This window comes from Corvus moneduloides, chromosome 6, assembly GCF_009650955.1.
Source record: "Corvus moneduloides isolate bCorMon1 chromosome 6, bCorMon1.pri, whole genome shotgun sequence".
Lineage (NCBI taxonomy): Eukaryota > Metazoa > Chordata > Aves > Passeriformes > Corvidae > Corvus > Corvus moneduloides.
The window spans coordinates 51238366-51309655 of NC_045481.1; the positions used below are offsets into that span (position 1 = coordinate 51238366).

The 71290-nt window shown below is 40.6% G+C and overlaps 2 protein-coding genes across 3 annotated transcripts; both read left to right on the forward strand.

The window, feature by feature from the left end:
- The first annotated feature begins 10511 nt into the window (after positions 1-10511).
- PSMA1 (proteasome 20S subunit alpha 1) lies at positions 10512-19206 on the forward strand. The gene is made up of 10 exons (XM_032112776.1): positions 10512-10634; positions 11612-11656; positions 13985-14086; positions 14544-14647; positions 15415-15503; positions 15747-15817; positions 16662-16791; positions 17455-17534; positions 18267-18371; positions 18862-19206. The coding sequence occupies exons 1-10, from the start codon at positions 10527-10529 to the stop codon at positions 18916-18918; spliced, it is 891 nt and encodes a 296-aa protein (XP_031968667.1). The 5' UTR covers positions 10512-10526; the 3' UTR covers positions 18919-19206.
- A 1623-nt stretch (positions 19207-20829) lies between these two features.
- On the forward strand, positions 20830-40199 carry COPB1 (COPI coat complex subunit beta 1). Of its 2 annotated transcripts, none has more exons than XM_032112435.1 (22): positions 20830-20951; positions 23473-23624; positions 24298-24527; positions 25243-25412; positions 25612-25726; positions 26284-26376; positions 27566-27703; positions 28685-28804; positions 29191-29298; positions 29389-29535; positions 29955-30100; positions 31105-31201; positions 31822-31982; positions 32530-32650; positions 33007-33234; positions 33410-33589; positions 34394-34538; positions 35957-36076; positions 36399-36544; positions 37771-37860; positions 38591-38746; positions 39865-40199. In XM_032112435.1, the coding sequence occupies exons 2-22, from the start codon at positions 23534-23536 to the stop codon at positions 39922-39924; spliced, it is 2862 nt and encodes a 953-aa protein (XP_031968326.1). In that variant the 5' UTR covers positions 20830-20951; positions 23473-23533; the 3' UTR covers positions 39925-40199. The 2 variants fall into 2 exon arrangements, with proteins under 2 accessions (XP_031968326.1, XP_031968327.1); XM_032112436.1 differs by lacking the exon at positions 20830-20951 and adding an exon at positions 23103-23199 and having other exon boundaries at positions 39865-40195.
- Positions 40200-71290: the final 31091 nt, after the last annotated feature.

Here is a 71290-nt window from a genome sequence, read left to right on the forward strand (position 1 = left end):
ATTACCCTTTATTATTATTTACTTACTGATTTGTAAAAGCTCTTGGTTTGTAATCTGTTTCTCTGTCACTGCTGTTAAATACAAAGATGCCAAAATTTGTAGTAATAACTGCTTAGTACCAATATGTGCTTGGTAACAGTTTGAAAATTTGTGATTCCTGGCCACTTTGGTATTTAGTACTTAATCATTGTAGGGCTTATTGAAATGTAGCACCTTTCTAAATGGAGGTGTTCTAGATGTATACAATCTTTGGGATTTTAAATACTACACAATACTTTCATTATTTGATGTCTGAAAATTACCAAAAAGCTATGTACCGGGAGATTACCCAGATACCAAAGAAGCTGAGTGACACACTTTAGTTGAAGTTGCTTACATCATATATATTCAAATTGCAGCTGTTAATTCTGAGGCACTTTTATGTTAAAAAGTGAACATCACATGTCAGGTGGTACTGTTAAAGTTTGGGTCTAAACAAGATTTTATGATCTTCAGTTTTGGTCTTGGATTCTTACTGTGAAGTTGTTTAAGTAGTTCTGGTCATTAAAATATTACATACTTGGCATATTTGCTTTCTTTAATTCTGAAAGTGAGGAATACATCAGCTACACATAAATTTAGTTTTGCTTTTATTTATTACCATGTCCCCTTTACATGATTGATGCATTTTTTATGTGAGTTCTGAAAGGAGTGGAGGGAAGAAGGAAAACAGCATTCTGGTTTCAAGTAAAAGTTTCGTTAAATTTCCAATGCTTTCTGATATATTAAATGAAAAAAGGTAACAATTTTCCAGACTCAATGGTTTACGAGTTGTTAAAAGGTACACGAGACAGTTATGGTGTTAATTGAAATCCTGAGATGTATCCTATTTAGTTACCTCCCCAGTCAGGTCTCCTACACAAATAGGTCTGTACCAAATCTAAAGGTGAAATTATCGTATTTCTGAACAGAAAAACGTTGAATTGCTGTAAAACATATTAGTCTGGCATCTAAATTAAAATAACTAGGTAATTTTTGGCTTTTGAGTAAAGAGGCCTGATTCCTTACTGCCTAGCAAAGTAAAAAGGCCTTAGAGAGGATAGGCAGGATTACTGCTTAATTATGTATTTTTTATACTCAGGCTTCAGACAATAATTATCTATAAACATGCTTCTGAGACGTCTAGCTAAAAGCCTTTGTTTTTATAGTAGATACAGGAACATATTGACTTGGGACATAAGTGAAATGAGTATATAATAGATTGCTATGTGTAAGGTAACAAGGTTCCAGTTGCCACAGCAGTATCCACAAGCGCATTTGGTTTTGGTTTATATTAACCTGAAACATGGATAAACTATTTTTATAAATGGACCTGATGGTTTAGAAGATGTTTGTGAAGTCAGGCCAAGCTTTTCAAGTTACTTGAAAAGTTTGTATTAAGTGACAAAATGACCTGCAGAAGTTTAACTCATGTGAACCTTAACCAGTAGAATGGGGTATTTCCCATGTATTGTTGATTGCTTAATCACCAGGAATACACAAATGCACATGTAAAATTTTTAGATATGGAATGCAAACAATATGTTCCAAGAGTCAAAAGCTCTTGCTTCCGATAAGATATCTGCCATCTGTTTTTCCTCCTTCCCCACCTTTTTCCCCCTGCTTTTCACCTCATTTTTCCACACAGACAGGCTATAGGACTCTAAGAGCTCACTTCTTAAAAAGCTTTCTTGATGATTAAGAGTAAGCTAAAGATACTTTGTTTGAATAAGGCAAAGATTCCATATACTTTTTATCAGCTGATCTGTTTCTGTTCACCCTGAGGGCCTTATCTGTACTAGTGCTCCAGGCCAGATAATCGTAGTGATGGCAGCAGGAGAGGACACAAGTAGCAGCCCCCTGCATAATGACAATGGGACAATAAGCACAAACCTATTCCCACAAATTGCTCTTAAATGTCCACTGAATCAAAATGATTCCTCATTTCATACATTGTGGAATGTTGGCTCCCCACCTGGAAACTTCTTCAGTTTTCTTACAGAAAAAAGGGTTTTGGCTCCTACTGGCATTTTTAAGTCTACTTTGTTTGGGTTCTGCTCTGGAGTCTTGAGAGGTGTATTGATCTTGGCAATTGTTTCCTAATCTCAGATAATCATTCCCTGATAGCCAATATTCCTTGGCAATTTTCTCTTTATACCCACTGAGATCATTAGCACTAGCGTCAGGAGCATTTGTTAATTAGGTTTTTGGGTTCTTCAGGACCAAATAACAAAATACCTTATTATCCCACTAAAACAACTAGAGAATTGCTTCTGAGCATTCTGTTTCAATCAGAACAGGAAAGAGCAGTATTCCAAAGACAAAACCCCATAGCTGGGACCCTCTGATTCCTGAACGAGACCTTAGTAGTATGTCAGCTTCATGACCGTTGTGGTAATTGGAGAAGCTTGTCAGACCTGCAACATCACACAACCTGTTTTCCAGACAGCCCTAACACAGGTTATTGCCATGTTATCATGGACTTTTAAGGAAAAGACCTCCCTGTGATCAACATCTTCAGCTCCCCTCAGTGCATCATAAGTACTTTCCAAGGCTACTTCTCCAAAAACTCAGGAGTTATTTGTGCTTCATAAAAGACTGGACTCTTCAGCTTCATTTTAGTTCCACATTTGGAACTACCTTGTGTGCTTCTCAAACTATATCCACGTGATCTTTGACCATCTGGTGACCTTTATCAGATTACTGCCCAAAGATTTTTGCCAGAAGTTTGACACTCCAATTACTGAGGGTCATATATCATCTAGAACAATCCTGCAAGCCTCACTTGACACAGCAGGGACAGCAGTCTGTGCTTTCACCTCCCCCTTATTTCTTAGGCAATTTTCTTGTCTTCTGTGTTTCAAGGGAGAATAAAACCATTATAAAGAAAGATTCTTGAGTATCCTTTCCAAAGGATGCTCATGTTCTGGAACATCATACCAGAAATAAGCAGAAGTGGTAGGAAATTAACTCTTCTACTGGTTGTTTAGTTAAGTTTTGTCTTTTTTTTTTTGAAGTATAGACTTTTCCATGGATGAGTCTGAGGACCTTTATTATTAGAATGCTCTTCTAACTACCCATTCTCCCTGGTCTTTGTAGAAGACCCTTGCTTCCTTGGCTAGAAGTTGTGCCTGAGACACTTGCAATGGGAAGGAGGTATGCTGTTCTCTCCAGAAGTAAATATATCAGGTATCAGACACATTTGCTAGCAATCTGCCTGGGTTCTTGAATGAGCTGGAAAACAGATTAGATCAGTCAAGCATCCATATCACATGCAGGAAGTCCACGCCAATGTTCTTGAGACTTTTCTACAGGAATGTGATTAACCAAGACCTATTCTTCCCATGGATGTGAATAGGAAATGCCAGTCTTTTTACTCCAGAGTGGCTTCCAGACTCTTTTGTAATCAATTGTTAAAGGAGACAAATGCATTTGTGTCTTTTTTTTTTTTTTTACTGCCCAGAGGGTTTTTTTCTCCTTTCAGAGAAATACTGTAATTAATAGAAGAACAAGTAAAATCCAAATGTATTTGGCCAAGTAGACTTAATTTTCCATGTGACACACAGGAGAGACTATTTTCTTTTCCTTGTCCTCGTTGTCAGGAATTGTGCTTTATTTCCTGGATGTGCTGGATTCTTCTATCAGCTCACTCTATTTGGCTGCTCCTACAGCTTTGCACTTCCAGGCTAGTTCCTTCCTTGGTTTTGTTGCTACAATAGTAATTGTATCTTGAAGGGTTTGTTAATATGTTTTTCTCCTTTATCTGCTAGCTTTCAAGTAGGTTCTGAATATCATAGTTGTTTCCTCTGTCTCTCAACTTTGGAGTGGTCAGAAATGTCACTTGAGCTTTGAAGTACTTGTGAATGCTCATCACAGATCCTTCATAACCCAACCTAATCTTGGAAGAGTATGCATTAAAACAGAAAAATTATGGAAGAACACATGCAAAGACAGATATACATTAAAAAATTTATCAACTGTTTCAAGGAAAGACCTTAAAACAGTGATAATGCTTATGCAGCAGTGCAGATTAAGAAATGGCATTTCCTGAGCTGAGAAACATTCTCTGAAATTCACATTCGCTTCACTTTGCAGAAGTGAGTGTATAATGAGTCCATCCCTGCCTAGAAACCAGAGAAAGTTGGTCAATTTTTAACCAATGCTCAGAAGTCTCCTAAAGGAGACGTAAACCCCTCCTAAGAATGAAGTACTGCGGTCATTTTACTGGTATACTACATTTGCACAATGCTGTATTAGTAAAAACTTTAAAAATACAAATGTGCATCATGAAGTTGTTATAGTGTCAATTCCTGACATATTTTTAAATTTCTTTCCTTCTTTGTGGCTAATCAGATTTAGGCCAAAACCCAGAAGACCATTGACAAATATGTTGCTGGAGGGTGATACTCAGTATCTAGATTAATCCTTTAAACTCACTAGGCAGAGGATATGACACTGAATTTGGAGATTTAATCTTCAAACTGTCACCTATCAATAAAAGCAGAAATAAAATATTTTTTATATACTTTTAAATCAACCTAATTTGATTTAAATTTGGCAGTACCAACTACATGTTCGAGACCCAAGTTAAACTGTGGCTATATTGAAGTTGGTCAAAAAAATCATTGGCAATGCTGTAAAGAGCATAAACTCAGAAACTGCATTTTCAGACTCAGGTTGAATATGTTCTGAAGAAATGTTTAATGAGTCTGATTTGCATTAGAAATACATATTGATGTCACTTCAGGAGAAAGCTATAATATGAAAGGGCAAGCTGCATACCCAGGTGAAGCTTGGTAATTACTGATAGGGAAGCAGCACCAGGGAATACTTCAAATTCCATTGTATAAGTGATTTTCTGGATAAGATCCTAAACAAATTAACTTAATGTTTTGCTTTAGTGGTAAGAAGAGTATTTTTGTCTGAAACTAATCTAAATAACATGTACTGAGTATTGTGTAAAGGTAATATTGAGAATACAGAATTTGATAAAAGGAGCATTCTGTTTGAGAGGAGATTATTTTGTAAGTTTCACCCATGTGATTCTGTGCAATACAAAAGGAAATACAAATCCATTCATATTTGCTACTCACTGTGAGGCAAGAAGGTGTCCAGGGCTTTCTGGTAATTGTATTGCCATAATGCATTTCAAACTGCTTAATAAAAAATTGAGAGCCCCTGTCACTGGTCCCTTCAAAATCCTAAGGCACATATTCAATCTCCAACCTGGAAAACATCTTCTTGTGCTTATTAATTATTATAACACAGTTGAAAGGGTCTATATAAATGCAGGAATAATCTTCTGATTTCACAGTCTATTATTTTTTCTTATTTTTTCTTTTTAGTTTCCCTATTCTAAGTATGAAACCTTCCATTTGGCAACAACTTTTGTCTGAATAATTATTATTCCTGTTCACTTAATGATGTGATAAACACAGCTTAAAAATATTTTCGTGCCATGGAATCTGTTGTGAATGAGACATCTGTAGTCACAAATTTATTTGATATATACTTCTTAAAACCAAAACCAGACGTGCAGATGTGTGACTCCACAGTGTGACTCTATAGTGATATGTTAATAACTAATGCAGAGGTTTTTAGATACTCACTCACTACATTCAAGACAGGGTTATATCAAGGTGGTCTGGAATTTATTTAGAGCCCTTTTGGCCCATCACTGAATCCTTCCATGGACCAGGCATAGGAGCCAAAGACTGTGCCAAATACTCTGGATTTAGAATTATCCTTACATCAATGGAATTTTTTCATAATTTAAGCTTGTATGATGCAGTGTCTGAGCTCCGTGATCCATCAGAATTATCGCAGGCAACGGACACAGCAGTGCCAGAAGTTCTCTCACATCTGTCAGGACAGCCTTAGATTTCTGCTTGCATTGTTGTTAGTTTAGGAATACATGCAATATGGATGACAGTGCCAAACAAAATTTGTTCTATGAAAACTGGAATATGCATGACAGCAAAGCTGTTAAAATCCATGTAGCAAAATTAGGAGCTTGGCAAACAGTTAAAAAAAATGACAGCAGGATTTTTAAGACTAAAGCCTACTCAAACGTCTATTTTTCCTGCGTACTAATTCTCTCTATTGTAGTCTTTCCTAAAAAAAAACTGAATCCAGAGTAAGAATAGGCTGAGTCACTTTTTTAAAAATGTGGTCTACAAATACCAGAACCACTGCCTAAACAGTAACTGACTATTACAATGTTTAACTCTCCCACAGAACTTGAAAATGCCTGCAAAGAGAAGTGTCACATAAATCCTTAATGTTTTGCCATGGGTAGTACGTCATTCCTAGGGCCTTTTCTCCCCCCTCCTTTTTTTTTTTTTTTTTTTAGTTTAATATCCTCTGGAAAATTTGTTTCTGTATGTGAATGCCTTTCCATTTTTCAAGCAGAAATTTTTGGCAAAAGAAGATGTGGCAAAAATATTGTGAACATTTTATTGTGTGATCTACATATAAGTACTCATTGTAAAATATTTATGGCATATAAATGCCTAAGTAAGAAGGTAATACTTTGTCTAGTCATTAATTTAATATGACAACAATATCAGTGGTAAGGAAATGGGATCCATTAGAGGTCTCATGGCTTTATTTCTGTGCCACTCTGTTATTTCCTATCTGTGATGACAATTACACTTACTTCTTTCATAGGGAGAAATTTTGAACATAACTGAGATAGTGTTTATTGGTGAATCTGTTCCCCATTCATAGATATCTATCTCAAAATGTTATATATCCACTACTGAAGGTTTGATGATGCTTTGGTTTTGATTCAGGTATACTCAAAAATAGTTCCAACAATATGAATCAACAGAGGAGTTAATATATTTGAAAGATCTTATGCAGCTATATGCCCACTGAAATGGATCTTTTATCCACAGAAACTTAATAACTGCCATTCTTTTCCATTGAAATGAAAAGCTTAGCAAATTTCCTGATAACTGCAATAATGTCTTTCATAATTCTCCAAAAATTATGGTAATAATTCTTCAGTTGTATTTTGATGACTCAGACAATTCTATGTATGCTGCTTAAATCATAACTTCTAGGCTAGCAAGCAATTTACGGCTCAAAATAAATTTTTCTTGTACAATAAAAGCATATAATACAGAAACCCCTCCTCACTCAGAGTAAAGAAATAAATTTCAGTTCCAAGAAATAACTAGCAATAATATCCATGTAAATTTATCTCTAAATATAATTTTGTTCTATTCAGACAAGAACCTACAAATAAAAACTATTTCCATGACCAGGATATGCTACAACAGTTTTGCTGTGTTGAACCTTGTGCCCTTGTTTGTTCCAGAACTGGACAGAGAGAGCCAGACTCTTTCCTGCAGTTCTCTTTCCACAGGGATTATTTAAGCCTGCTTTCAGCATTGCCTGGTCTTTCCTAGCCAGCTTTGATGATCAAGCAAGGTTAGTTGCCCTGTAGGCCTGTCCTGAAAAGGTCGACTGACGTCAGTCCACAAAAGCTATGGATTAAAAAAAGTTAGGAGTAGACTTTAAAATGCGCGTAGTCAACATCTTTCATGGCAAAATATTCCAGTGATTTAAATTGGTCAGTAGTTCAAAAATGGTAAAAAAGTCTTTTTGGCAACATGAATGCAAATTTGTCATAGAGACTGAAATGTCTGCACCTCTACTAAGGTGCCAGCAAATGAATACGAAAGAAATCTGGCATCATTTATATAGAGAGGTTATTTTTTCCTATTTACAGTATTAATACAAAATTATAGACTTTTTTCTTTGTAAGGACTTCTGAGTTTTTCTTTAAATGATTCTAAAGACAAGTATGTACATTTATAGCAGCTGTCAAATTTTTATTTTTAGCCTTAACATACTTGATGAAAATGTCATCAAATCTTACCTATGTCATACACCAAGGCTTATAATTAAGTAGTCTTGATCTATTAATGAAGTCAATCTCTTACCTGTATTAAATCCAGATATGGACTGTTCACATTGTCAAGGCAGTAAGACAGTTCTCAAAATAACTTAGTCAAAATGCTCAGTCCTGAATGCATTATGACAGCACTGCTATTTGTGGGCAACCACTTGTCCATCTGACAGGAGTGGCTCTGTGATCTCTCTGGGATCTATCCTTCCCCTTCTCCAAGGGGATGGAGGTGCTGCCTTCATTCAGTCTATCTCTTATTCTGGCACAACAAGTTTTCTTTCTCCTTCTTTGGCAGTCTGCTGTGCCTATGTAGCACAACGTGCAGCCCCTGGGACTGCTACCAGAGTGTTACCATTGACCTCAGAGGAGCCAATCTTTTGCCAAAAAACTCCATATAACTACAGGAGCATGGCATGCAGGGGTTAATGTAGGCTGATGGTGAGTGGTATCCCAAAAGGGGACTTGCAGGAATGTTGTTTCCTCTCGTGAATCAGCAGAAGCGGAGGCATAATGGCCTTGCCTTTCAGTTGCTGTACATTAATCTCTGCAGAGCAATGCCTGTCATCGCTCAGATGTCAGATGCTGTTTATAACTCTGCTGGAAACAGAGCATAGAATAAAACAGCCTCATTAGTTTCTCTTGAGACTGTATATGCATGTTTTAGGTTAGCTATGCTTTCACTGCTGCACTTAGTTCAAACATCGTATCAGCAGCATTGGTGGCTCAGAAAGTTGTTTAGTCTGTGAATTTGTCCAGTTGCTCTCTCAATATATGACCAAAAGACCATGATGTGTTCAGGAGCAGAGGTTTCCACAGCACTGGTATGACATGACTCAGAAGTACCTCCTTGTCTTGCCTTGGCTCGAACCTGCTGGTTTTAATGACCCCCTGTGCCAGAGCTGCAGGATAGAGAGAAGCATTGGATCTATTCAGCATCTCTGTGCCAGCTGTGATTTGGCAAGCATTCAAAGCCTTTCCTCGTTTATCTGTTATTCAGACTGAAGACTTCTACTCCTTACTGGCATCCTCTGTATGAAGCTATTCCGTAACTTGAATCCTTCTTTCTACTTTGCCAGTGCCACATCATTTCAAGGTGGGAAACGAGTCATGGCCAGTGTTCGATGGTTTCAGATGCAATATGGATTTATACAGTGGCATAGCAATGATTTATCGTTTGTTCTCCTTCCTAATCATTCCTTACACTTAATTTGGCCATTACTGAGCACTGAACTTATTTTCATAGAGCTATCGAGGGTGTATGAAGTGGTCCCGGTTATCAGGTTGCCAACTGTGAAACTAAAAGTGAGCAAATACTACTTTCTCCTAACTTAGATTTTTTAATAAGTACTTCATTTAAATGTGAGGATAGTTTAACTTTCCAGTCCTATACTCTTTTATATTGTAGTTTCTTGATGTAATACGTTGATTGCTGCTCGTCATTAACTTTTTTTCTCTACAATTAAATTTGTAATATATGCAAAATTCTTCCTTTCTATTTTGGCACCTTTGTTATCTGAAAAAGAGCTATTTGATTTTGCCTTGTTGATTTTGCTTTTGTCACCTTCTGAATTGACCCATTACACCCTCAGTTCAAATACTTTGATGAGGAATAGGCTGAGTGCTCTTTAACACCAGCACACTGAGATGAAATCACAAATGTATTTCCAACCTTCTGGCTTTAGCCCTGCCTGTAGAGGTCTCGTACTGAGCCTAAAGGGCAAGAAGGAGCATCCAGAAGGAAGTGAATGACTTCCTTCCACGGTTAGCATTTCCCCGTTCTCGAGATTATTCCTGCCTCCGGCATCCTCTCGTACTGCTGCCTTGGGAATACAGGAGCAGTTGCGCTGCCTACAGCCCTGGAGCAGCTGGAACTCCGTCCCATGCCACCCTTCCCGCTGCCATGTGATCCGAATCCGTTTGCTTTAGAATAAATTTTTAATAGCTGGACATCTGGTGAGTTTGGGTTTGACTATATTTTGTTCTATCCGTCTAATAAAGGGGAAACATTTACTCGGGGACATACTTCAGTTATTATTTAATAAACCCACATAAGCCTGTTCATACAGCTTCCAAAAGTTCTTCATTTATGCAGCTATTACCAACTTTCTCCATGAAGTTTTACAGCCCTGCCTTTTTGTCTCTAAAGTCGCGGCTGCTGACGGTACTCGCTGTACAAATACAGAACAATGGGGAGCCTTGGCGTGGTTCAGCGCTCTATCAAAACTAAAGCGGCTTTGCCAAAATGAGAGGAAATGTCTGTGTGTTGTTCTGCTACCGTAGGCGGAGTAAACGGGGCTTTAGGGAGTCCCTTATTGCCGTAGGAAGTTATTGGGAATGGCATAACAGGAGAGGCTGCGGGAATATTTACTCGAAGCCCTGCGAAACTTGGAAAGCTGTTCGGCTCGCTTAATAAAATGTTTATATATCCTGTCCCCACACAAAAATGGTGAGGAAAGGAAGTTGTTTCCGACCAAATAAACTTTTTTGTTCATCAGAAAGTTTAAAAATAGCAAACCAAATTAGGTCATTTTAATCGGCGCTTAAGGAGACGGCCGCCCCCTCAGAGCCACTGCGCACGCGCGCCCCATCGATGACTCGGGGCGCGCCTGGCGCTGCCTGCCCGCCCGCTCCCATCCCGGAGCGATCGCTGCCCCGCGCCGCCCGGAGCCGCCGCCGCCGCCGGGGAAGCAGGAGGATGGTGAGGGGCCCCGGCGTGGGCCGGGACACGGGCCGGGACGGGCAGCCCCCGCCGCCCTGTCCCGCCCACGCAACCGGCGCGGGGGAGCCGGGAAGGCGGGCGGGAGGCAGCGGGCCCGTGAGTAAGCAGTTCCCGGGCCACGCGGGGCCGCGGGCGGGACTGGGCCTCGCTGCCGGCGTGAAAATAAATGGGAGCGGGGAGCGGGCCCTGCTTGGGTCCTGGAGAAATACTTCCGAGGCCCTGTGAGGATCCGTGTAAATATCTCTCCAGGGGTCTGGAGCATCTCTGTTACGAGGAGGCTGCGGGAGCTGGGCCTGTTCAGTGTGGAGGGCAGAAGACTCAGAGGGGATCTCGTCAATACATACAAATATCTCAGAGGCGGGCTAAGAGGATGGTGCCAGACTCTTTTCAGTGGTGCCCAGTGGCAGGTTGAGGAACAGTGTCCATAAACTGACACAAAAGAAGTTTCACCTCCACATGAGGAAAAACTTCTTAGCAGTGAGGGTGGCAGAGCACTGGAACAGGCTGCCCAGGGAGGTCGTGGAGTTTCCTTGTCTGGCGACATTCAAACCCACCTGAATTTGTTCCCGTGTCACCTGGTCCAAGCTCCCCTTCCTTGGGGAAGGGGGGTTGGCCTGGATGATCTCCAGAGGTCCCTTTCAACTAACAGCTTGACAAAAGGATTTTAACAAAGCAAGAACTTATTCACAGAAAGGATGATTATTGGAATGGGCTGCCCAGGGCGGTGGTGGAGTAACCATTCCTGAAGGTGTTTAGGGAATGACTGGATGTGGCACTCAGTGCTATGGTCTCGTTGACAAGGTGGTGTTCCATCATAGGCTGGACTCGATGTATCAGAGATCTTTTCCAACCTTATTGATTCTGGGATTCTGTGGAAAGAACCAGGAGTTCCTTTGGGAACACTCTTTCTGTTAGCTTATTAGGGATACTAACGAGTTTTATTTTGTTCATTCCAGTTTCGCAACCAGTATGACAATGATGTCACCGTTTGGAGCCCTCAGGTAAAACCTTTATACACTTGCTCACTGGGTTTTCAACTTGCTTTCTGGGTTTTCTCCACCTCACAGCAGTGGTATTGCAGTCACAAAGGTTGTGCTCAGGTGCCTGAAGCTCCCTGCAGGCTGCCCCCCTCTCCCTTTGTAGGCTGTAGGTGTCCAGAAAGCCCTCAGCACATCCCTGTCTGCTGGTGCAGGAACATGAGTGGTGCTTACCTGGGCCTTGTCACCTCCAAGTGCTTAAGGGAGTTGCTTGCTGAATGTACCTGTGAGGTACAAAGAGATGCTGTCATCTTTGGGAGGTTGGACTAGACAGTCGGTAAAGGTCCCTTCCAGCCCAAACCATTCCATGATTCTGTGGTCCATTTACAGACCTCTAGTAAGTTGGTAAGTAAGGTACAAAAGGCATGGAACAGTTTCAGTCTCCCCAATGTTAGGCCACTGCTAGGTCTTTCTCTCTTCTGCCCACTAGATAGTATTGGAAAGGAGCTATTTAGTTTATAATTGGGAGATTCAAGTGAGATTTGCATTTGAATTGGAAATTTTATTACCTCTGAATGAGTTTCACGCTGTGTATTGTTGCTAAAAACATACGTGGTATGTTGTGAAACTTGCACAGGTTGTGTTGAAAATAAATATGCTGGAATTTTAAAAGCCAGTGTCAGCTGAGGTATTTAATATTGCCTCTTCTCTCACTATGGATATCTTAAGACAGAATACTTACAGAAAACCAGAGCCTTGGAAAAAGACTCATTTATATATTCAGCAAAACTAGAGATTTATTTAAAATGCAAGTAGCAAATTGTATTGGTGTAAAGCTAATGTATCATTAGTTTGTGGGTTTGTATTGCTACTGAAGTTCTTAATCATCTGGTACTATTGTATGTGAGACACATTTCCATACAGTGCAACAGAGAGTGTTCTATCCTTCCCATTCTCTGTGAAGGCAACCTTGAATATTTCTGGGTTTTTTCAGTCAATACCATGATAGATGTGGGTGCCTTTGAACTGTTTTCATCCTTCTTAATGATTGTGTTTCTCTGGCAGGTTCTGTATCAGAAACTTTCAATTTTTTTATCTTATCTGTTACTTTGAAAATTACTTTTAAAACTACAACATTCTCATGAGACTTTTACTAGATATTGCGAAATCATCAACAGGACAAGTTTCTATGTTTTTCTAAAATTGCCTTGACAATATTAATAGTGTTAGTTTTTCTAAAAAAAGACATTTAAAATTGCTACTGTGCTGCAATTGCTACTCCATCCATTCTTGTAGGTGAGGCAGTGATGTGATGCCATAATAATTCTTGGCACTGCTAATACAGGAGAAAATCATACTTTATTAGGAGATGTTTTCAAATATGATAGTAAAGAAAAGGAAATAGGAGATTTAAAAACTCAAAGTGGTTTCACATTTTTACAGTCTTGCATGTCATTCCTGACAGTTGACAAATTCAGGTCACAGCGATTCAGTGCTGCTCTTGGGCAGGAAATATCCTATGTTATTAAATTCCAGGTATAGCAATGGATGAAATAGGACATTAGGGTCCTTCTAGTAGACTTAAATAAAGAACCGTATGCCCAAAAAACCCCAGCAACTTACAGGAAGGTGATTTCCTGTAGATCATCCCCTGCACATTCACCATAACAGCTACTGCCTTCCACTCCATCCCAGCTGGTGGGATGCAGCTCCATAGTGTCCGTGCTTGCAGGATAGGAGTGCCCACGTTAGGTGTCTGACATGGGCTGGAGTGCTGAAAGTGGGAAAACCTTAAGTGGTTCTGTTGAATGGACATTAAAGCTCCTGGCCACCTCTGCAGAACTTGTAGGGACTTCATTTTCTTTGAGACCTCTAGTCCTGTTTCAGACTTGCCTGCAGTTGGCCAATAACTCGTTCAGAAGTTATTGGGGAATGGCTGGTGAGGCACAACAATTGCATAAGACTCATTTCTTCAACAAATTCGATTAAAAGTTAAGTGTCCAACTTCAGCTGGAAGTTCTGTCTTTGAATCACATTGGGTCAAACACTGATTCCTCTGAAGACAGTGACAAAAGTCTTCTGATTCTTGTAGTGTCAAGAGGATTCAGCCTTCCTTTTTGGTTTTCCTGTTCCTTTGTGTGCAGTAGTGGGTGGTTCAGAGATGGCCAGATTTTTATGGGTTAATGCTGAGGCATCACAGAAGATAACTGAGGAGATGTACTGGTTTAACCTGTTATGCAGTAGGTGTCCCTGTTGGAGTGAGAATCAAAGGTCTGAAAATGCAAACCCATTGGAAACTGATTCAGAGGATTAACTAGAGAATGATTGATGACCTTTGACTTGGTTTTACAGGGCCGAATTCATCAAATAGAATATGCCATGGAAGCTGTGAAACAAGGCTCAGCTACTGTGGGGCTGAAGTCGAAAACACACGCTGTCCTGGTGGCTCTCAAGGTGACTTCTAAACTCTGCTCTCAGTGGGGACAATAATGTTCATAGAAAAGTTTTGGTTTGGCAAATTAGTTTTGTGCGGTCTGTAGTTCTATGTGAAATGTAAATGCAATTACAGATTCCCTTTTCTTGAGTGCTGAAATATTTCCAGTACCTATGCAAAGCAGATCTTCACAAAATGGTGAAGGAAATGAGTGAAAGATTTTTTTTTTCCTTTAGAAGATGTCTTCCTCTTTTTTCTTTTCTCAAAACTTGAGTGAGTGTCTGTTGTTTCTTTTGTTCTGAAAGAACTGAAGTGGAATTAAGTTTTTCTTGTCTTCTGTTGCAAGTGTATAAATTTAATTTTTTTTTTTATTGTTTCACGAACATATTCAGTTCTTGCTATAAATGTTAGCAGATTTCTCCACAGTGCTTGGCAGACTGTTCAGTTTGCCACATAGCTTTCTCCTTTTACGCATAGAGAGCACAGTCTGAGCTGGCAGCTCATCAGAAAAAAATCCTGTACGTTGACAACCATATTGGTATCTCAATTGCTGGACTTACTGCCGATGCAAGACTCTTGTGGTGAGTATCCTGGTTGTTGACATACACAGTGCTGCAATAACGAGGGAAAGTTCATTCAGACTATTGCAAATGACATTTGCTGCTTGGCTAAGGATTAGTCTTGAGTTGCTGCTTTGTTGTATTATGCCAAAGACCTCAGCATGAAATTCAGGCAGGTTTTTAACTAGTTGGCAGGAATCTCATTGTTTGGCCCAAAATATTGCTCTTTGGTTTTGTTACAAGTAAAACAGTCCTGTCTGGTTTCCTCGGTGTGACAGGGTTTCCAAGCAGTCTGAGACACTCCATCACTTCTTTCCCTCTGGCAGCTGCTTCTGTGTACACACATTTGAGAAAGTTATTAAACACATACAGTGCTCTTTGTGTGGGCTGCAGGGGGGCTTGCTTTTAGCAAGTTTAATCAGAAGGGGTAGGAAGGATTTCTGAAATTACTTTTAATTGCTGCAGTGTTATAAAGCACTGTTACCATTTAACCATTACCATTTTTCCAGAATATCCATCTGTTGCCTGCATGAACTTCTACCTTCTTTGCATTTGTTTGGCTGAAATACCCTTATACTTTATCAAACCTATGGTCAACTTTCTCAATAACAATGATAGGTCATGTTGAAATGAAATCACAGAAAGCCTTTGACCCTTTTTCTCAATGAGCAGAGCTGAAACAAAAATGCCTACCTTAACAGACAAGCCTTGAGACAAAACCTCATTATGTCTTTGATCTATGCATTGATTTGATTTTTTTAAAAAAATTTTTGTATTTTTGCTCCTAGCAATTTCATGCGTCAAGAGTGTTTGGATTCTAGATTTGTGTTTGATAGACCTCTTCCAGTTTCTCGCCTAGTGTCACTAATTGGAAGCAGTATCCTTTTTTTATACACTTGTTATACTTCTATAGCTTTCTACTCCTTCATAAAATGAATTTCATCTATCACAGTTTAAAAGTCATATTAAGTTAAAAAAGTGTATTGCACAATTCTTTTTGTTCACACTGCTTGTGTATACTTTTGGAGAACATTGCATTTTGGTGCATCTCTGCTTGGTTTAGGAAATATCTTGGGTAATTATCATGTAATGTTGAGATTGTTTCCTTAGCTTTCTTAAGAAACGCAGATTCCAACTCAGCGCTACGGCAGAAGGCCCTATGGAGTAGGACTGCTCATCGCAGGCTATGATGTGAGTAAGCTGCTCTGGCTGCTACTGATCTGCAAGAAAATGTGCTTAGTGGAGCTTTATGCAACAAATAGATGTTGAGAGGGAAAGATAGAAGAGGCAGAGTCACCAAAATTCTCTGAATAAGGAAATAATTTTCTCTATCTTACTTAAAGTGCTAATTAATAGCTGATCCTACCTGCACTTACTAAGTATTTTAAGGTGCAAAAATGAGATTTGTTTATGTAAATATTTTGCTATTGATTTTGGATGCTTACAAACTATTGTTTTAAATACTTTCAATAAAAAAATGGATGTGGAAATCGCCACTGGCCTCTCTCTTACATGTTTAGCAACAACATTTGCTTCATGCAACACACACAGAATCTCTGCCCTCAAGATTGTTGACATGAGGAGGAAATTACGGTATTGCCTGAAATTTTGGATGGCGTGGTTTAGTCTACAGCAAGTTTTTACTTTTGTGTAGATAAGACAGAATGTGTGTAAAATAGCTGCTGCAAGCCATGACATAGGGAGCATACATAAGCACAGTGGAGTAGAACAGAGAAACATTTTTTTTTGTGCTGGCCATCCTGTCCACATAAAAACTGTATTTTAATGAAGAAAGTGTAAAGAAAGAGTTTATCCTTTTTTTTTTTATTATTATTACTGGATTTTTTTGTTTTGAAGGAATTGCATAAGAAGAGTTATGTGATCAGCAATATAAAATGTATTTCTGTGCATACATGTAGGTGGGATGTACCATAAAGCAAAATTCTTTTAGAAAATGTCATGTTCCAGCAGGAGACTTGGTATGAATTTATACATTTGTTTAACATTCTGTGGTTTTTTTTTTTCCTCTTTGTAGGATATGGGTCCTCACATCTTCCAGACTTGTCCCTCTGCAAACTATTTTGACTGCAAAGCAATGTCCATTGGTGCTCGTTCACAGTCAGCACGAACTTACTTGGAGAGGCACATGACTGAGTTCACTGACTGTGAGTAATGGAACCCTCTTTACCTACTGGTATTCATCAATTCTGCAATTTATTTCCTGCTGCCACTCCATTCTTTTGCATTTAGGGAGATGAAGGTAAATTTTGGGAGCCAGGTTCGGCATAACTGTAAATCTAACGCGAAGACAAAATTGTAGAGAATATGGTTGAGATTTTCATGTCTTAACATGTGGATGTTTATTACATCTAATGGAAAGAGAAGCTGTGCTCAGAAAAGCTGTGAAAAACCTAAAAAGCCTCTGCCCTTTTTAACCCAGGAGAAGTGTAATTGTTTCCATAGCAGAGCAGGGATAGAATGTCAGGGCGAGTATTTAGTGCTGCATTTAAAGTGGTGAATTTATTTTTGTATGGAATAATGATGAGGAACCATTGAATACCTGCTTGGGGGAAAAAAACTTGAATATCACCGAAGGCAAGGCAGGTGTCAAAACCAGATGCAGTTGACCTCAAATACAGGGGGAGGCTGGTATCTGAAGGAAAACTTTTATAACCAACTCTGCTCAGTACCAGAAAGGAGAGGAGCTCTGGGAGTCAAGCTCACCAAGCTGATTTCATAGTTGTCAACTAGGAATAGGAAGAAGGGGAAGGAGTGTCTGGAGGTAATACCATTTAGTTTTGTCAATGTCTTTCTGATCCCATTTGAAGGTAATCTAAATGAGCTAGTTAAGCATGGACTGCGAGCCCTGAGAGAGACTCTTCCTGCTGAACAGGATCTGACCACCAAGGTAAGGAAGAGGTTTCACTAAGGAACTTTACTGCCATTGTTACTTGGAGGTACTGTGATAGAATTCTTGTGAAGTGTGGCTGGCACTGAAGCTTGCAAGCTGAATACTGATGGATAATACCATCTTTATTTCATGTCACTAGTTTATCTACTGTTCCCAGATCATCTCAGATTTAAGCCTCTTCACAGAAGTGATGCTTTCACTAAATAAGACATTGTTTCCCTGGTGGCTTTACTCTATTTTAAGCTTTGATGAGTGTTTAAGATGCATTACGTGCAGCTGTAGCATCACAGCTTTGCATTGTGAGCATAGTCAGTAATTCACCTGGGCGGTAAGTGAAGGTAATGCACCAACAGTTTAGAGAGTATCCAGCATCACAAAGCTGCACAAACTTTTGACAAGCAATTGAGGAACTGTTGAAGAAGAAAATTCTAAGGATATCCATTGGTTGGTGTTCTGGCTGTGGCTGATCAACCATTTTCCATGTTTTTTTATTCTTAGCTCACCATGTTTTTTAGAAGTCTTAAAATATTGAAAATCAAAATGAGATTAAAATAGGCGATTTTGAGAAATTGTGTGTGTGTTATTAAAAAGAAAACAAAGAAATTGAAACCCTCAAATGGCTTTACTTAGAATATTTTGAAACATGATAGCTTTTTTAAGTGAAAGCTGTGAAGCCAAAGTTAATTGCAGGAAAATTCTTCTCATTGCTTTCAACACTTTGCTTGACAGAATGTTTCAATTGGAATCGTGGGCAAAGACATGGAGTTTACCATCTATGATGATGATGATGTAGCACCATTCCTAGAAGGTCTTGAGGAGAGACCACAGAGAAAGGTGAGTGGTTCAGATATGAATAAATAGGCTTAGTTGAAAGACAGTAATTAGATATGATCTATTATGTTTAAAATAAATGTAACTCTACTACTGTGGTAGAGTTTTAGAAAGGCAAGTTTTAAAATACGAAGTTACTATATGAACACTGTATAATGTTAACTGGTAACTCAGCTGCTTATTAAATCAATTTATGCTGAATTTATGCCAGGCTGTTTCAATGTCATCTTCTTTCATCATCTCTGATCTAGTACAAGTTTTCACTGTTTTGCAACAGAAGTGGCTGCATATGTTTCTCATGCCCTTTGCAAGATGCCTCCGTTGTCTCCTAATTACCGAGTCCTGCTCATGTTTAGTTTCAATAACAGTAATTTGTGAGCTGTTGGCTGACATGAGCTGCATTTACCACTCGTGGTGCTCCAATGGCAATAAAGCTGATATGTCAAATGTTGTCTTCTGCCCTCCTAAAATATTTCTTTTCCCTCTCTCTAAGGCGGTTCCGCCTGTTGAAGAAACCGTGGAAAAGGCAGAGGAGCCGATGGAGCACTAGTTGGTGGATGAGTTCCTCTGTTAATGTATAATTATCCAGGAACATTTATCCATTTGCTGGTAACTTTATCCTCACCTATTTTCGTTTTCTGACGCTACATTGTGAGGATTGCTCTCAAAGAAAGAAACCAATCCACCTATCCTTAAAAGGCAGGAGGTCATAACTGGGTGTAACTGCTTGGACAAGAAAGGTGTAATCATTTTCTAAATAGTACATGATACTGTTTTTTAAAGAAAAGATACTGTCTTTAGCTCGTCAGGACAAGTGGAAATAAATCACTTTCTTGGACTCTGCTGTGAGTTTGGTTTTTTTAGTCTGAAAAAACAACTATTCACAACTACTTGTGTCATATCAAGGTGCCATTGTTTGTTTGACTGTCAGAGTGAGTGTTTGCTTGCTGTAGAGAAATGTGGTGCTCTTGGAAACTGTTGAACTGGGAGGACCTTAAAATGCTTATGAAACCATAAAATAGTCATGGAACAAACAGGGTCTAGCATTTCCCTGTGTCAACTTGTCTCCACCTGAAAAGGCATTTGTGGTTATGAGGCTGAAGAAGCGTGAAGCTGACAACCAGCTTGTGTTTGGTTTTTTGGGGGGGATTTAGTAAACCCCAGCTCTTTTAGAGCTGTGTCAGTGTTTCTTCAGAGCCATCAGCTAGCCTTGGGGCAGTACTGGGTATTTAGCTCACTGAGGGCCGAATTAGAGTAACAAAAGAGCGCCTGAAGTCCGTCCCCCTTGCAGGTCTCCTGAGATGAACTGTGGAGTCTCTGCATTGCTGCTGAATGAACACGGTCTCCAGGGCTTTGTCCGTTCAGCTTGTTCTGCACCTGGTGCTCTTTAGATTTAAGCTGAATGCCACAAAATTTGGGACTAACAGTGACTTCCTCAGGGTCCTCTGCCACGGAAGCCCAGTGAATTGGTTTCCTGGGTGCAATGCTGTATTTTAAGGAAAATGAGTTCAGTCTTTTCCACTTTTTATGTTGGATCATTCTAATGTAATAAATCTCCCTAAGATTGTATTGAAAATGATAAGAAACAGCTTTATGGGGTGGGCCCATATAGGGACCTGATAGCCTGCTCACTATGTTTAAGAAAAAAAAAATAGGCCTGAAACTTGCACCTTGTTTAATTACTAAATATTAATAAATTAATAAAAACTAGTAAATCATGGTGCTGTTTTGAGCAGGCTTTAAATACTGTCTTGAATCCATACAAATAGTTCAGTCATGAAAATAGCAAAACAGTAATGTCAGGGCTGCTTTTATTTTTCCTAAATTTATTTTATTCTAGTTTTTCCCTTTTATTTTTCTATTTATTTCCTCTCTTTATTCATTTTCCCCCTTACTTACTTTTTCACCGTTATTTATGTTTTCCCCTAAATTATTTATTTTTCCCCTTGTTTTTTTCCCTCCTTTCCTTCCCCTTTTTCTCCTGCTCCTTGTTTTTCCATCTCCCATTGTTTTTTTCCCTCCCCTTGTTCCCCTCCCCTTATTTTCCCTCCCTTTATTTTTCTCTTCTTTATTTACGTTCCCTCTTCTTTATTCATTTCGTGTAATCTCATTTCCAGTTCCATACTAATTTTCCCCAATTACTTTTTTTTTTTCGCCCAGTTCTTTATTTTTTATTTATTTTTCTCTTTGTTATTTCCCACTCCACTTTTTTGTCCTTTTTTTTGTTGTTGTTGTTACTTATTATCTATCTGTCTATCTATCTGTCTGTGCGGGGTTTTTAAGCTTAGTTTCGACCACTTTTCCCGGTGTTTTCCTGCATCCCGAGGGTCCCCGGTCTCCCCCTCCCCGCTGCCCCCTCAGGCCCGTGACGTCACAGGGCGGCCCCTCCTCGCGCGGGGAGGCACCGCCCCTTCCCCCTTTCGCGCTGGTGGGAGGCGTGTCCCGCTGCGGCCGCCGTACGCGCGATGTGGCTGGGGCGGGCCCGGCTCCACGTCAGCCATCGCCGGAGCGGCAGCGCCGCGGGCTCAGTTCCGCACCGGGACCGGCCCGACCCGACCCCACCGCCCAGGACGGAGCCGCACGGTCGGGCCGCGGCGACCTCGCGGGGCCGGGGGGAAGGGGCGAGCGCCGCCCCTCCGCTGGGTGCCACAGGCCCGAGGCCTCAGGGCCCCGCCGGCATCTTCCCGGTGGCCCCCGGCAGGGCCCCGGGGTCGCGGGGCGGCTGTGGGAGGGTTTGTGGCGCGGAGAGGGCTGAGGGGCTGTGGGGTCTCAGGGTTTGCTCAGGGGAGTGGACGCGCTCATTGAGGCAAGTTTTGCCTCGTAGCTTTAAATGCCCGGGTTTGGGCTAGGAGTAGGAACTCGGACATTAAGGGAGAAATACCCCTCAGCTGGCTCTAAATTTGTCGGGATTTTTTAGTAAACGTCTTTAACATTCTATATTATAGTTGTGCATCAGTAAAACGGTGTATTCTTAGGGTTTTGGTTCATAAGGTGCCTCCGTTCCTAAGGCTCCCCAGGGATGTAGGTGGCGAGCAGGCGTGGCTTTTTGTCTTCCTGGCTCTACAAACTCTGTAACTTTCGATTTCCTTGGGTGCCGAGGCTCTGGCACAGGTTGCCAAGAGGAGTTGTGGATGCCTCTGGATCCCTGGAAGTGTTGGATGGGGCTCTGAGCAGCCTGGTCTGGCGGAAGGTGTCCCTGCTCATGGCACGAGGTTGGAATTAATTCATCTTTAAGGTCGCTTCCAACCCAAACCATTCTATGACTCACCGCAGGTGACAGAAATACTACTGCTGGAGAGTTTAAACAGCACCTACATCTGTGTCCGTGTGGATTCTGAAAGATCAAATTGATTTCAAGTCTTGGTGTCTTGCAAGGAGGAAAACTTGGTGATGGTTCTCCCTGCCAAGTCTCCCAGCTGTGCCTTTTGGGAGGGTTGTTTTTCATTGCTGCTTTTCAGAGCCCAAAGTGCACTCATTTATCACATTTCAGAGACATGTTTGACTGTGATTTTGGAAATTTCTGCAGCTGAGGTCTTTGTATGAGTAAAGATATGTGCCCTGCTTTTGCAAGGATACACTTTATGGTCTGTGTGAATTGTTCTTGTAGGTGAAGGTGCTGGCTGCAGGGCTTTGAGGTGGGAGTTCTGGGTAACAACATTGGAAAAATAAGCAAAAAAACTGCTGTTGAGGCAAGGAGACAGTTGGGAAAGAGCTCTGAGTTCATCAAATCCAACCTTTGACTGATCACCACCTTGTCACCTAGGGCATGGCGCTAAGTACCACATCCAGTCATTTCTTGAAGGAGTGGTTTATGTAGATATTTGTAAACAGCAAGCTTGAGTGATCTAGTCCTTAAAATACAGAATTCATAATGGAAAGAGGAGTGTTTCCTTGAAAATTTGTATTGCAGTTATTTTTCGGGGTAGTTATGGTGCTGATTGAGGTGAGGTGTGTTCTTGTGTGGAAAGAGGCAGCAGCCCAGGTTAACACAACTTCCGTGCTCCCCGTTCTGGGTGAGGTTCTCTGGGTGCCCATTTGATGGGAAAAGGGAGTCTAAGACTTGTAGACAATTAATATCAATAAAAGCTAATTTATTTTGACACAATTTCTGTAGAAAGTACAAAATTGCTCACGTAATAAACAGTAACAGTTTTCTTTGCTGTGCTGGTCAGTGTAGTGTCATAGCATTAGTCTAGCAAGCTCAAGCTTGAGCTTTTTGCATTGCTTAAAAGATAGAGTAAAAAGGTTGATTTGATCCTAGATGTCTATTATATAAAGAATAAACAAACATGAGAATGAGGATTGATGCAACAAAAAGGTTTATTTCATCCTAGATATCTATTGTATAAGGAAAAAACAAACATGAGGATGAGAATTGAACTTAATAGCAAATTTTATTACCTGGACTACCATGCACACAGCAGCTTTGATAGATCTGTAGCCTTCTTGTCCTTTTTCACCATAAAAAGACTTGGTTTCCTCATTAGTGCGTAGTGGAGACAGTAGAGTTTAGCTGATCTGATGATCCCTGGCAGGTTAAATGCTCCTCTCTCCATCACATTGTCTTTTCTCCCATCCTTGGTCTCTGCTCTGTTGGATCACATGCTCATCTTCAAAGCTTCCTTCACAGACTGATTCAACTTGTTGATCAAGTCAAGAACTTTATCTTTTCTTTTTTTCTTTTTTCTGTGAAGTTTTTCAGCTGATTTTGCAATTTGGATCAGTCCACCTGGTGAGGCACACAAGCTGGGAAGGTAATAGGATTATACAGCCAGGATCAGGGGATGATTCTGTGAGGGAGAAGCTGCTGCATCCATTCACTTTCAGTCAGGTGCCCTGTACACTTCTGTTATTCCTGACTGTGCCCAAAATGTTTGAAAGATTTTATTCTTTTTTTGATGGTCTCTGAAAGATGTCATGCTCTTCATCGTTGTGGTGCTAACGGGAATATTTTAGGGTAACAGCAAAGTGAGAAGGCTTTTGAATGTGGCTTCTCAAGAAACCCAGCAATGCCTTCAAGCCATTAAGTCAGTTATAATAATGTTTTTGTGTTTATTAATAAAATCTTTTAACTTTGGAATGGCTGTGTTTGCTTGGTTTTTAGGTTGTCTGACATTTGTGTGAACATAATTCTTCCCTTGAGAGAACTCCTGTAACCAAGAGCCATGACTGCTGCAGAGAACGTGTGTTACACGTTAATCAATGTTCCCATGGATTCAGAGCCACCTTCTGAAATCAGCTTAAAAAATGATCTAGGCAAGTATTGACAGTGACTGAAGGATACTCCTTCTTACCTGAATTATTCTCTCATTGTGCCTTTCCTAGAATTTTGTTTACGTTCTATAAACTCAAGTCTGTTTGATGTTTATTTTCTGTTGATTTCTGAAAGCTCTATGTTCCTCTCTTCGCTGTGTTTTGAGAAACTTTGTGATATTATCTTCTGTGCATTGGTGCCCTCCTCAGTCTGTGCAAAATCTGAAATCTTTTTTTTTGAGAGTTTTAAGTAATACCTGTTTGGGCTGAGGCAGATTTGAGCAGATTTTTTGGAATAAGCAACAAATTGTATTGTCATTTGTTCAATGCACTGTGGAATGTGCTGGCCAAAACAGCAGTGTTAGTATCTGGTATATGTGTGACATCAGAGCATATTGTAATATCCTGGTATAAATTTAAGCATTGAAACAGCCTTGGAATTTGAACTCTTTCAATTCCAATGTATTGATCTCGGACTAAGTTGGAATTCCGTGCTTATTTTTAAGTATCTCTTTCTTCCTCTTTATCCTTTAATAGAAAAAGGTCATGAGTTTTATTGATATGGTCTATTTCGCTCCTTCAGAGGGGTTTGTGTCTTCTGACACTGAAGATCAATATTCCTGTTAAACTAACTGTGACATGTCAGCCTTCCTCACTTCATTTCCTCCTCTTCTAGAAAAAGGAGATGTCAAGTTGAAGACGGAGGCCTTGAAGAAAGTAATCATTATGATTCTGAATGGTGAGAAACTGCCTGGGCTCCTGATGACCATCATACGTTTTGTGCTGCCTCTCCAAGACCATACTATCAAAAAGCTGCTGCTTGTCTTTTGGGAGATCGTGCCAAAGACCACTCCAGATGGCAGGCTCCTGCAGGAAATGATCCTCGTGTGCGATGCATACAGAAAGGTAGCCTCTTGTTTATTTCATTGCTTGTGTTCCTGTGCTGAATCATTATAGAAGGGGTATCATTTTGTGTTCTTGAATAAATATAAACAGGGTTTATGCTCAGCATTTCCTTCCTAACAGTTGTGTTTCAGTGCTTCAGAGCTGGATGACTGCAGATAGGCAGCAGACCTACTACCAAGGAGTTTTGTGTTCTTTTACTGTTACGACTTAACAAAAATTTAGTGCTCCTTGTTTCCATGTCAGTGAACATTAAAGGTGAGGGGTAACTTAATTATCATCTTCAGGGTGTCTTGGGACAAGCCATGGATCATAAAAGGACACGATTGTGGTATATTTGGGAAACTCTTTCATAAAGATATTAAAGACCTTCAACTTTGGGAATGGGTTGGAAACAGATGAGCTAATATATACAAGAAGTTAGTATCCAGTGTGCAGGAATGCCCACAGGCTGAGCTTTCACAGCTGTGGTAATCGGAGAAAACAAATACAATCCAGAAAAAAATCCTACAGGCTTTGTAAGTTTTACTGCTCAGAAACACATGTTTCTAAATATTCTGTAAATGTTTTCTTTAGGAAAACATTTCTTGAGAAGACAGTGAGGTGTCTTCATGGATGTTGGGAACTTGTACCATGGGAAAGCTGTGCATGGGAGAGGGTTGCAAGTGCATTCATCTGGAGAGTCTGTAATTTCAAATATGTTTCTTGTTGCTTTTAGGATCTTCAGCACCCAAATGAGTTTATCCGAGGCTCCACTCTCCGTTTTCTCTGCAAGCTGAAGGAGGCAGAGCTGCTGGAGCCGTTGATGCCGGCCATCCGCGCGTGCCTGGAGCACCGGCACAGCTACGTGCGCAGGAATGCCGTCCTGGCAATTTACACCATCTACAGGCAAGTGCAGAAACAATTCACAATCCTGCATGCACAAGACCAAGGCTACCTTTAGTTTTGGAGAACTCAAATATTTATCAATGCTTGGTGTGGTGTTTAGAATTTTTATGTTTGTTTGCCTTTTCTCCTCTATCTGTGGGCATCCTGGGGTTCTACTCCTTACCAGTAGCTCTTTTAATTAGGATTTTTTCTTGTAAAGGAACTTTGAACATCTTATACCTGATGCTCCTGAACTGATCCATGATTTCTTGGTGAATGAGAAAGATGCAAGCTGCAAAAGAAATGCATTTATGATGCTAATTCATGCAGATCAGGTAAGGATACCTGCCCTCAAAATCATTTGGTTTAATAATTGTAAATATGCTGGGTAACTAGCCAGTAGTTTGTTGGTAGTATAAACTGCTTGTATTCATAAAAAACCCATGTATGATAGTGTTAATGCTTTTGTGGGATATTTGGTACTGATAATGTAGGTTTTTAGTGCTCCCTTTATTTTAAAGGAGTACTATGTTTGGTGAAGGTGCTGAAAAATGTGAGCATAACGACATTGAGAAATGCCTCATTATCTACTGTTCTAAAGCTTTTATAGTTGCATGAGAAAGAAATGGCAGTTTCTGTCTAGTGTTTTGGATTATTTGCTTTACAGGCAATTGTCTTTTGTGCCTAATTACCCTTAGTTTGTCTCTCTTTTTGTCCTCTCTAGATGGGATGGATTATTTTGCTCTTTAGGTCTACAGTGTTTTCCTAAATTGTTGAAGTGTTGCATAAAGGCTGTTTCATGTTTTCATTTTTAGAATGTGTTTTGATTTAAAATTCAACTGAGTGAGCAGACTCTGAATAACATAAAATAATTTATCTTCTGTTTGTGTAGGATCGAGCTTTGGATTATTTGAGTACCTGTATTGACCAAGTGCAGACCTTTGGTGACATCCTGCAGTTGGTTATTGTTGAACTAATTTACAAGGTAAAAGGGAAATATTGTGGCACATTTAAAATAAATGCACATGTTGGATTATATTAGACTGTTTTTTAAAAGGGATAGACTGTTGCCAGAAAAGGCATCATAGCTGCCTTTTAGTCCATGTCAGGAATATGTCATTGCTTAATACAGCTGAGTAAGATTTGTCTCTTGAAATGATAAAGAGCTCAAGTGTACACAGTATAGAGCAATATGTCTCACATGATTTGCTGTGATGGGGACTGCGTTATTAGACTGAACTTTGTGGGCATGAGCAGGGTATCTCTTACAGAAGCTGGTAGAGGCTCTGCCTTTCCTTTTGATGGGAGATTTTAAGATGCTGCAGCATAGCGCAGAGTTGTTGAGAACAGCTTTTGAAGAGCTGTTGTAATTAGATTTTTACAGCTGTGAATGATACTTCCTGTCACCATGTGCTGGTTTGGCCAAATTTAGAAATACATCCTCTGAGAGAGGGCAGGTTACAAACCACCCCTCCCCCACCAGGTTCGGGAAAAAAGAAACTTTCTCCTCAAAGGAAAGTGAAGGAGATAACAACTATTTATTTAACAAACACGCGGGAAAAGGACAATAATGCTAAATAATAAAATCCCTCGCTGTGGAGAAAAACCTGGGAAAGCGTTGGAGTCCTCCCTTTGGTCTCCTCGGAGCTGGGGCTTGGCCCAGGGCCAGGCCCTCTGCCCGGTGGAAAGTCCTCCCGATATGTTCTGATATTGAAGCAGTCCAGCAGAAAAAGGGAAAAAATCCAAAATTCCAGGAAAAAACAAAAGTTCAACTCTCAGTCTCTCTCTGGAGAAAAAGAAGCTGAACAGCTGGCCAAAAGCTGTCTGGAAAGCAGCAAGCCGGGTGCTTCCCTCCGCTCTCGCTCTCCTGCCGCAGCTGAAAAAAAGGCTCTATCTCTGTCTGACCCTGAACAAGCTGCAGCCTGCTTTGAAGAAGTTTTGCTCAGGTTTTCCTCCCCCCTCTCAGGCTCAGTTGAAAGACATGGAAAGGCACAAAATTAGTTCCTGGGCATAGGGCAGCAATATGGGATATACATCATAAAGTCATCCCAAGACACACCAGAAAAGGTTGTCACCTTTTGCTTAATTTCTCCTCTCTGTAAGATAGTGGAGCAGGTAAGCTGTAGGATTGCTCTTTTCTTTATGTGCCAACTGTGGATCATTCTTTTATCGAGGTCTGTCATGCAAATCCATCGGAGAGAGCTCGGTTCATTCGCTGCATCTACAACCTGCTGCAGTCCTCAAGTCCTGCGGTGAAGTATGAGGCTGCAGGTACTCTGGTCACACTCTCCAGTGCACCCACAGCAATCAAGGTATGCAAGTGTGGGTTTCAGCTCTTCAGTAGCTTCTAATGCACTGAAATGAACACTGTGCTGCATGTTGGTACTTTGAAGGAGTGAAGGCTTTAGTAATATGGGCTGTGCAACACTTCTCATGTGAAACACTATCTTAAAGTATCTCTTAGAACTGGTCACAAAAAAAGACTGTGCAGGCCTGGAGCTAGTGGACATCATGTCGCTTTGGTAGGGGACAGGCTTGCATACTCTCCAGTGTCTTGGACCACCCTACAGTCTGCTTGGCCTAGTTAGCAAAGCAGATTACATCTGAAGATTTCAGAGGTTGGATTAAATTTTTTCCTTGTGAATATGACTCATTTCAGACCAGGGTAGAAGCATAAAACAGTGAAGATTCATGTTGATTACTGATTGACCTGGGGTTCTTAGTTTTATGTTTGTACAGCTGATTATTTAAGATCACTCAGAAATTTTGAACTTGTATGGAAATTTCAAAGATAGGTTATGCATAGATTTAAAGCACTGTAAATAGTAGTTTCCAAAGGTCAGGGGAAGTATGAATTCCAACCTTCTTGGTTTGGCATCCCCATTTTTGTTGAGTAGACACACTGTACATAGAAGCTGTCATTAAAACCATATCTAGCTAGGCTAACACTGCCAACTCTTTTAAGTTGGTTTTCATGCCCTGTTGCATATTTCAGCTGACCCAAAGCATGTCAGATAATCTATCTTACGTCTTTCTTTGAATTTGAAATCAAGTCTGTGCATTGTAAATTGATGTCATTGTGAACCTTCATATGTGATTTTTGTAACGTGGTGGTAGAATCAGTTTATGATGGACCAAAAAACTTTAAAGTCTGTGTATCAGGTTAGTTTCTATGCCAACTTTGAGCAGCTGCTTTAATAGTAAAATAGAAGGAGTCTTTTCCTTGGTTTTGGAAATTTTCCAGTTTCTGCTCTTCATTACTTAAAAAATGGCTTTGATCCTTTTAATTTTAGGCTGCTGCCCAATGCTACATAGATTTGATTATTAAAGAAAGTGATAATAATGTGAAACTGATTGTCTTGGACCGGTTGATTGAGTTAAAGGAGCATCCCTCCCATGAACGAGTGTTGCAGGTATGTGAGCTGTCTCTTTTCCTGCAAGCCTTAGGAAGGAAAAGCCTTCAATAACAGAGCTTTCAGGTTTTTGCAATGTATGGAGAAAAATACTTCTGAAGTTTCAATTTTCTGTTGGTATGTTTTTGGTCAAAACATATTGGATGCACTTTTATGTTTACGACTTGGTGCTTTTATTGTCTGCATAAGAATTAACGAGACTTCTGTGTAAATGTAGAATGTATTAAATGAGCACTGAGAAATTCTAATGCCTGTTGTTTGCTTGTCAGTAGATCATATATTATGTATCCAGAAAGGCTTTGAAAATCATTGAGGACTGAAAAATAGAACTGTATGAAAAGGAAGTAATTTAAAACAGCAAAGTACTTCTTTTGTTACTGTTTCAGGATCTAGTTATGGACATCCTCAGAGTGTTGAGCACCCCAGATCTAGAAGTGCGCAAAAAGACCCTTCAGCTGGCTCTGGATCTTGTGTCTTCAAGAAATGTGGAGGAGGTAAATTACATGTACTTTTGATTCATTACACTATTATTTTTCTTTTGAAAAATGTCACTTTTTAAAAATTTGGTTTGATCTTTTCTGCAGCTTGTGATTGTTCTGAAGAAGGAAGTGATTAAAACTAATAATGTGACGGAGCATGAAGATACAGACAAGTACCGGCAGCTCCTGGTTCGGACACTGCATTCCTGCAGTGTTCGCTTCCCAGACATGGCTGCAAACGTTATTCCAGTGGTATGCAAATGTTTCATTACGTTGTCATTAAGTGTGTTATACCTATACTCAACACCTGCAGAATTGCTAAAGCTGAGGTGTTCCTAATAGTGGCTTCACAGAAGCAATGCTATTTTTAATTCCTAAAGAAACATAGGACTTTTGATGCTGTAATTATTTGTCTTCTGAGACTATTTTTAAATATTTTTGAAGAACATGAGCTGAAGAGGACCTTTAAAAGTGCAATAATTTGTATCACTAGAAAAACAGTTTGGGATTATGATTATTGATGCTTGTCTGGAATGTACTTAAGGTTGTTTGACTTCAGTTTTGTTTCATGGGAGAACATAAGCAATTTTATTTTTCTAAACATAGAAGGGAAGTATTGTACAAACTTATCTGTGCTGCTGTTTGTGATGACGTTCACCCTTCTGTGGCAGCTGATGGAGTTCCTTAGTGATAACAATGAAGCAGCAGCCGCCGATGTCCTGGAGTTTGTGCGGGAAGCGATCCAGAGATTTGATAACCTCAGACCTCTTATTGTTGAGAAGATGCTCGAAGTCTTTCACGCTATTAAATCTGTCAAGTGAGTCCAAAATATGATATCAAACAGACTTTGGAGCACCTGGTGGCTCACTTGCATTGAATGTATTTTGTCATGAAATATGTACCAAAATCCATGTGACCCACACAGAGTGTGACTGAATCTGAGATATTTTGAGGTAGAGGATTTCTAGGTACAGCTTCCTTCTTGTCTGCTTGTACAAGAGATAAATTGGGTGTTTGTTGCATTGAATAAAGAAAATAAATACAATTCTAATTTCTATAATGCAGTTGATAATTGTGATTCCACTTGCTAGGAAATAGCATTGTTGATGAAGGCCAGCCATAAAGTAATATATTGGTTAAAACAGAATTCCTAAAGAATTTACGCTTGTAGGCAACTGGAAATACTGCACATTTATTAGAAAACCCAATCTAACATAGGCTGAGCTTTGCAAACAATAAAGCTGTTTTAGTACCTTTCAGGGCTCTAAACACTTGGTTTGCTGATGGATCTGTAAAAGTTAAGTCAAATGAGAATTTCTCTGTATCAGAAGAGCACTCTGTCATTCTAATACAGAGAAAACTCTGAATCTCATCTCCACTGTAATCTCATTAAATGGGAAAAAAAACCCCTCTGAAGCTTTGCTATTTTTTTCCTAATTTTCATTCTTGTTCTGGTTTTTCATTTTCTTCTGTATAATGGAAAAATTAGTTTGTCTCAGTTAAATGGAGAATTTAGAGCTGACTTTATTCACATGCAGTAGAGTATTTCATTATGATCACAATGAAATTTAATTTTGTATATGTCAGGATTAACACAGATGGAAATAAATTTGTAGCAGAGAATACATTTAATTTGATGTACTTGTTCGTGAGTTTACTGAGGCCAGAAGGATAATTGCTTTTGATTTAACCTGCTTTTGTCAGTTGTGTCCTTTTGAATTTGTCAAGACTGGCCTTTACCAACTGACCATAAATCAGTTTTCTTGGTGCTAGTTTGAGTATATCATGAAAGCATGATTTAAATTAGTGTTCTTGTTTCAGGATTTATCGAGGAGCGTTATGGATCCTGGGAGAATATTGCAGCACAAAGGAGGATATACAGAGTGTAATGACAGAGGTTCGCAGATCACTCGGAGAGGTGTGTGTACTTCGGGGTTTTTGTGTTTACTGGCTCTTTGTGGTTTGTCCTGCCATTATTTTAAAGTACCTTTTTCTTAGAAAACCACTGGGTTTTCTAAGAAAAAGGTATTTTAGAAAGATCAAGTAAGATGCAGCAGTGTTTTGAGGACTTCTGATGTGTAATGGCATGTGCACAGGAAATCTTAAGTAAAAAGCAGTCAGGGTTTTGCATTTGTTATTCATTTTTTTTCAAGTAGCATACTTGAGCTGAGAATAAATGATGTCTATTAAAAGAAGAGTTGAGAAATTCCTTATTTCAGAAAATTATTGCAAATTGGAAAATTATGATTTAATATATCCAGTAGTAAAGAAAGTATGCTAAGTCTGGGTTGTTCTGAGGAAAAGACTTCTATGACAAAACCTAATTCATTAATGAGAGTTTTATTGCATGTGTAGGAAGCATCTGTATGTATTTCAACATCTGCTTATCCCCTCAAATTCTCCCCAAAGTGTTGCACTGTAGCTGACCTTTTGCTTATAAAAACTTAAGTAATGCAGGTAATTTTTATTAAAACCTTCTGCAGAAGAAAACTGCATCTTTTATTTTAATTGTAACAATTGCTTCCTGCTCATTTCTAGATCCCAATAGTGGAATCTGAAATCAAGAAAGAAGCTGGTGAGCTCAAACCTGAAGAAGAGGTGTCTGTGGGTCCAGCCCAAAAATTAGTGACAGAAATGGGCACTTACGCAACACAAAGTGCTCTTAGCAGTTCCCGACCTGCCAAAAAGGAAGAAGACAGGTATTTGTGATTTCATGCTTGGCCAGGAATGACTTGGTTAATTTTTATCTTTTTTTATTTGAGTGGTATTATCACTCATACAGAGTTCAGTGGTTGAGGGAATTTCCTGTTTTAAGGTATTATCCCAACTAGATAGTATCCCACAGGAAGTTGCCCAATTGCTTAGGATTTAGTAATCAAAACTTACTGCATAAATAAGAACTTTATTAATTATGATATCCTAAATTCTAGTCGATTTTTCTTAATATGTAAAGCTCTCTCACAATTTTAGTTGGATACAGAGATGTTGTCTTTAGATTAAAACATTTTCTTCCCTTGATATCACCTTGCACTACTACACCTCTCTCTCCCTAGTCCATGTGGAAATGACTGTGCGACTTGTGAAAATCTTTATATCTGGAAAATTACTTTGAGAAGGAAAAAACCCAACCTTGTGAGGTGTTTCAAGCTTTTTTTGCTTGTACAGTATAAAAGTTAAGGTATCAAGAGAAGTAGGCTGAAGATTGTAGTCCAAAAGTAGTTTTCTGAGGATCATTTGTCTTTGCAGACCTCCATTACGAGGATTCCTGCTGGATGGAGATTTCTTTGTTGCAGCTTCCCTTGCTACAACTTTAACCAAGATTGCTTTACGTTATGTGTCCCTAGTTCAGGAAAAGAAGAAACAAAATGTGAGTCATCTCTTGTGTTTTCCCATTCAAGGAAGTGCTGCTTATGGGTTCTTTTCTTTTAAACAGATGCAAAACGGGTTAAGTCCAAAGTGAAGTGCCAGTTATGTGATTGGATAATAATGATAGTTTGGGTCACAAATAGGACCTGCTTTCCAGCCACTCTGTCTAGACAGTGTCTAAATCATTCTGCTTGGTTTCAGATAACAAGTACTAAAAAACTAAGTAATCTGCTCAGACATGTTATAATTTGATTAATAGGCACCTTTTTTAAAATAAGTCAGAAATTAACATTTCTTTAAAGCTGTGGAAAATGCAATAACCTTCTTCCATTCTCTTTTCTTTGTCCTCCTTCTCAGTCCTTTAATGCTGAAGCTATGCTGCTGATGGCCACTATTCTCCATTTGGGAAAGTCTTCTCTTCCCAAGAAGCCAATTACAGATGATGATGTGGATCGTATTTCGTTGTGTCTGAAAGTGTTGTCAGAGTGTTCTCCTCTTATGAATGACATTTTCAACAAAGAATGCAGGCAGTCCCTCTCTCATATGCTGTCAGCCAAGCTAGAAGAAGAAAAACTTTCCCAGAAGGTGAGCTATTAAAAGCGTGTAACCATAAACACTTGGAGTTTTCTGTGGATGTTCACATCCAAGCTGGTCCCAGAAATGTCGCCATTTGATTCTGTTAGTCAGCCATTATTTGACTGTTTTTCTGTGCTAAAGAATGGAATTCACTGTGAATTCTTGAATTATTCTCTTCCTGCAGAAAGAATCTGAGAAGAGGAATGTGACGATTCAGCCAGATGATCCCATTTCCTTCATGCAGCTTACTGCTAAAAATGAAACGAGCTCAAAAGAAGACCAGTTCCAGCTTAGCCTTCTTGCAGCAATGGGAAACACACAGAGGAAAGAGGCTGCTGATCCTCTTGCTTCCAAGCTTAATAAGGTAGTGGGAAATCGGTGTTTTAATTATATACATGGGATCACTTTGGGAATTGCAGGCTGGAACTGATGAACCAGACTATGCTGGTTGATTGGGAAGACCCAGGTGTATCCTGGTTGGGGTCAGGAGAAAAAGAAAAGCACTTGTGCTTATAGTTGTTACCGTCTCAAATGGGATGGGGACTAACAAGAAGGAGACTTGGGAGAGTGCTGAGCTGGTGGAATATGGAGAAGAAATTAGGATTTAATGGTTTGAAGATCCCAGTAAGGTTCACATGGAAGGGAGCAGGGATGTCACAAGTGATTAAGAACCCCTTTCTTTGGATGCTATCCTACTGCCAAGTGCAATGCATCCTTATTTAACTCTTTATGCCCTTTTTTTCTGCTGATTACCAGAACCTGCTGAGGAGGTTTAAAGAGAAGAAATCACTTGATTAATTCATTAGTTAAGAGTTAAACCCCCAGACTTTTAAAGACTGGATAAATTCCTTTTGATGCTTAAAATTACCTTTTCATTTTAAGTCAGCATTTCCTTGTCCTACGGATCATTTTAAGGATAAATGGCATTACAGTTCATATTTTAGGAACTTGTCAGTTCAGAATACATTTCATCTGGAGAGGTTTTATAATTGTACTGTGTGTGCAGGGGGACGTGTGAAGGAAAACTACTTATTTTGGAGGCTCATATTAAAGAAGAATGGATTTAATTGTATTTTATTACTTTTTTCTTATTTTTTGTCATTGTTGGACATGATTCTGTGTTTTAAACTGGTTTCTGAGAAGGCGAATCCCTTGGCTTGTGTCACAGGTTACTCAGCTGACAGGTTTCTCAGACCCTGTGTATGCAGAAGCTTATGTCCACGTCAATCAGTACGACATTGTGCTGGACGTGCTGGTGGTCAACCAGACCAGTGACACTCTGCAGAACTGCACCCTGGAGCTGGCCACGCTGGGTAAGGAGGGCTGAACTGCTGCAAACAAAGCAGCTCTGAGGTTTTGGGCATTGGGCTGTAAGGAATTCCTGAAACACCTCCAATGTGATGCCAGTTAGTTGCCATTTTGAAAGTATGTTTTTGAATGCCTTTAAAAATACACTTTTTTTATATTTGCTGGAAGTCTTGTATGTATTGACACTGACAGTGGTATCTGGTGATATAAACCCTAGTCAGATTTTATCACTAAAAACATAGCATTCATTTCCCCTTCTCATTTTTTTCCTGAAATATATACAGGTTTTTTTGATGTACTTATTTTCCATTGTGCTGCTACCATAGACAGGAAAATAAAAATAGGTCAAAATCCCAACTGGTATGGAGCAGAAAGCCATCTGCCCTAGGTGGTTTTTGCACTCAGCCTGAAGTACTTAAGTACTGCATTCACCCAGCTGAAACCATTCCCTGTACCAAGAGCTGTACCAGAGTCTTGCTTGAACAATACTGAGGCTTCGTTAACTTCCCTTAGAGACATCACTGGAGCAGATAATTCAAGAGCAGTAACCAGTTTCTTATTAGTTGTCCTCTGCTTTGGCAGTCAGGAGCTGAAATACATTTACAATATGCTGGGAGAACTCATGCACTTTTCACTATTGTAAATATGACTGGAGGGGGCATAACCTTTCTCCTAAAATTTTGTAAATCATTTGATGGGACTAATGATGGAAATAAATAAAATGGATGTATTATTTAATAGGTTGTATTTTTCTATTTGTCAGCTCAGTAAGGTGGAATTTTATATTTCCCAGCTAAGGTACTACAAAAGCTGACTTGAGGCATTAGTCCTGTGGATAGAGCTCATGCTGTTCATGCTGTGTTCTCAAATTGCAGTTTAATAGAACTAAGGAGTCTTACAGTTGCTTGCTGAAGGATTAGTAAAAATGCATCCCTTAGTGTTTCCTTGGAGCAATTATATTCAGGATCAAGGGGATACTTTGACCTGTTTATAAATAGCTTAGTGCCTGCAGTGCTGGACATTGTACTTCGGGTTTGAGGCACTTGACTGTAGGGTTAGGTCTTACGATGTTGTCAGTGATTAAAACACAAGGTAGAATTAACCATTTCCTTGTTAAATAATTAATGCTCAACTTGATCCAAAACCCATTTCAGTCAGTATTTGCATTTGTTTTCAGTGGGGTTTGGGCGAACACAGCAATATTTTAACTGAAATTTGTATGTAATGTAATTTATCTTGCAATTAGAAAACTATAAAGGACAACCAATTGCAAATCAACTAATATCTTTATGGTGGTGTTTAGTGCAGCTCTGTAGATACAAAAATTGAATGGCAGGAAAATAAAAAGGTGTTGTTCCAAAAGCTAAGCTCATTGTGTACTGCTAATGTTCCCTGATCCCCATCTCCAAATTTCTTTACACAGGTGACTTGAAACTTGTGGAAAAACCATCTCCTCTGACACTCGCTCCACATGATTTTGCAAACATTAAAGCTAATGTCAAAGTCGCTTCAACAGAAAATGGAATAATTTTTGGTAATGTTGGTAAGTAAACAACTCAGTGTGCAAAATTAACATGAATGTGTTGCATTTTTAACTGCTTAATGAGCTCAAAAATAAGTAAAGCACTTCATACTGGGACAAAAAATTAAAATACCACGTAAGAATATTTAATGATGGTTTAAAAAAAAAATCTGTATCACTGTTACTTAAAACCATCATAGAACGTGCTGCCTTTAGGATGATTGTCAGCATGAGATTGAGCAAGGGTTGACTGTTGTTAGCTGGCAGGTGGTAACTCAGCACCCTTATTAAGTGCAAATTCACTTTTTGGAACCTTCAGGTGGTTTTGTGTGTTCTCTTGCAGTGTATGATGTCTCTGGAGCAGCCAGCGACAGAAACTGTGTGGTTCTCAGCGATATTCACATCGACATAATGGATTACATCCAGCCTGCTTCCTGTACAGATGCTGAGTTCAGACAGATGTGGGCAGAATTTGAGTGGGAAAACAAAGTTAGTTTTGTTTTTGTATGTTACTTTGTTGATGAGGTACAATTCTTGTTCTACAGCAGCTCATTACAGCAGCATTATCTATTGCCACATAAACCTCATTCAACATCCTCACTGGATGTTTGCCTCAAGTAGCTTATTCTCTTACAGCTATCTTATCAGTTTCACAAGCTTAGCAATGCAATAACTTGGTGTTTTGGCTTGCAAAAGAGGTTGCGTGCATTGTGCTTTACCTCCTGTATGGAAGCTGTCCAAACTGACTGGTGGTTGCTGTGTATTTTGGCTCAAAGGTGAGAGGCAACAAGTGTAAGTTTATGCTGAGGCTGCAGAATTATTCGTGCTGCTCAGCCTCTCCAGTTCTGAATTACTTGTCTTTTGGGTGGCAAGGGACCTTTTAAAGGTCATGTAGTCCAGCCTTCTGCCAGGGGGACAGGAATATCTTTCTTTCACCTTGCAGTACAGCTGTAGCATAAAGTTGTGGGTGCTGTGTGAGACCAGCAAGACCGTGGCTACACTTCATCGTAATTGAGCGTGCCCAAACCTAAAGAAAGGGTTTAAGGGAGATAAATATAAGGATAGAGTAGAAACATTAAACCAGAATGGGAGATATTTTACGTGAACTGCAGCCTTGTTTAGTACATAGGTGTGCTCGCTTGAGGCTAGATTTAAATGTCTTGGGGGAAACTTGTGCATGATAAGTTATAATACATGGTATATGAAGCCTTAGCAGTTTGTAAACTCCTTGTAAGAGATGTGTTAAAAACCAATTTAGACAAGATCTATAATATTCAATATGATGAAGCCAAGGCAGCACAGAGAGCCTTGTTGCTAGAAGGGGAAGATGAAAGTAATCTTTATCACAGGTTACAAGCAAACTTTGGACTAGGTATCTCTATTTCTTGTTCTGGCAATGTGTAAACTGTATTCAGACAAGGGGTTCACTGTTTGGTGTAGAGAATCTAGATGTTCAACAGATTATCATATTCATCCAATATATTTTAGAAACATGGTAATAACATTAAATTCTCCATCTTAACAAGTGGATGGCAGGAGGGGAAGACTTCCTATGATGCAACCACATAGTGGGAAGTGCATCCAGCTTACTGAGTGTGCTGTTCCTCAAGGAGGAATGCAGAAGTGATCTCCTTTATAGAGCCCTGAAGGAGAGATTTCAGAAATACTTGAGGTGCTAATGAAAGTAATTGCCTTTTTTTTTTTCCTTCTTAAAGGTAACAGTGAATACAAATATCATTGATTTAAATGAATACTTACAGCACATACTGAAGTCAACCAATATGAAATGCCTGACTCCAGAGAAGGTGAGCTATTTCTTGGAGATTTTTGAATACCTTTTTTAGTTCCTGTGCTTTATTGTTTAATTTGGTCAGCATTTGTTATTAATGTAGCTGCTTACAATATGAAATAGTACATATACTTCAAAGTTTTTAAATGAGTGGTCTGACATGAGTACAAGCAAATAAATACTACCAAAATTCTCCGTTGTCCCAAGCTGGAAAATCAGAATGTCCGTTTTGATTCATAGTAGCTAAGCTGTGGTATAGACTTGGTGGGGCCATCTGTTTACATCAAGGATTTTTTTAGTAGCTCCAAATTTCTTCCTTCTCTGACAAAATTTACCTTTCCTTTGCCATTTTAGCCTTTTTGTTGTAAAGAAAAATAAATATATAGAACAGCTACTTGCTGTTAAGATATAGTATGTGTGGTAGCTATTAACTAATACATGTATCATAGCCAAATTAAGTATAGTAGCTATTGAGCTTCTTTGCCATTTTGCTGCTGGTTAAAACAAACCATAAAATGCCCTCCTGTCTTGTCTTGATGTATTTTATAGACTGCATAATTTCCAATATTAATTGTAGGAAAAGGCCACCACTTTCCCAGTGCATGATTCCCACACGTTACGAAACGTTGCAGATGAAGAAAGAAGTTTAAACGTGATACATTGACAACTGCCTAGCTAAAGTGGGGTGAACTAAACTGTGTTTAGAGGATTTTGGGTTTTTAAGAGTTCCCCTGTGCTTTCCATAGGCTCTCTCAGGCTATTGTGGCTTTATGGCCGCCAATCTTTACGCCCGTTCCATATTCGGAGAAGATGCCCTGGCCAATGTGAGCATTGAGAAGCCAATTCACCTGGGGCCAGAGGCGCCTGTCACAGGTCACATACGGATCCGGGCCAAGAGTCAGGTAACAGGGCTTGGCATCCTTGGCATTTTTAGGACAATGTACCAAGCACCCTTAAAAATCGATGGATTTTTTGCAGTCTTTTCTCCTGGTGTGTTACCATAAAATAGGCCTTTGCGCCAGGATTTCCCAATTTTGTCCATAGAGGTGCAAATAGGATGGGATATTTTATTTGCTTTTAAATAAAGAGCAAATATGCCCCAGGGTTGCATGATGTTCTTCCTACCAAATTACACTTTCAGTTGTCACACAACAAGGAAATTTTATGCATGTAATTGCTGTTCACTGATTCTTTTTAAAAACAAACCCCAGGTTTTTTAGTAGGAATATTTTCTGTAGGTATATGAGTCTGCTTTGGATTTTAGAATTTCTACCTCCCAATTAAAAAAAAATGAATGGCATTTTGAGTAAATAAAGTAAACCAATGTACAATAGAAGTACTTTAAACAGTGTACAATAAAGGAGTACCTAAGAGTATTCAAGCCATTTTGTTTATGTGATGTCACTGTAAAGATTTTGGACTGGTTTAAATTAAAGTTTCTGATATGTTACAGTGCCATTTTTACATAATCTGCATTCGATTACGTATGCAGCATGGTTTCATCTTGAAGTCATTGTGCTATTGAATATGTGGATTTATTCATGCAGTTTCTTTTGAGAGTTGCTCAGTTTCTATGCAATATTAATATGGCTCTGTGATTAAATTATTTTCCATAGCCTTGGTGCGCTGAGTGTGCTGATATCAGCACTGGGACTTTCAACAGTTGAGTTTCAGTAACTGGACTGGCAGTTTTAATTTCTCCCCTGGCAGTCCTCTTTCAATTGATGGGAGGTCAGAAGGTTAAAATTGGTTTTGTTCTTCTGCTTTTCAGGTTGCTAACACTTTTAAAAGTTCCCAGCTCAATTAAGTTTGATTGTTTCAATAATATATGTAGACCTAACCTTTACCGAGTGTTGAGGGAGTGACCACTATGACATGTGCACAGTGAACAGCTAGAAATTTCCATGCCACTGACTTCATAGATTTCTATACATGGAACTTCCATTTTAATGTAGATGGGATAAAGTTATTTTCAAGTGAAGTATTTGTGTCATGATTGTTGTCTTTCTTTTCCTTACAGGGAATGGCCCTGAGTCTTGGAGATAAGATCAATCTGTCTCAGAAGAAGACAAGTTTATAAATTTTACCTTATGTCTTTACAGGTCTTTTACAATTTAACCTTAGGTATGTGGCTTTTGGGATCCAGAACATCTTATATTCTTCAGTGTTCTGTAATTATAGAAGCCAAGCTTTTGAGCTGAAAGCATTCCAGCAGATAATTTATAGGTTCTCCATGATTGATATTGAGCAAACTTTTAAATCTCCAGGGTTTTTTTCCTTTGTCCTGGAAGTCATGTTTTCTTTGTCTCTAATATATACTGATGCTCACAGTACAATAAACAAATTATGCCAGTACTGTTTTGTCTCTAAATTATAATCTCTGTATTCTCTGATCGGTATTGAATATCTGTCCAGGGGTATTTTGATACTCTGAGAAAGTTGGAGTCTGTACTAGCTTGAGTGTTTTCAATAATGCCTAGGCCTGAATTTGTGAATGTGTGATCATGATTCTTAAAATACACTGGTATAGCTAGGAGAATATAAATTTGCCAGCTAAATTAAAGGCTCTATATAATAGCTTGGCACAGACAAGCTTGTAGTACCAGAAAAGAGACTGTCAAAATTCAGCTCTTGCCAGCAAGTTGTAGAACCTTAAACTTTGTTTCTGAAGTGCTTTCCTAGCGTTGTTATCCCGAGTAACATAACATTGCTGGTGGTGTTCTTATTTTTCAGTTAATGTGGAAAAGACAGCCAAGTGCAGTGTTACAGCTGTAGCAGCATAAGCAGTTTTTCAGTGAATGCAGCCATTAGCCACGTGTGTGAGCTCAGGAAGGAAAGATTCAGACTCATGAGCTTGCAGTGAATTGAGCTAAGTTGAAAATGAAGAGTTGTGACTGAAGGTCAGGTCAGGATGTTGAAGTGAGTTAACACCATTTGGCTACTCAATCTTACGCAAATTAGCAGTGGATTAAAACCTATAACCATTAGGTTGCAAATACTGTCAGCTGAATCTATTCAGCCTTAATTCTGAATTCGTTAAATTGTTGCAAGCTTTTACTTCTACAGAAGAGTGTCCAGAGCCAGCAGTACTTTTCCAGTTGGCTGAAAGTCCTGCTGCTGGATTTCCACAGCTGTGACCTGCTCCAGAAGGACAGAAGAGAATATTCCAAGTAGCTGCTTCCCAAAACATTTAATGCCTCAGTGATGAAAATACTTATTTTTCATTCTGAATAAGCACAAGGAGCACATATGTAAATTCTGAAATGAAATAGTCTGGCCGACTGTATTTTATCTGACTAAAGGATGGCCCTAGAAGTGCAATGCAAAACCTCAGCATGGTTTTGCTGAATTAGCCATTTGTTTTGCATGTTTTGAAATCCCTGTTTGATTCTGCCATTTTTTTGGTTTTTAATGAAAGCTTCAGCTCATGCGTAACATGATAGCAGCAAGAGCTGAAGCTGTGAGGATGCAGAGCTGCTTTGATAATGTACTTATGTCTCTGCGTGATCCCACAGCAGTTGTATTCCCTTTCTAGGAAGTTATGCCAGATTCACAAGGATGTAGTAGAGATAATCAAATTGTGATCTTAACTGCTTAAAACTTCCTAGTTTGAGGGCGAGAAGTGGTGATGGGAGAAAAGCATTAGGAGTGTGCTCTATGGGAGCTCCTGTGAAATTCCATGGATATCAGTGTGCTGCTTTGGGGTGAGTGTGGGGGATCTCATTCTGCAATCACTTAAAGCCAAACCAAGATAAAAGAAAATCCTAGGAGTCCAGTGGATGGTTTCATCTCTCCATGAAGATACTGTTGTAAGACACTAACAGAGACTGAGTCATAGCTCTTTGTGTACTGACTGGTTTGGATGGGATGGATTTGGTGACCACAGCCAAGGAAGGGATGTTTTTGGAGAAGGATAATGATTTCCAGTATGTGTTATCCAAGCCATGTTTCAGTCACAATCTGCTCTCCTCATTGGAGAATAGCAAAACATCCTGGCACATGCAGACATCCATATTTCAAGTGGCTCTTAGTCAGCTGGGAGGGGAACATAATTTTGTTTAGGATATTTTTTGCTATCAGGATTTTATGGAAGGACATGGAAACACCTGTGCAGCAGAAGCTGCTGTGACTTTAGGATTCATTTTCCACCTGCCATGCTTTTCAGTAGCTCTCCTGCAGATTTTGTACAGACGTTCTCATTGATGGCATGCATTTTTTTAGTAGCCTGAACACTAAAAAATGTTAGATCTGTGTTTCATGTCTATACTTCAGAGATGAAATTCCGTTCTTTTATATATCCATCCTGTTGTGTTCTGGCTAAGCTTTTGCTCATCAGCTCAGATAAAAAACTGATTCTGGTCCTGTGCATATAAGGGAATATCTTGATCATTCTTCAGGATCCACTTGCAGCCTTTTCATTGCAGTAAAAGCTGGTGTACATCTGTGGCTCTGAATTGTCCCAGACTTGGTACCAGGAGGTTGCCATAACCTGTTTCCTGCGCAGCAGTGTGTATTGCATGCACTGTGCTTTGGTTAAGAGAGTGTTATTCCACTTCTCTGATTTCAGAAACTTTGATGAGAAGAGGAATAAATTACCAGGAGGAGTAAATGGAGCAAGAAAGCTTGCTGCTTTTCCATTAAAAGTTTTAGAAAGTCATTGCAGGATGCAGTGCTGGCATAGCAGGAAGCCAGTTTCTCTTATGCCCCTGCTCCTGATGTCCCTGCTACCAGGAATCAGGGACAGGTTTCTTTATTCAGGCCCTCACAAGGATTTATATTTATGTCTTATTTAGATGATAACATGAGAAGCAGGAATTTTTTCTGAGGACAGGCAGATGTGGGAAACTCTCATCTGGGAGTGGAAGGACTCATCCTATGAAAGCATGAATAGGGAGACTGGATTTATAGGAACTTTATAGGTAATGTAAAAAAATCAGTTAAAAATCAGGCCATAGAGGAACTTAATTTGTAGGCTGACATTCAGAAAGATTTATGAGTGGTTCTGTAGAGGCAGCTTTATGCTCCTCTGAGAAATGTGAAGCCTTGTGTGAGGTATTTGCTTTGTATCATGTGCTTTTTGGCACAAAACTGCAGCTGAAAGACTCAGTCACTTAATCCTGTTAGTTAGCAGCACCCCAGCACAAATTTAAGGCATTTTATAAATTCTTCAAAGTTTTCTTGTGCTGTTACACCAGGGGGTGCTGTCTTGCAACTGATAAATTTTGGGAGGTTGTTTTTTTGTTTTCTCTTTTTTAAGTGTTAAGGAAGAAAGTAAAGGATCTGGTGCAGGGATGTGCTGCAAGTTCTGTCATATAAGCAGTAGAAAGTAATTTTGGCCCACTCTTGGGGTCACTTTCCATTGGTTTTTGTATATTTTTAGGTTGCCTAGCTAAGTGTAAGCAGTGCACAGCAATTCACAGCTCGGATTACTAGTACAGTACATCTGTTCAAACACTGCCTTTTCTCTAGAGATTTTACTTGTCTAAAGCACAGTGAGATAGATTTGGCTGTATACAGCTGGCCTAGGGAGGATCTCCCATTTGAGAGACATGAAAATGAATTCACTAAGAAAGGGATGTAGGTGTAACATAAGAAATTCTAACTGTAACTTCGACTGTACATTTGTAATACTAACCTAGGCCATTTTCTGTTTGAGCAAAGCTATAAAACATCCACTGTATTTCACTAGACATTTCTCCTGATTTTTTTGGTGTATATTCTGTAGCTTGTGATTTTAACCTTTTCTAAACTGTGTCTAATTTTTAAAATTTTGTCGGTGATCCACAATTGTTAAGAATAGAATGGAGTTGCTACCAAAATGTGATTTCTTTTGTTTTGAAAGATCAGCATAGTTCTTCCAGCCATAGACTCTAGGTATTTTATAATTTGATTATAAAGTACAAATATTTTATATATATAAAATGTAGACATTTTATACTTGAGTTATTGGATGCTGTCAAAACCAGTTACATTAGACAGGTATAAGGTCTGCAGTTTCTGTGGCTTCTAAGTGCCTGTTTCACTCTTTATTTCACTGGAATTTCATTTAGGGGAAGCAGAACATACTAAGCTTATTGTTATCCTGGCCCCAAGACAAAAGCAGTGTTAGTGGGTCTCACTGTTCCTCCATCTTATTCACAGTGGTTTTCAGGTTTGATGTTTCATGTTTTTCCTGTAATAGCTGATCAAAGTTTCTACAGATGATCACGCTACGTCTTTTCACTGAAAACGTGGTCTCTTCTTTTTCTAAGGTCTTACTTACAACCAGAAAGAGTTGTAAGAATTTTGTCATGCTTCTAATTTTAGTTACATCCAAAGTTTGGAGATGAATTTCAAAATGCAGTAACGAGTTCTTAATCTAATCTTTCAGAATAACTTCTGACATGCATGTTTAGACACAAGAATAAACAATTATTTCTGCTGTGTTGTTCTTAAGCTATATGTAAATATTTTATTACTTTGTAGAAATGTCACTTAGATGGGATTCCCCATGTCCTTTTGTTTTTTCCTTCCTTGATTTTAAATATTTTTCACTGACAATGATCTCTACATGATCTGTCCAAAACTACCATGATGTGTTGCATAGGCATCCCTACTTGTAATTGTTTTTCAAATGAAATTCTGTCGTCTTTTTTAATATCCATTGAATTCAGTAGCACTAGTGGATTAGTTTCCTCTGAGCTATGACTAAAAGAGGTGAAAGGGCTGTTCATGTGAAGAAGCATGCATCATCTGGCAGGAGATTCTTTTTTGAGGTCAGGAATGGTGGATGACAGGCCTATGTAAGCCCCTTCAAACTTTGGAGGGTAGAATTGTCACTTCAGAGGTGTCCCAACTTGTGGCAGAGCTCTGTGGGCACTGAAAACCCACTGGGTTCATCTTTTCTAATAAGGTAGCGCGTGGTTTTAGGTGTGATTTGCTTTGCATGCACAGTAGTCTTTGGGATATGCTTGAACTCAGCACAGTTTTCCTCCTGGTGGGACCTGTAGTCGTGACCCAGGGCACTACCCTGTGCCTCACTTGCAGCGTGGCAGCCAGGACCTCCAGCAGTTAGGTCTGTCTGTGGGATGTGCACCTGGGACCAGGACCTGGCAACAACTTCATTCCTGGTCAAAATCAAGCCTGGGCATTCCGTACCAGAATGGCAACAGGTCAGACCAGATCAAAGCTGATCTCCAGGCTGGTGTCCAAGCTTCACTTCAGCCATGAACTAACCTCTGTCTTTCCTACTTCATGCAGAGAAGTGGCTGCCTGCTCTAGGCATTACCCCATGTTCTGAGACCTTTCAGGCTCTTCCTGTCAATAAGAGGCTGTTCTATATCATCAGGCATCTTGTCAAGAAACCAAATGTACAGTTCTCTGTACCAGATGGGAGTTATGCTCTGGGCTTCAGTCTATTGGATCTTGAGCACCATCTCTGCTTGTTTACAGCACTCTAGTATTTGAAAACTGCAACTTGAAATGATTCACTTAATTTCTTGTGTGTTACGCACAGATTTGCTACCAACCTGGAAGGCAAGTGACCCAGTTGATTTGGTTAGTGCAGCTGAAGTTTCCACCATTTAGAAAGTGAGGGTGTTCACTGGCTCCTTACAATTACATCCATATTGACATGAATTATTGTTCTAAGGAGAAGGAGTGGGGTTTTGAAGTCTTGTCATCTTTAAGGATTCTGTATCCCTTCAGCCATGCTTGAGCTTGAGGAAGAAAAGGCAGCTTGAATCTGTAACTGATAGCACATGCAGCAAAGCACCTGTCACTGGCTGCTTCAGACTGGCTGCAAGGTCCCACACCTGTGCCCAGGGAGAGTCCTGCTGACTGCACTCGCTCCTAAAACCCCTATAAACTTTCCATAAATATACTCCTATGAATAAACCTCTATAAAGTTTCTATAAATCCAGTCTTCCCCAGTTTACCAGGCTGCATTAAGGCAGCTGTTTACCTGCTCAGATAGCACCTAGCTCCAGTAAAAACCCTGGTGCAGGAGCATTCTGCTTTTCTGGTTCATCCAGTGTAGAGCTGGTAGATTGTCTCAGAAGAGGAAATTCACCCTAGATATGGTAGCTTGTTCCCTGTGCCATCCTGTGCTATCCCATGAGACAAGCGTCTGTCTCTTGCCTAAATTTCTGACATGTAGAGACCATCAAGGTGACTGACAAAACTGAAATTTTCTTTCTTATAGTTTACTTATATAAATATTTTCATCATGGAAAACAGATTCACCTTTTACTCAGATTATCAGGAATTGCCTTGGGTTCCTAAGTGGGATTTTTGTAATGGCATATCAAACCTTCTTTGAAAGGTGCAAGAAAGAAGGTGTTTGACCTGATAGTTTAGTGCTTGTATTTTCAAGCATGTAACACTGTTAATGCATCTTTACCAAGAGATACAATTATTCCTGATCTATAAGTAAGAACAGGTGTTTTTTTCCTACGCCTGTTCTCACTTGCGCTTTCAGATGCACAGGTTCAGCAGTGCTACTATATCCAGCCTTAATAAATGGGAATGTTACCGTAGAAACGCCGTCAGTCTGGGAGAGGTATGGAACGCCACAGAAACCTGCTCTTGCAGCAGGCAGGTGCTAAAAGCACATGAAGACATTTATCAGTTAATCAGTCAAGCTTAATATTTATGGAAAATACGGATCATGTGAGACTATGGAATGCATTTCTTAATTAAGTGAAAAATCAGGAATTGCATGTGTTCCAGCCAATTCCTCATGTGTTACTGTAAAGCATGAAGATACAAGCCCTAACAAATACATACTTTTATTTCTGGAAGCAAAGTAGTCCCTAACTTCCCAAGCTATGTATATTAAAACACATAAATAACAAAGCTACAAATCTTGTTTAACCTTTGCTCTATTTTCTTACCAATGTATTTTTGCATTGCCAGTTTTCTTGGCAATTATTGGAGTTTGTAATTGTGGCAAGCATGTTTTTGAAAGCTTGTAACTGATTTTTGTAGCAGCATTTAATGGATGCTACCTGGGAGTAGGTCTTGAGAATGAAGCAGATTTCTGTGATTTGTCTCATATATCCAGGAAACCACCTTAGGATGTCAGTTTCATAGCTGTGGAGATAGGCTGCTGCCTTTGTGAAGTGTTCTGAGATCTGCTGGTGAAAAGTTCTGTATGAAAGCTCAGTTGCTGTTGTGCTTCTGAAAACGTCAACAGTCCCCACTTTCTTCCTCATCAGTAAATGGGCAGGTAGTTGAGCTTGGACAGATTTCAGAGACAGCTCTGGGTGAGTACAAGAAGACAGAGCTGGGAACTGGATGGCTGTGCACGCCTTGCAATGGATCTCTGATGAGCAGCTGGTTGGCTGAAAAACAGAGGCTCTGCCAGCTCCATGATATAATTTACATTTTGCTGTAGTTTTGTGTGAAGACAGTAAGCTCTCAGGACAGCAAGAGTAGTTGTTGACCTGCACAAAAACTAGTAAACAGTCAGGCATATGATGTGCTGTTTAGAAGTGGCAGGACACAGCTGCAACAGAGACAGCCTGGTGTGCTTCAAGTGACCTTTCCCGTGAGCCAAGGAAAGGAAATGGATAGATAATTGAAAGCTGGGCTTCTCAGACTTGTCCTGCTGCTCCCATGCCACCTGGAGTGAAAAGACTTGTGCAACACCTTGTTTGTTACAATGAAAGCATATTTTCTAGCTCTGTTTTCCAGTTTGTCTTTAACAGAGACAGGCACAGCCTCTTTTGGAGCGCACATGCAATGGTCCTGTTGACATTTGTAGGCAGTTGTTTGGAAGCTCCTCTTCTTGCTAAAATGTTCCTGTTAAAATATGTGCACATCCCTGGATACAGGGGGCCAAATCCTCTTCCAGAGGGCTGTACCAAATGTCTATTTTGATGCCTTTGAGGCACCCCTGGCCTTCCTGCAATATGCTTGTCACTGTCTTGTCTCAGGGAACCCAGGCACAAGAAGGGGCAGCAGGAGAGCAATCCTCAGGAATGGCACCCTCAGCTTTCCTCCCCCCCCCTTCTTTTAGGCCACAGGCCCCAAACAGCCGTATTTGGCCACATACATCCCATAGGAGTGGTCTCCTGATGTCACAAACCATCTTACTGCCATTTTTGAGGGCTCTAAAAATACAGGAACCCCAGCAGTGAGCTCACAGTTGGCTGAGTCTAAGCCCTCAGGTTCCAAGGATGCCTGAAACCAAGAGGCCCAAGACCGAAATGTCTGATTGCCCATCTTTGTGGGGAGGGACAGAAGACACATGGCTGTAGGAAGTGCAGAGGAAGAAGAGGCCACTTCAGATGGGGTACCATCAGCCCCATGGACCATCTGGCTGAGGAGGGTCCACCTCCAGCACCATTTCCCTGGCACCAATACACCGTGCCAGGGCTCCCTTCTGTGCCACCTTGACACTGGCATCACAGGAGCACCCATCCCAGCCTCTGCCCATGCCTCCAGCTGGGAGTGCCATTCTCTGTGCCTGGCCACCCTGCCAGCTCACCCAGCCCATCTCCCAGCAGCCGCAATCCTTGTGTTCATTGCCCAGGTGGTGTGGGCTGTGTATTGGACTAGATGACTTTTAAAGGTCCCTTCCAGCCCAAACCATTCCATGATTCAGTGCTTCAGTATATTCCACCAATCTTCTGTTGCCTCAGGTTGCAAAGAAACCAAGCTGATCAAGGGAAGCCTAGAGGCCCAGATCTTGCTATTAAAGGAGAATCTGCAAACTGACATATACTTCACCCAAGGAAAGACACAAGGGCTTTGTATTCATAGAAAAAGGGAAGAGCAGTGGAGTTGGATCTTCCTCCAAAGAGCTCTTAAATGCCCCTTGAAAGGTTTAGCTGACCCTGCTTAAGTTATGATAAACTTTTGGGGGGAGGTAATTTCTTCAGCTTTCTGTGATACTATCCTGTAGGTACCTTTGTGGAAAAGGTTAGTAACCCTGAATTATTCAGAAATCCTTTAGTGGCACTGTCTCCTGCTGTGGAAGTGCTCAAATCTTAACCAAAGCAAGGGAATATGTACATTGCTGGCCTAAAATATGTTATGTGCAATCACTGTAGTTACTTGAATTACAGGCGGGGCATTTTAACTTTATGTTTTGGAGTATATGATGTATTTTTAAAGTAACCTAAATATGCGCTTAAATAATGAGGAGCTGTAAGTGCAATGACTTCTAAAGCAATGTTGCTGTCCACTAAACTCCTGACAGTGCTCATTCACAAATGTTTCTGCCCTAAAACTGTACTACATGGAGGGTGTGAATGACAGTGGGAACAGAGGTATGTTGTGGTGTGGGTCTGTATCGCATGCTCAGAGTTTTCCTGGGTGATGTAAGTGATGCAGGTATTACAAGCACTTGTCTCTTCATGTTTTTGATGGCAGCCTTAAATGCCATAGAGCTCTAACATTATAGATTATCACAGAAAGTTCAGTCATCTCAAAAGTATGTTGAATTGGTGCCATTCAAGTAGAGGAGTTCCATGGAACCATTTCAAAATCCAGCTGGGTCATGTAAATTGCCCAGTGGAGATCCAATGCATTTTTGTTTGACTGCTTGTATCTATGTTACGTCTGAAGTTAATTTTGGTGCTTGTGACTGAGCAAAAGATACCTGTCTCTCTGAAGTACCACTAAGCCCCAGCTTTCATAACTTAAGCAGCTACTTAGAGAAATGACAGTCTAGTCTTAGCTCTTTCCATACAGAATTTATGTGATGAAAACAGGATTTAAACTTGGGAATAACTGACTGATGATCACCTCTGCCCTGTTTGGATCCAAGTAAATATCACCTCATGCACAGCCACGCTGCAATGTCAGCACTGCAGTAACTGAGTGTTAATTCAGGCTTCCTCAGTGCTAGGTTTGGGATTAGTACATGACATCATTGATAAGGCAGACAAGAAAGGTTGTCATTCCCTAGAGGTTGGTCCTGAAGTGGTGAGGAAGCTTGCTGGTGTCCCAGTTGGAGCCAGGTTAGAGCTTCTTGGAAACATGAGCAAGATGGAATCTTGAAACCTGGAGCATGAGAGGATTGGGGCTGGCTGAGGCTGGGCTGTCGCTCCCCACAAGAGAAGCACAAGGAGGACTGGACCTGAGGGCAACAGGAGGGTTGTAAATGGTTTATCCTCTAGCACATTCATTACAATATCTACAGGCAGGTGCTAACCATGCTTGGGGTAGGAGTTATTCCTGGCTGTCTTGGGGCTGGGGCCTCAGCTGATATCCTTAGAACAAAGCGCTTGTATCTCTTGCAAATTTGCTGAAGCCTGTTTCTACGTAAAAGCTTAGCAGCACTCATCCAAAGGGGATTAGGGATCTTTGCCGAGGACTGTGTTGTATTTTGAAACCCAGGTACTGTGCGTTTCCTTCCACAGATGTTCACAGCTGTATGTAATGTAGCAAGATGTAACTGAAATAAGGGTGGTCCTTGGTTCCCCTACATCAGTAAAACCCACAGGGATGAGCATTTCCCCATTCACACACAGGCTCACCTACTCTCAGAGCATCTGAAGCTTTTTAAATGGGTCTATTACTCTAAATTTCTTGAAAACTTCCTGAAAATTAAAAATCAATCAATTTTCTCGATCTCTGTCAAATTGTAATCTTATGGAAGTACTTTTTGTGCCCAAAGAGAAGGACTCTGACAGGAGACAAATGCAGTCATTTACCCTGGCAGGCTCATTCTCTGCCTGACCTCACCTCAATGGCATTTTGAAAGTGTGGGTGCGTTATTTTGTTCAGGTGAATCACTCAAAATTACCGTTTGTCTGAAAGAGTTTATCAAAAACTAATGGGATTTTGCAGAATAAATGGCTTCACAATTCTTCATCTAGCAGATTGCTGAGAGATGAAATGAGTCTCTGAGGTATTTATTAACTTCTGTGGGTAGCTCTGAATATAAAAAAGGCGTGTGCTTGAAACTTTTGTACAGGAAGTCTTACACTCTTTGTTTATCAGTCAGGAGTTTCTAATGCACAATCAAAATGCTAATCATCTATTTGTCTGCTGCCTATAACACTGTTCATAATGACATGAGACTATTTTTAATAAAGAATTCAAATTTTCCAAGAGTCAATTTCTAAAAATTAGAATTTTTAGCAAATTCTTTGAAACACTATTTTCTGAAAAATCAGTCTTTTCTACCAGCTCAGAACTGTGGTAGATGCATAGCTCCTGAGAGGAAGAAAAAGGGTTTCTCATGGACTTGGAAGCCCATGGCAGCCATGATGCTCACCCTTCTCAGAAATAGTACAAAGCAGTTAGAAATACGGTGTCAAGTTTTGATACCAGATGTAATCATACACTAGGTGCAAATGTATATTTAATCCTGAAGGGTAGGAATGTTAAGGAGGCAGGGTAGAGTTCGCCTGTATGGACTGCTGCATTCTTTAAATGATGGTGGAGCAGGCTAAAGCTTAGTCTCTGCTTTTGTCTCTACGTGTCAAAGCTTGAACATGAATCAAAGTTGCTGCAGTGCAAATGTGAAGATGCAGTTTAATTCATGCAAACTATGTCAGTGAGAGGGAACTTGCCTTTCCCAAAAGGGACCACTCACACTGGGCTTTAGCCAGAACACTGTGTTAACTGTGGGCCAACTATTCCCACTGTAAAATTGTGATTTGAATCTTGTGCAGATTGTCAGATGGGTTTTATGGGGACAGGGATGGTATGTTTGTAATATGTGCTAGACATGTATGGACCACGATATGCTGTGCCATCAGTTAACACTGCATTGTCTGAGCCATACCATAATAAGGGCTTCAACTGATTTTTGCCTTCTCTTTACCTATTGTCATGGATATTCTCATACTCCAAAGAGCAAAGGATTGTGAGAAGGAAACAAGGGAAATTGTGTGTAGGAAAGGAAATTCCTTCTAACAGTCTGTGATTCTGTAGTTTTCCATAATTGCTGGTGTAAGTGGGTTTTTTACTTTTTTTTTATAAGCACTTAACAAATAATAATAAAGGCCCAGACAAAAAAAAAAAAAAAAAAAAAAAAGAAAGCACAGTATCACTGTGAGATTGTTGTAATTTTGATGGTCAACAGAAAGACTGTTCATCAGTGCAAGGGAAAATCAGATGGAAGTAGCCACTCTAAAATCAGGTGATTTTAGATTAGTTTTTAGCAGAATGTTTCATTTTTAATAGCTATTAAGATCTCTTTACGTCATGTTGTAAAGGCAAAATATTTTTAAAGTGGTTTTTTGTTGAGCATTCTGAAGATGGGGAGAGTTGATTGTAAGCAATGAAGTGTTTTATGGCTAAGATCATTGCTGGAATAAAGCTGTTGGCTACTTTTGCCTGCAGGTTCTACGTAAAATCCTATATATATTCATTAAGTTTAGCTTCCTCCTTCCTTACTGGCCTTATTCATTAGCGAATACTGTGGGTTCCTTTATTGCATCTTCTTCATCCTGGATCATTATAGGGTCACTGAATGTAATTTTCCCTGTGGGTATATATTAGCTGTTCCTGCTCATTTCGCAACATTCTAATTATGGAGAAACCAGAGGTTTCAAATTATGAAAACAATTTGGTTTAATTTAGATTCAGCATCAGCTGTAGGGGAAAATCCTTTTATGTACCTGCTTTGTCAGGTTTATTTTTTGCTTTGTTTTTGATAGAAAAGGACATGGATTTACTGCTCCAGTGCCTCATAGAAGGTAGGAATCTTGTGGCAGTGTCCTTTTTTCACAGCCAGTTGGTTTTGAGATATTACTGCATTTTAATTAAATAATTAAAGAATTAAAAAATTCTTCTTTCACCAGGCAAATGCAGCTGGGGTCCTGAGCAGGGCGCAGTGAGGCGATGGTCAGTTCCCTTGAGGGCTGTGCTGTGCTGGGGCACTGTCTGTGCCATGAGGGAAAGGGGAGCACTGCTGCTCGAGGCCTCTTGCTCTGAGTTTTTCCTTTCCTCCTTTGAGGGGAGCCAAGTCCTGGCATAGGGATGGCTGCTGCCCAAAGGAATTGTGTTTCTCTCTTGTGCTGTGTGCACTGTTGGGAGAAACAGCAGCTTCAAAAAGATGGCAACTGACTCCTCTGATTTTTGGAGCAGCTACTTCTTTTCTGATCATGCTGGCATGGAATTGATTTCCCATCAAGGACAGCTAAGAGAGGACTGCCCATGCTTTCCCTAAGTTTTCAAGGTGAGGGGTAGCACACCTTGCTCTGCACATGCACTCTCCGTTACAGCATGTCCTTGTGCTGCTTGTATTCCTCTGGATGTCCCAAGGAGTGCGCAGTTGTGCTCGAGAGGGAGGGTTGCCAACAGATGCACACACTTTATCTGATGCTGGGAGAGATAAGGAGAAGGGGAAATACACATCTTTCACTGGTCAGCAGCAGAAATGATCCTGGCCAGGTTTAGTATTACACTGATCTCACTCGTGTAGTTGGTGTTTAAACCCAGGGATGACAGGTACCCCGTGGTGCTTCTGCAACAAACAAAGCAAGTACTGAGTACAGATTTGCACACAGTGCTGCTGTTGGAGCTCAGTTGTTTCTGCCTACAGGACATCCATTATTCCAGTCTTTAGACTCTGATGATCAGGAAATGGCTACTGCGCAAGTGCTGCAGTTGGAACAAATCCCTGAAGTGTCTGAGGGCCATAAGCCCATTTCACCTCTACCCATGCATCAAATATGAACTCATGTCTCCAGTGACTTAACTTTCTGCACCATTGGTCTCCAGCCCTCTCTGTAATGCTCTTGTTTCTGGATGGGTCACAGGGGATCCTCTTAGGCTTTTAATCTGTAGCTTATTGTTTAAAGATTTATTTGTTTTGCAAGACTACCACCAGGGCTGATCACAGGCCAGCAACCATGGATGGGAGCTGGACAATTGGAAGAGTTTCTACTCTTTCTCCAATGCTTATCTGTGATGAGGCTGCTTTGAAGGATTCAAGTCATTTGCAAACATCATCTTAAAACTGCAGGTGCTTAATTGTTTACAGTGGAAATGTGTGAGAGAAAATGAGGTGCAACCAGCAATCCCTTGATGGTGCAGGATATATTTTTTTTTTTGTAGGAATGCCTTGTTTCCATGGCTACCCTTTGTTAACATTCCTGCTGTTGGGATCTACTTTAATTCTGCAAGTTCCAGAGGGTGCCCAGCAGTGGGATGGTTTGGTTTCAGGCAGGGGATGGGTGCAAGGTTTTCCCCTGCGTATACAAGCAGCACCTCTTGCTGGACTCTGCTAAACCCTCCTCCTTCTCCCTCATTTTAAAGAAGGCAATCTCACATTTCTTTCTGTGCCTTCCTCTCCCTCCAGCAAACTTTCCTACTTCAGGGACACCCTGCCAAAAAAGGCAAATTAATTAAGCCAAGAAACCTTAAAGAAAACACTGATCTTTTTCCCTGCTGTCAATTCAAGACAGTATACCCAAGAGAACACTGGAATTGTTGCTCTGATCCCTCTGCTCGCCCTATGTTCAACCTGTATCCTGCTAAAAAACTCCAAACAAAGAGAAAACCCAAACCTCAACCAAAACAAAACAACCCCTGTCTCTTGGAACTGCTCCTAATTTCAAATCAACATATTAATGTTGATGTTTCTGCCTCAGATTTTTCCCATGACTTTTCCTTTCCTTTTCCAGTCTCCCTTCCCCTTGCAGGCAACAACAAGTTGATGGGATGAAGTATTAAATTTTGGTTGTTAGTGTAACTGTACTGAGATGCCACAATCTCAGAGGTGTTGGGTTGGGGATGAAGTAGTAGTTTTCTACATATTCACATAAATAACTGTAATAATAGGAAAAAGCTTCTGAAAGCCTAATAGTGGTTTGATAACACTGCTAACTTGTAAAAGTTTGCTCGGGTGTTTCCATGAGTTTCTAAGTGTGTCACATATTGATCACTTGATTCCCTCTCTCTCTTCTGTGTTCAAATTTCATGTTCTTGTCAACGATGTGTGTCCAGAAGCAGTAGACTTCAAACCTATTCATGGATATTTCTAATTTCTTGTTATCTCTCTCCCTTTGGAACTGATTGAATATAGCTGAGGCTGGGGCTTTCTCTCTTGTCACAAAAAGGAGCAAAGCTGCTTGCAGCCTTTCCTCCTACTTATCTATTTCTGTAGCCATGAGGTACAAGAGAAATCTCAGCTTCTATTTTCTTCAATTTTCTGCTAAATTTCCTTTGAAGGTTATCTTCCCTGGAGGCTTCAACTGATCCATTTTCTTTTCATTTCCTTCTCTTTTTTTATGTCTTTTTTATTTTTATTTTTTTTTGGCACTGTGTAATGTGTTCATGTAAAGAAGAAAGGAGAGGAGAAGAAAGTAAACCTTTCTGCTGGCATAAAAACTCTTAAGTTCTTACTCTGCTTCTGGGCTCTCTGCTTGTATATCCTAACTACAGCCATGCATCTCTTCTGTGCTATAAAAGGGAATGCAGCTGTGAAGGATGCTATTTGAAGTAATTTTCCTTACGAACTTTGAATCAGGCCCTTTTGTAGGAGGTCTATTGTCCATATATATATTCATGTAATCATGGCTCTTTGCTTTATTGATTTAAAGTCAGTTTTAATTAGTCCTTACTTTTCTAATTTATCTGGAGCCAATGCAGCTAAACCACATTCATCGTATTTTGTAGTGGGTATGAGGTTGGGAGGGTTGTTCCTGTTCCTTAAAGATGCCCCCGGCTGCTTCCTTGCTCTAGGGTGGGAGATCCCAACATTCCTGCCCAAGGTCTCTGCCAGGACCAAGCAGTCAGGTGAGGAACAGAGCCATGCTGGTGGTGGGAATTGAAGCAGAGTGTGCCCAGGTGCTTGTGGTGTCCCAGACCTGAGCTACCCTTCCCTGTATCTCCGCAAGGCAGTGAAGATGGGTTGTGTTTGCTCTCTTGTCCCTCCTGATGGGGCTCATTGAGCAAAGTTTAGAAGACTTCCTCATTTACAGAATTAATTGATGGCATTTTTTCCAGAGCATGCTCTGCCCTCAGCTTTTATTTATGCCTCCAAGACTCCATGTGGGGTTTTCTGTTCAAGCAAGTTCATCTTTTGACAATTTGACCCCACTTTCTCAGTAGCTCTTCTGGACTTTTTAATATTTTCTGACTGTTCCTGAGTGTGTCTGTAAGCTATCTGAGTGTTTGGTTAGTATTTAGAAAGCATTTATTTACACATTTCACAGCATGTAAATAACCAAATGGATGGGTAAGTCACAGTCTGTACCTCAGAACTAATTCGGGGAGATCATAGCATCTCTCCAGTTCAGAACCTCTCTTGCCCAAAAATCAACCTTAGACACACTGAGAGCTGTTTGTGCTACAGGAAGATGTGATGCAATGCATTTCAGATCAGCCCTGCTCCTGTCACTGTCTGAGGGGGCTGTACGATGGCTGGCACCACCAAGTCTCCTCAGATTCTGGGAGCTCTGTGCTAGAACCTCTGTCTCATTTAAACCTGCACTTTATATCGCCACTTTATATTGCCAGATTTCCTTTTCAGGATGAAGGGTTTGGCCTGTGGGTTTCTCAGTTGAAAAGCACAACCATAAAATCCATGAGAAAAGCAAGTTTTCTGTTCACAGCAGAGCTAATGTGGCTTTCCTAAATATTTGTATCTCCCTCACATGCTCATATCCACACTGCTTTTCCTTCTGCTTTCGTAAGACTTTCTAGTTCCCTTTCTGTATTTCTCTGTACAAGCAGTAGCATTTTGGCTAATACAGACTTATGGAGGGGCTGACTGGTGGGTCAGTATTGATACCCATGTTAGTCTGCCTGTTCTTTCACAGTACACATTTTTCCTCTCTACTTGCTCGGGTTTCTGTCCTCCATCCAGCTGATTTGCATGAAGAAAAAAAATAATCTCAAGTGGTATGTCAAATTTGGCTGAAATTGGTATTAACAGGGGTATGGGTTTGCTTATGCTGAAAAACTTCAGTGTGCTCCTTTTTGGCCCCAAGTCATCTTATGTTTTATTGAAATATTTGCCCACAAGCTTTAAAAGATACCAATAATTGAGCTTTCACCCTCATTTATTTTTCCTGTGGAATTTTATTTATTCATAGGGGAGCAATCTGATGGCTTATATAGTGTGTAGACCATTGGCTATATGACTTCAGTAGAAGGTCATTGTGCAGAAGATTAATAAAGGTATTTGACTGTGTTGCATTTCCTCTTTATTCATTGTATGAGCAGTGTTGACGTGTGCAGTACACTGATACAGATTGTACTCTTTCATCCAACTACACACAGTCCTATTCTCCCTATGTTTTGCCTTTAAAGTGAACCTCTTGTAGTTGTGAATGATGTGATTTATTTTATTAATGGTATCTTTGCTGCAGGCTCTAGCATTGAGTCTCTTTGTCCCCATGAAGTCTTTTTTATGACAATGATAATATGACTTGGTGTTTGTTTCAGTAACAAGGAGGCAACTGTATTTTGATTGCACTTATTTTTTCAGTCTCAAATTCTTTGGCCATTCCCAAAATAGACAAAATGGGCTGAAGTATATGCAAAGATCTTAATTTCAAACTTAGAATTATCTATTGGCACACTATTTTTAAGTGGAGACAACAGCTCAAGGAAACCAATGCATTCCTTAAGCATATCCTTAAGTTTCATTGAAATCAGTCTAAGATTTTGGGGCAAGTTCAGTAACCCCAGCCTGTTAAATCTCCAAAGTTAATTAGGACTGCAGATCACTGTGTTTCTGAACTGCACATAAAGAGAGAGCCCAGGGCTCTGCATGGGGCAAGGCAAATCCTTGTTGTCTCCAGCTGCAGCAAGGAGTTAGGATGCAACTGTATAGTCTGGACATTGTCCAAGGTATCAGGAAACCTTACTCCAAGAGAAAGTGCTTTTATTGTCCACTTATCACCAGGGCTGCCCTTTAGAGCCCCGTGTAAGGAGTGGCAATGCTGCCAGAGCAATTCCTTCGAAACCTCATCCTGCAGTTCTGGCTTAGTGCTGGGTCGAGCCCAGCTCTCTTCAGCATCGTTTCCTGCCCACATTGGTGCCACTTGGAGACCTTCCACTGCAAATATTGATCCAGCTTACCCTGCTTTGCTTATGAGATCTGAGGGGATGACAGTGTTTGGCCTTCTGGCTGCAGGCTGTTACAAATAATTACAATGTGAATCAGATCCTCTGCCTACCTGCGAGGTACCATGTTTGGGATTCTGTTCCTTCCCCTGCCCACGCAGTCTTTAGCCCAAAGATTCTACCTGGGTAGGGAAACGTGCTGCTGGAGGGATCAGGCTGGCAGACTGCCTTCTGGTTTGTGTTTCTGTCTCAAACAAATCAGCTTTTTCTGTTCATTATATGCTTACCATAAGGCCTTGGGTGAGTGGCAATATTTGGAAGTCTTTTGGCTCCAGCTGTGTCACTGCTTGTTCAGCTCAGTGTCATGATTCACAGATCTGCATTCTTTGCACTGAATCAGACATTAGGGATGCAAAAGGTCTGTTAGGTCATCTAGCACGCCCTTTGGTGACTCTTCCTTTCAGGATGTAAGTGCAGTTTCTGTTCTGCTAAGGAGAAAAAAAGGAAACAGGGTTACACTGTGTCTTTGCAGGTCTGGATTGCTGTGTGAACCCAGGGTCCTTTGTGCTTGTGGAGAGCTTTGGTCCTTATAGTTTCGAAAAATCAGTATTGTTTCCTTTTTTTTTTTTTTTTTTGCCTAATCATGTGTGGGTTGATACAGCAAAGGCAGAATAAAAGGCACAGTGCATTGGGTAATCAAAGGGGAAAAGCTTCCTAATTTTGGGGTTTGAGGATTTGTGCCACCTGTTCTTTTCCATCACTCAGGGACAAACACAGCACGTAACCTTCCCTGGATTATTTTTCCTGACATTTCTTTTTCTGCTATACCATAAAGCATTGTTAGAGTTGATATTTCTTTGATGAGCCTGTCTAGGGTCTTATTAATTGTCTCACTTAAGAGAAACTGGTGAAAGAGGTACTGCTAGGAAGAGATCTTGTTCATCTGAGAGGCCAGTACTCCTTCCTTCAGCACTAGAGCTGAGACTCACTCCATGCTCTTACAGCTCTTACATTCTCCCTTGCTCACCAAGGTGTTTTTCATGATTATACTGCTGTGTTTTTCAGGGTGAGCTTCCCTCTCTCCTTGCTTTGTGCCCCTCCTTGGCATTATGTGTGTGCCTCAGTGCCCAAGAACCAAGGAAGGACTCAGACAAAAACCTCTTGCCACATTCAGGTTTCTAGCTAGGTTTGCATTTCTTCTTGGCTTTGTGTGCTGTATTTTGGAGATTATTATTTCAAGTACCAGCTCTCAAAGAGGAATTTACTGATTTCCTGAAGTCATTTAAAAAAGGTCAGTGTTTAAATCCCATTGATTCAGTGAGATATTTACATCCATAGCAAGAATCAAAATAGATGATTACCTGTGTTTCAGCAAGACCTGGATGGAAGTTTGTCTTATTGGGCTCCATAAATGCATGGGGGGTGACAACCTGTGTGTGGAAGAATTCACTGTTTGAGAAGGCACTGCAACAAAGGCTAAACAAACCAGAAACAGTGAATGTAGCAGATTCAAAGCAGCATAAAAATCAGGCTGGGAATCTGACTTAGAAACCCATCTTTCTCAGGTGTGCCTAAGGCCCAAGTACTTCACCCCAGTGCTTCCCAGGTACTCTGTTGCACAATTTTAAAAACATTGAAAACAGTGAAAAAAACCTGATGGCTTTAAGTCCGTCATGCAGTGTTCTCATTTGAGTTAATTTCATACTGAGGAGACTTACTGAATGAAAGGTGAAGTTATCAAATCTAACATAGGAGCCTTTCTTCTCAGAGGAAAAGGGAGTTGCTGCCAACTTGTTTGGATAACAGCAGCTAGCCAAGCCTGTGCCCTGGAGTGTGCTTTAACCCTCAGCAACTCCATGTTCACCAGCTGGATCATGGCAGGCACGGTAGGATCACAGGTTTGCAAGGGCTTCATGTCTGACCTCACCAGCCCTGATGTGGTGGCAGCCTGGGCTTTCTCTTTCTCAGTGAGAAGCACACCAAAGAAACAGGTGCAAAATAACTGCAAGTTACAGATTGGGGTTAATTTGTGTTTCATTTGCTGGATAGCAAGACAAAAAGGATAACAGTGAAGGCCCTTCCTCATTTTCCTAAACAGGTCTTACATGTCCTTTGAAAGTGTTCTATGTAGGGGGAAGAAATCTCCTCAAAATCTCACTGCTGAGGAGAGACAACTGTGATTTCAAACAGTCGCTGTCCTCTCCCAAACCCAAAAATAACCTCCTGATGCTCTCAGGCAGAGGAGTGCTTGTACCTCCCTCAAGCACAGGCTGCTCTGAGCTGGAGTTGCTTTCTGCCGTGTCCCAGTGGGATGTGGGCTTACAGGCAGGACAGCGGGCAATGGGGATGTGGCTGCCAGCATGGAGGATAACAGAATAGTGACTTTTGTCCCCTTTCTGTTGTAGCTCTGCATCCCGCTTCCCATACTTTGAGGATAGTTTAACCCCACCCTATTTCTCCAAGTAAGTGATGTGTGAAAAATGAGGGAGGGGTTGGTTTTGGTTTTAGTCAGCCAGCAGAGTTTTGTGTTTTATTTATGTTTGAGGGAGTAAAAATTCATGTCCGATTGCTCAGGGTGGGAGATCTTGCCAGTATTGTTCTGGTCATGCCTCAAGGCTATTTGGGAATTCAGTTAATGAAGTTCATGCTAACAGCTACAGACCCATACTTAAGAAGTGCTTTTTAGGGTTTTTGTAAATCTGTAAATCTTTCTTAATGTTTTAGGTTTTGGTTTAATAAAGCAAGAGATTTTTTTAAACACAGCAATCTTTCCCCACATGTTGATGGCCTGAGTTTGTAGTTTAGGGGCCCAACAGGAGGAGGAGACACTTCCCAGAGAGGTGAGTGCCCAGATCTGGTGGTGCCAGTTCTAAAGGCTGCACTTGCTCTGTGCTAGGACCCATTCAAATGAGAAATTATTATGTTTCCCGGCTCAGATTTTTTTATTTTGTTTTATTTGCATTTTCCCTACTAGTGCCTGTAAAGCAGCCCTAGGGTTTTGTGAGGAGCCATAAAATGTTCCTCATTCTCTGGGGCTGAACAGGTCCCATTCAGAAATACCTCCTACCTAGCTTATTTCAGCCTACCTTTCACAGAAATGCAGGGTGCTCAACAGTTCAAACCCGTGTTTTTGTGTGTTTTTACTGTATCTGCTTGATTGTATCTAAAATAAGTAAAATAATATGAACCTAAAAATAGATAAAATTATTTTTACTGGAAAATGTTTGGCTTGGAGTTCTTAGTGTGTTCATTGATGTCTGTCTCTGAAAGGGCAGATGAATCTCACATTTCCAAGAAGGCTATAAATACAGAGCAGTGCAGTCTCATTTACTAATATTATGAAGCTAACTTGGCTGTAAATTCAATCGTACATCTATCTATCTAAACCATCAAGAAAAAAAAGTCACCATGCTGGGAGACTGAGTTCCCAGCAAACATCTAAGCAGGAACACAAGTCTCCTCTCTTCTCTTCCTGTAAATCACGAAAGTGGTGTCCTCTTGAAGCTCTGAAATGATAAAAACTTTGTAGATTTGGTATCTACTGTTGTTTAAAGGCACCTTTATAAATATCCTTTTAATTTCTCTATGGTTTGTGATTTCCGTGTGTTTAAGGAATACAGAATTTTCCTGCAGGTAAAAGCAGGAAAGTGTCTCCTCAGTTATTAATTAAAAAAAAAAATAATGAGAGAGTGAGAAACATTTGATAGTCTTCCTGGTGCTTTTCCAATAAGTGAGTGATAATATCCTATTCTAGATATCTTGAGCAACTCATCAAGCCTTTCAGCACTAAGCAGGCCACTAATGGATGCAAAAGCAGTCCTTACTAAAATACAATAATTTACTGGAAATGGCAAGCCTGTGACAGTGTACTCTAGTGTAGGGCAGCAGGGATCTACCTGAGGTGGAATTAGCTGAAACACACCATTTATTGTCACTGGCTTACAAAATGTTCCAGGAATTTCTTCTGATTCTCTGAACTTTCCCTCACGTCACCTGAGTTTGACTCAGAGCCCAGACTGCAAAATGTAGTTTGGTTTATGAGATAAGGTTTTCAATTTCAGCCTTAACAGAATTAAGGATTGACTTGACATTTATACGGATTCTGACTCGTAGGATGAGTTGACTGATTAAAATGAGGACAAGCAATCTACCAGAATGTGAAAAACAATGATGAATAGTGAAGAAATAATGGTTGATAGTAATTAGGGAAGATTATATCATGTCTGTAGTTCTGTAAGACTTCATATTGAATGATCTGCAAAAGTTAGTTAGAAGACCCTTCAATAAAAAAGCAGAAAATTCCAGTGAACTTCTTAAATGTGGTTGACTTGAGAGTTTATTTAGTACAGGTCCTATTACATCAGGTGACTATTTAGTAGAGGTGTACAATATTCTCCTTCAGAGAAGAGGCAAGGGCAAGTCTCACTTGCACGTCTGTTTAAAATTTGAACTCTGCTCTGCTTTAATATTGCTTTCCATTATCTAACTTTTGAGTGACTGCTGAATAAAACAAAACAGAAATGATGCAAAGGTGCTATAGCAAAATGTATTGGGGGGAAACACTGTCACAGCTTTTAGAAGTTGGAGACTGAGCAAATAAGGAGCTGCATCCTCAAAGTCCTGGCTTCCTGTTAGACTTTATTTGCTTTTTTGTTGCCTATTTTTCTTGCCTGCCCCTGTCACTCTTTCCTCTTTAGTCTCTCCACTGTTGGTGGACTCTTAGACTGTGAGCTTCTACAGTGAAACTGTCTGACTGGGCACAGGATTTGGCTAGCATTTTTAAATTCAAAGTGGTGTAATTTATTAGAAGTGGTGTAATTTATGTTAATTATCTCTATGTTGTATTCAGAAATAGACTCTTAGTTTCTGTCTGATATTCCTAGGCAGTACCTTAACTCAAACAGTAATCTGGCAGTCATATGGAACCTGTCAGCAGGTAACCTGAAAGCTAACTTTTTAGAACCAGATTTGTCATCTTTTGTTCCTCTCTATAAAATTTATCATGATCTATCCATAGCCCCAGTCTACACCAAGTTATTCCCTGGAACCATGGGGAGGCAGCATGAGGAAATCCTGTAAAATCTCTCCAATAACAGCAGATGGAGGGAAAAAACCTGCTTTGCTCCCAAAGGCAAAATGTCTGGGCACAGAGACAAGTATCATTTATAGCAAGAGCTGATAATATTTTAATTTTTTTATTAACTTTCCTCTGGAAAATGCTACTTACTTGTAATGATCTATTTTAGTGAAACTGGAAAAGCTGTGAAGCCGTTCAATATTGAAATGGATACTTCTTCTAGACTTCCTTTCTCCTTCATGTTCTTCCCTTTATTTTGCTCCAGTGTCTTGGCTTTATTCCCAGTATGTACATGATAGGAATGATCATATATTATATATTGGAATATTTTGATGCTCAGAGTTTTTCAGCTCTATTTTTATTCATGTTCACTAGCTTCCCACTCTCTGTTGTTTGGGGTTTTTTAAACTTAAAATTATTTTAATCTTTGAAACTATTTCCCACCTTCCAATACCTTCCTCCATTGCTCTCCTCCTTAATTTGACCCTTAACCATGCCCTAAGTGACATCCTGAACTTTTGAATCTTGTTCTTTCTCTCTCTGTTTGACAATGCCTAAGGAAAGACTAGGGTATGGATAACATGGGAATAACAGTGTCCAAAGAGAAGCCTCAGGACACTTCCGTATTTTCTGATGCACACCACCTTTTTCATCTTTTACTTAAGGAAAACAAGCTACTACAATCCTCAGATGATGTTCCCAGCACACCTACTAGCTATTCACCTTAACTTGTGGGATAATGGGTTTTCATTTTTTCCCCTTGGTGCTGATGAGCATCAGGAGAGGTCAGTGCAAAATCACGCTATGAGGGGCAAGTAGATGATTCTAACAGAGGAGTCTCACCTTGATTACTGTCATCTCCTTTTATGCCTGGCATGTGCTACAGCTCTTGGAAATTCTCAGCAATTACTCCTTTCCTTGATGTTACTGCTGTTTCTGTTTTTACAGATGCATCAAACACATTTAATATACACTGTATTAGCCTGGTACATGACCTCTGATCTCAGACATTTATGATCTCAAAAAGCTTTCCATGAACTGAAATTCTGTGTCCAATGTGCTTGAACAAAATCTTGGGTTTAGCACGTTGCAGCTGAAGAAAGGAAATGATGACAAAGACACAGGGTTTCAGTGAGAAGAGTTGCTCAGGAAAGCTTTAAGGAAAGAAAGGGGGAAATGGCAGCGATGAGGGAAGTGAGATTGTGTCAGTCACTGATGCTGGGAAACAAGAACACAAAGGAAAGAGACCAGCAAAGGAATTCCTTGAAAGAGTGGATTCCAAGACAGTGTGAAGGGAAAGTTGATTTACTGTTAGAGCTCTACTGTGATCAGCCTAGGGCAAAATAAGGACTTGCTGTGAGAGGTTTGGGAGCCCATGGAGGGAGATCAGCAATAAACCTGAGTGGGGATCAAGCTTTCCTAGTGGGGGATGTCTCTGGTGAGATTTGAACTGGAGAAATGAGTGCTGGTGAAGCAATGCTTCAGATGCTGTGACTGCTGAGAGAATGATGAGTGGCAGGGAAGACTGGAATAAGAAGTAGGTGGAGAGATAAATAGAATCTATTTACTAGAGATTTGATGGGGTGGACATGAGCTGCTTTTTATTGAATAAATATCTTTCACTGCAACTACTGTGTAAGTGAATCTACTCTTTATCCCTAATGTGTCCAACAGTGAAGTCATGGCTGGCTGTTCCAAGGCTGGCTGTTTCAAGTGGAGGTGAAGGGCTGTTGCAAACCAGACTGTAGCTCACTGAACAGCTTTCACGTTTGTTCAGTGTTGTCATACATGCTGTGGGTTTATTTACTTTTCTCGTTCTACTGATTTCTGTTTCAGCTGCTGGAGGGGATGAGGGCGAGAGTATTATTTGTGTTGCTGGTATTTCTTATATGTGTTGTTTAAGGAAGGGCAAAGTCCAAGTTCACTAGTAGCTAGTGCAAACTGCGTTCTGGGCAGGTGCTATCTGGAGCTGAAAGGTTCAGGAAGCTTTGCTCTGTAAGGATGTATGGATTGAATTGCGGCCCTTGTGCTTCGTTTCTCCTAAGCTTGGCCTTTAAACATAAATAAATAAATAAACATAAATATTCGTTGCTGGATCACAGAATACCTCCTGCCTTAAGTACCTACATTTACAAATATTATTTTATTAGTAGTAGTGAATTAAATCCAAACATTCCATTGCAGCAGTGGAGTGCAAAGAGCACTTCTAAAAGCTGAAATACAGCCTCCGTGGCAATACCAAAGGAAGATCCTGGGGACTCTGCCACAGTGCATGTGCCATTTTCCATGACTAAGATAAGATAAGTGACCCTGGTGCCCTGCAGAAATCTGCCTGTGCCTGTGACCTGTGGCTCGCCCTACTGAAGAACAAGGCTATCTCAGTGTAAAGGTGAAAGGGAATTGCTCTGTTTATCAGTTATAAAGAACTAATGTGTTTGGTGTGAACCTACAGACTGCTTGCAGATAAACACTAGGACACTTAAAAAGCAGATTTATTTCCTGTTTCTTCTTGTATCTCCCATATTGGCTGCAGGAGCCCTGTTTTTCTGTCATATTTGATAGCTACAATTCTTATTAACTCTGCAATAAAAACCTCACCAATTTCAGCCAGTGTTGCATTAATCCCTTAACAAGGGATAGATAAAATGGCCCTCTCAGGGTGAATTGCTGAGTGCTTTGCTTACCTTGCCATGGATACTTCAAGCTCAGGAACCCTGTAGTGAGATCAGATCAGATTCATCCTAATCTCAATGTAATGGGTCAGTAAGTGGTATGAGTACATCTTTATCATTCAGTAGGGAAAAAACAGGGAAACCGTAGCCCATTACTTTGTTTTGTTCCTACAGCTGACTTCCTATATCCATGTATCTTTCTCTTAATATAGTAATTGCATGGTTAGAGGACCCAAGAGCTTGTTGATAGTCACACCTGTGCCCTCACATATTTCTCTGAAAAGCAGTTCAGTATCCAGTGTTTTAATTGTCTAACCAGGGATTCACTGCCTTCATTTTTACTTCTGAGAAAGCCAAAGTGACTTATAAAAGACAAGTACATGCTGAGTGCACTGAGATTTTACAAAGGTTTTATGAACTCATTACAAACCTATTTTAAAATACTTACTAAGTCCCTAATATAGTGCTGAGCTGAAACTACAACACAAGAAGCCACTTCTAACATTTCTAGGGGAAAAAAAATTAACTGAAGAAATTACTAAGTTCACAGAATCACAGAATGGGTCTGTGAATAGACCACAGGGAGTCATCTTGTCCAACCTCTCTGCTCAAGCAGGGTCATGCCGTGGTACAGGATTGTGTCCAGATGGTCCTGGAATATCTCCACTGAGGGACACTCTCCACCCTGTCTGGGCAGTCTCTTCAGTGCTCAGTCACTGCGCAGTAAAGAGGTTCTTCCTCATGTTCAGGTGGAACTTCCTGGGCATCAGATTCTGCCAAGGAGTGTGCTGTCTGCTCTACTTCCCACAGAGGTCTTGTTAGTCACTCAGAAAAAGTAAACTGCATTTGATGAAGTTCACCCTGGTATTTCAAGGATGAGAGCTCAGATCAAACTTGCTCTTACAGAAAAAGTAAATGATCTGTTGAAACAATTAGACTGCAAAATGCCACGTCGTCCTATTTTGGCAGTGATCTGAATCATGACACACCTTCCCCCATTTGTGTGGGAGAGACCTAAAGTGGAATGCAAGATTAATTATTTGGTGATGGTTGGGTTTTCTTCCACTGGAGATTACCTCTTTGCATAGCTATGAGCTGCTGGTGGCAGCTCCTGTCCACATCCCCAGTAAAAGCACATCCCTGTATCACAGAAATGAGTCAGAGACCACTATCAGGTACAGCTTCACCTGATGTAGTAAATGGGGCTTGTTTCTATATATGCTGCAGTTCTAAACTGTTCTGGTTTGCCAGTCCCCATGTGACCTGCTGTGTTTGCTCAGAGACCAATTTGATTTCAGAAAGGCTCTGTGCAGTCAGTGCAGCCTGTCTTGATGTTATCAGCTGAGAGATGAGAGTCATAGATCTTAATTCTCACTGTTAAGGAGTGTCAAAAATACACAGCAGGAGCCCATATGTTATGTGTATATTACTTAGACCTGCCCGTTATCCCTCAGGCAGCTTTTTTGTATATTGAGACACAAAAATAATACAATCATGCTGCTTTGGATGTAATGCCTATAACTGTGTTCAATCCATTCCCACATGGCCAGAAATAGTGGTCTTTGCACTATGCCTCTTGTTATTAAATGCAGACTGACATGAAAGGAAGAAGAGAAGAAGTGATGAGGATGAATCCATGCTCAGATGTAGCATCACACTAAAAAGTCAAAAACAAAACTGAAGTTTTGTCAACATTAGACATTGTTCTGCTTCTTTCCAGAAAAAAAAAAGCCTATCCTTTACTCCCCACACCGAGAAGCATTTACACTTCATTGCCTGATTGTCTATGAAGATTCTCCAATACTAAGGCAAGTGCCAAAAGAAGAGTCAAAAAGCCTGTAGGGCATGGATGAATGACAGGTTTGTTTTTATGACTTTCTACAGTGAAATGAGAAATTACTTTACTTTTCTGAGAGTGGGAATTGCAAAGAAATTTGGTCAAACATGTAGTGTGAAATCTGGCTTTCAACAAAGCGAGAAGCATTTTCAGCAAATGTGAAGGTATGGCTTAATGAAAGTACTTGGAAGCCAAAGCCTTTTAATCACTTTGGGCTTCAGTATAAAAAATCCTAACACCAGTACTAATACAAATGTCTATCATTTCACTAATATCAGGTAAATCCAAACAAAATGAAAATCCAAACAAAATGAACAGACCATACCTTTTGGCTGTGTCATCAAATGACTTCTGGTGATGGGATTCCTATGGCCCTGTTGAGGAGCAAGCCGGGTTTGCTTCCTCCTGCCTTGGGTCCCATCCTACGATGTAGGAGGCTCCTTGGCCACACTGCTGTGGGCTGTGGCTGAAGCCACAGAGTCACCTGCTCCCAGTCCCTTTGGGGACAGCTAACTTGGCAATACTTGGTTTGGCTGTGCTTGTGATCTGCTCTGGTGCCAGGCTGTGATCAGGACTCTGCTGTTCTGTCTGATCCCGGGGCTGTACCACCACCGTGTCCTCGGTCTGTAATTCCCTCACTGTGGAGCAATTGTCATGGGGTACAAGTTCCATTTTCTGCCAAGAAAGTTCCTGGCTCTACTGGTTGTGCTCCCAAGAAGTGCCAGGTAGGTCTGTTAAGGGTGCACAAGGAGAAGTAATGTCTGTTGTGTCATCCTCTCTTCAGAGTCCTCTTTAGGTATGGGCTGAAGGGCACAAAATGGCATCAGGCTCCATACCACATAGTGACCTTTTGGGAGTCTCCTCTCCACAACATGGAGATGCTCAATAACACCTGGGGTGCCGGTGGCCTTCTGTGAGGTTCAGCAGGCACAGCCACTCCATGAATAGAGTGGTTGGCCAACAGCCTTGGTAAAAGGGGAAATGACCAGTTTCTCTAGAAATAAAAAACGTAGAAAATGGGACAGATAGAAGGTCTTGTGTCACTGTGGGCAGGAGGGAGAAAGGATTTCCTTGGTGAAGGGTGTTTTTTTTGTCCTGCATGATCCAACCAGCTGGTTCCTTTCCTTGCTTTTCTAGCCCTCATCAGCTCTTACTCCCCCATCTATACAAGCTGCTTACACAGCCTTATTCCTTCTGCTACTCTCTCCACTGCCTCCCAGGAAGCAGACAGCAAGCAAATGTCTCCTCACCCTCCCCCTTTCCTGAACTGCACGGCACAGCCACTTGTCAGCCACGTTTGTCTCTAGCACAACACGTAGCCCTCAGCCTGTGATGTTTCCTCAGGGTTGTGGAGGCAGCAGTCACAGCCACATGCCAGAATGCTCAGAAGGTCAACAAAGACATGGAGGGCCAGGACAGACACAGTCAGAGAAACCATGCTTGTTCAGAAGCATGGATTGAGGTGCCCTGGGGAGTGAGGGTAAAGCAGGCACACCTACACATTTTCTCTAGAAAACAGAATGGGGTAGAAAAGTCATTGAACTCCACTCTACCCTGCTCAGTTGACCCTGCTAATGAAGGCATGGTCAGACACAGAGGGTCGTCTGGCTTCTCCAGCTACCCACAGACTGCAGAAGACGAGCATAAAGCTGCTGAAGAAATAGTCCTTGCTCGGTCCAGATGGAAAGGCTCAGCCAGTTCCTTGCAGAAGCTGTATAGGACACAACAGCCATCAGGGCTGCACTGTTTGTGCAGCTTGTGCAGTTTGCACATTTGTGTCTAGTCTGTCAATCAGGACCTGCCATATTGTAGTCAAGGAAAAAAGCACATTCCGTTTATTCACAGTATTTCATAGCATGTGGTTAAAGTAGCCCTGTTCCCTGCTGTTGTGCCGGTATTGCTTCGCCACCAACAGCACAGAGGGCTCTCAGCCTCTTCCATGCCATGCTGTGCGTGAGGACTTTCAGCCTCTTCCACTCCATGCTGTGAATGATCCTGCTTGGGAAGGAGGTTTTGGCATCCCCTTTGAACCTGATGCTGGAGGAGGGGGAAACACAGATACCACGAGGTCTCCGTAGGCAGCCTGCCGGGATGTCTGCAAATGTGTGTTGGTGGCTCCACCAAGGCCCACCGACCACCGAGTGACAGTCCTTGTGAGTTACATAGTCAGAGCTGCTCTGGGGTGAGGTCTGATGGGAGGATGGGATTGTCATACAGGGGAATCTGCAGAGAGTGGTGTCTTGGATGCTTCAGTGATACATCTGACACCTAAGTCCAAACTGAGGTTTGGAGGATGGCTGCAGGATTTAGAGGGTGGCTGAAAAGGGCCACAAAGACCTTGAGATACTCAATGCCTTTTTCTTCTTCCCTCAAGCAAAGGCTGTTCGGGCAGAGCCAGTTCACTCTGGGTGTCCTGAAGAGCTGCCATGGCTGCCATGTGAGGCCTCTCATATTGCCTCTGCCTGTGGTCCAGCTCAGTGCTGGGAGGAGGCCTGGACAGCAGGTTCTGAGTGTCACCTGGAACAGGACAAAGAATGTCAAGCAGGAACATGGTCAGAAGGAAAAGGCATGTGCAAAAAATCTTGTGCTGGAGAGGATGGCTGGGATGTGGTGTGGCAGATAGACAAATAACTTCTGCAGGAAGGTAGGGCTTTGGGTCCCAGCACGGATTTTTTGTCCAGGGAACCAAAATGCATGTTATCGAAAATGGCACAGCAGTGCATGCTGCAGCCACAGGGATCTCAGCACGGCTGGATTTAATCTCCTGATCCACTCCCATTTCACTGCATTCCTTGTTAGCAGGCAGTGCTCAGGCAAGAACTTCAATGTTTTCATTATCAGGGAGCCAAGTAGGTAAATATTTCCTTGCATCTTCTAAGCTGTTTTGGAGAAGTGCAAATCTAACATGCTAGACTTGATGCCAGATCCAGAAAAACTGCAGGTCACTTTCTGTGCTTCCCCACACGGCTCCTGCCAATGTGATAATGTGAGAAAAAGTTGCTGGTTTCCTGCACAGGCTCTGCTGTAGCCAGGGAGGATGTGCTGACCTTGGGGTTGGATATCTTGCCAGCTCTCTTGTCACCACCAAACGTGTTACTTAACATTGTCTCTGCTGATTTTCGTTTTCACTGCTTTTCTTTTTGTCCTTTGTGCTTTTTAAGATATCGCTTGTTAAAACCAGGCCATAGCCTTGACAACGATTGTGCAAAAGTTCTATCTGGGGAACCAAGAAATTATGTAGCTGGGTAAGAGTTAACTGGAGTATTATTCATTAGCATTCATTTACTACGAAGTAGTAAAGGCAAGTGGTGTTTTGAGCACAGGAGTGAGTTTGGTGAGGTTTGAGTGCCCACATTTCAGTGGGCTCACAGTGTAAGCTCCTCAATGTGACTGTTTATTCTATGTAATAGAAAGATAAATTTAGATTTAATGGTAAATTTAATTATTATTATAGTTTTTTTCCATTATAATTTTGTGTGACTACTACTATTTTTAAATATCTTTTAAATACACTTTCCTGTAATAGAAGATTTGACAGTGAGCCAGAGCATCTTAAAGATTTTGTTTTATTACAGTAAGGACTTTTAAAGATGGGAATTGGAGATGCTAGGAACAGAAAATCCTAGAGATGTGTTTTTTTGATTTTTCTGAAGGAAATTATTTAGCAAGTAGACCATTTGTCTTGCACGATGCTTATCAGAGAAGACAGAATTTAAAAAAATTGTACATTGAAAAAATAGTGTCTGATTACATACAACATGTTCTGCCAGATATTCTGAGACAGCACCAGAAGGCACCACATTTCAAGTGGCAACAACATGTCATGGAAATATCTGAAAAGTCTCCTTCTCAGTAAAATGTCTGTTTACCATGCACTTGTTATCAAGCTGGCTTGTTT

Bases quoted from the DNA above. Each gene is read 5' to 3' on its own strand.
- PSMA1 (XM_032112776.1), top strand. From the start codon at position 10,527: ATGACTCGGGGCGCGCCTGGCGCTGCCTGCCCGCCCGCTCCCATCCCG. The intron at 14,648-15,414 runs GTGAGTATCCTG...TTTTGCTCCTAG, and splicing joins GCCGATGCAAGACTCTTGTG to CAATTTCATGCGTCAAGAGT. The intron at 15,818-16,661 runs GTGAGTAAGCTG...TCCTCTTTGTAG, and splicing joins TGCTCATCGCAGGCTATGAT to GATATGGGTCCTCACATCTT.
- COPB1 (XM_032112435.1), top strand. From the start codon at position 23,534: ATGACTGCTGCAGAGAACGTGTGTTACACGTTAATCAATGTTCCCATG. The intron at 23,625-24,297 runs GCAAGTATTGAC...CTCCTCTTCTAG, and splicing joins CAGCTTAAAAAATGATCTAG to AAAAAGGAGATGTCAAGTTG. The intron at 33,235-33,409 runs GTGAGCTATTAA...CTCTTCCTGCAG, and splicing joins AAGAAAAACTTTCCCAGAAG to AAAGAATCTGAGAAGAGGAA.